The 60,948-nt window shown below is 34.0% G+C and overlaps 1 protein-coding gene across 2 annotated transcripts; it reads left to right on the top strand.

Moving 5' to 3' along the window:
* The first annotated feature begins 1,367 nt into the window (after window positions 1–1,367).
* LOC143241325 (phospholipid phosphatase-related protein type 1-like) lies at window positions 1,368–39,847 on the top strand. 2 transcript variants are annotated; one of them, XM_076484767.1, is made up of 8 exons: window positions 1,368–1,543; window positions 18,533–18,802; window positions 20,306–20,462; window positions 22,650–22,767; window positions 27,123–27,297; window positions 29,506–29,563; window positions 31,940–32,116; window positions 33,013–39,847. In XM_076484767.1, the coding sequence occupies exons 2-8, from the start codon at window positions 18,588–18,590 to the stop codon at window positions 33,310–33,312; spliced, it is 1,200 nt and encodes a 399-aa protein (XP_076340882.1). In that variant the 5' UTR covers window positions 1,368–1,543; window positions 18,533–18,587; the 3' UTR covers window positions 33,313–39,847. The 2 variants fall into 2 exon arrangements, with proteins under 2 accessions (XP_076340882.1, XP_076340883.1); XM_076484768.1 differs by having other exon boundaries at window positions 33,018–33,189.
* Window positions 39,848–60,948: the final 21,101 nt, after the last annotated feature.

The raw sequence follows: 60,948 nt of genomic DNA, 5'->3' as shown, positions 1-60,948 counted from the left end.
TTCAGCGGTAAGTCTACGGATTTACAACGCTAAAATCAGGGGCTCCATTCCTTTCGGTTGACTCATCAGATAGCCCGATGTGGCTTTGCTATAAGAAAACACACACACATACTAAACGGCTAAATATATACATAAATAAATAGCTCATAAAGTGTTCATTTAATGTTGTTTAATAAGAATAAATTTGTATTATCTCACTCGTAATTTATTAGAATTACTAATGTAGTTTTTATTAGTTAAAGCTGAAGTTGCATGATCCGCTTCGGAAATGAAATGTGTTTATTTGTTTTTGGTATTAAGAACATAGCTACACAATGGGCTGTCTGTGCTCTCCCTACCACAGGTATCAAAATGCAGTTTCTATCATTATGAGTCCACGGACGTACCCAAGTGCCACTGTTTTTGCTTTTTCTTAAAATATGTTACGGAACTTGTACAAAGTTCGGACGAAGGTTAATGAACTGTTTAATGCCACTTTTTATTTTACAAATGTTGTTTAATTATTTGTAACTTTTGACAGCTCACTAGTAAAAATAATAGATTTGTTTGTTTTCTTGTAGCAAAGCCACATCCAGCTATCTGTTGAGTCTACCGAGGGGAATCGAACTCTCTAATTTTAGCGTTTTAAATTCTAAAATTACCATTGTACCAGCGGGAAACGATAAGAATAGAAGGAACAAACTTTTAGTAATAGTGTATGTTTAACGGATGTGTAATATTAACTTACAGTGAGAGTGACAATACTTTGAGCCACACGGATGTATATTTTATTTACTGGGTTGGTGACGACAGTGTCTAATATTATTTCAATTATGCCTTACTTGTTATAGAGCAAGCTTCTCGCTCTAAACATAAGCTCGTCATGTCATTTCGACTTCCGCTTATAACACATATAAAACTCTGGTTTAAACACATTTTTTCCTACATGTTTCTTATAGTGTTAGAGACAATTAAAGTATATAAAATAGTTAGTGACACTGAACTTAAAGTTTATCAACCAATTTGCTTTTACATGGCGACACCTAATGCTGAAAGATTTGGATACGCATTTTATGATTGTATTTTATTCATGCATTTAAATTTTATGAGGCTAACTTCTACAGATATCAATTTGTATTTGCACTAATTCATTTGTAATAACGTGTTGTATATGGCTGTATATATATATATATTTATTTACATAGTTAAAACCTTTTTCTTTTAACTGAAAACTAAGGCATTTATTACAAAGTAGTAGCACTGTTACTGGCTCCACACACACACACACACTAACGACAGCACGGGGTTCGTTCCCTGAAAATTCTTTTGTTTACGACGAGAGCGTCGATTTATTGACGCATGCGCATTATGCACCAAGTGATAGGGCAGTACTAGGCTATTGACGATGCGTGAAAAGACTTGTGGTTCAGGGCTTGGAAGCTAGAAATAGAGTGAACTGGGTTCCTTGTTCAGGATTTCATTTACGGGAACTGGATGAATTTGTGGAATCTTTGAAAGTGCACCAGAAACAGCGATGTCTCAGTAGTTAAACAGACATTTAAAGGTGAGATATATATTGCGTAATAAGTAGGTATGCACCGATCTCAACACTGCGTCTTTAATCTGGTGTTTCAACCATCGTGATGACGTACACTTCTATCTTATGGTTTTTAACACAATATTTTCTTATTATTTTTTCAAAAAATAGTTAACCCTATCAAAATGCTTCCCATGTCAACTAAATATTGTTTAAAAATGTGTCATTTTCGTGGATTCATTAATTAGCAGGAAAATTTCTATTTTTACTTTAAACTAATGATAACGAGGGTATAGCTCACCATGTAAATATTACTAAACTCTCTTTGTAGATCACTATATGTCGTCCATCGATCAATACTGATAATTCATTTCTCCTATATATTATTCTGCACATCACTCACACAATACTCTAATAATTCCATGTTTATTTTATTCAGATAACTCTGTGCTACTCTTTCTTCGACACTTACCATTAATTGTGTTCTACATTCTGTACAGATAACTCTGTGCTACTCTTTCTTCGACACTTACCATTAATTGTGTTTTACATTCTGTACAGATAACTCTGTGCTACTCTTTCTTCGACACATACAATTAATTTTGTTCTACATTCTGTACAGATAACTCTGTGCTACTCTTTCTTCGACACATACCATTAATTGTGTTCTACATTCTGTACAGATAACTATGTGCTACTCTTTCTTCGACACATACCATTAATTGTGTTCTACATTCTGTACAGATAACTCTGTGCTACTCTTTCTTCGACACATACAATTAATTTTGTTCTACATTCTGTACAGATAACTCTGTGCTACTCTTTCTTCGACACATACCATTAATTGTGTTCTACATTCTGTACAGATAACTATGTGCTACTCTTTCTTCGACACATACAATTAATTTTGTTCTACATTCTGTACAGATAACTCTGTGCTACTCTTTCTTCGACACATACAATTAATTTTGTTCTACATTCTGTACAGATAACTCTGTGCTACTCTTTCTTCGACACATACAATTAATTTTGTTCTACATTCTGTACAGATAACTCTGTGCTACTCTTTCTTCGACACATACAATTAATTTTGTTCTACATTCTGTACAGATAACTCTGTGCTACTCTTTCTTCGACACATACCATTAATTGTGTTCTACATTCTGTACAGATAACTCTGTGCTACTCTTTCTTCGACACATACCATTAATTGTGTTCTACATTCTGTACAGATAACTCTGTGCTACTCTTTCTTCGACACATACAATTAATTTTGTTCTATATTCTGTACAGATACTCTGTGCTACTCTTTCTTCGACACATACCATTAATTTTGTTCTACATTCTGTACAGATAACTCTGTGCTACTCTTTCTTCGACACATACCATTAATTGTGTTCTACATTCTGTACAGATGACTATATGCGACTCTTTCTTCGACACATACAATTAATTGTTTTCTGTATTCTGTACAAATAATTCTGTGCTACTCTTTCTTCGACACATACAATTAATTTTGTTCTACATTCTGTACAGATAACTCTGTACTACTCTTTCTTCGACACATACCATTAATTGGGTTCTACATTATGTACAGATGACTATATGCGACTCTTTCTTCGATAAATACCAATAATTGTGTTCTATATTCTGTACAGATGACTATATGTGACTCTTTATTCGACGTATACAATTAATTGTGTTCGGTATGCTCTATAGATAATTAATTGTGTTCGGTATGCTCTATAGATAATTAATTGTGTTCGGTATGCTCTATAGATAATTACATATTACTCCTCCTTCTATATATAATAATAAATGTTGTTATCTATGCTGTACAAAAAAATCTACGTGCTATTTTATTTTCTGTATATATCATTATACCTTATATTTATACCTGTAAAAACACTTTCTTTTCTATTTACAAACAACCTAATACTCTTTTCGGTCACATAAATTACTGAATAATATTTTCCCTTTTAAATATGCACCCAGTGTTTATAATTCTGTCTAGAAAGTTTGACCCGTGATAATACAGTTTAAAGTAACATAGTTGAAGTATCGTGAAAGTTAATTGAAAAATGTACGTTTCAATGACTTAAAACACAAATTCTAACGTTTTCCTCAGATGATTAATCATACGAATATTTGTTGTTCTGTGCAATTCACTTAATGTCAAGATATGTGTAATATGTTCGGTGAAACATTGTATGAAACACATTCTGGTCTTATAAGCATTTAAGTTAATCCATATGTGCAACATGTTGTCTTTTATGTCTTCTCATGGCAAAAATCAATAGTTCAATAATGTTATTTTTGTATGGTTGTCAGTATATGCACTAGATTTTCCAGGGTTAATGTACTCGATTATGTAGTACAAAAATATGTTTACTAGAAAAAAAAAAGTGATAAAGGTAGCTCACGTGCTGCACACAGCGGATTAAACGAGATCGTTGATTATAAGGCGAATGATAAAAAAAATGCGAATATTTTAGACGATACATCGAAGAATGATACCGATTAAAGAAGGTAGAGGAAAGCAGTACATATGTGATCAACAGGCTATATTAAAATAACTTGCAGAAACTATCAACGTACATGATTGCACGGAAAGATGGTGAACAATAGTATACATGAGGTAAAAGATGATAAACTGAGAAAAACCAACACAGGTATTGTATTTCTGTGATCTGTGGTATGTCAATGAAAGGTTATGAGTAGAGATAAGGACGTAAACGTACATTGCTCATATAGTTCATCAAAAAATATACCAAAGAGAGAAAATTTCCTTGGTTATACAGAGAGTTGAGTACGTTATATTAAAACGATTTTGCATAAGCAAATAAGCAAGCTACGTAACAAACACGGTCAATACGAAGTAGTGGTGGAACCGAATGTATAAGAACTAAATTTCGACACTGTTTGGCGTCTTTTAGTCTGTGTGATGCTAATTAAAACTGATAGCTTTTGGATAAGATATGTAATAGCCTTTTACAACACAAAATATTTCTACATTCGAGTCATAAAGGCGTGTTCAGATTGGGTATTTATAAATTTTAAGATGAAGATACTTCTTTTATTTGACCATATTGAAAAATGCTACTGAGAGACGTATAACAAGCCATACTGTGAAAAGAAAAATGCGGCGTCTTGAAACAGGTATTTACAAATACAAAGATCAGTGCAAAATTCATCTACGTGTCTCAGGCAACAGCAGTAAAGACAGTCAAGAAGGATCTCCTTCTGGAAAGGTGAAAAAATCAAGTTACTTCCACGACACATCCGATCAAACGTCATATACCAGTTCATGTGAAGATGTATCGGCCAAGTCACCTATGGATTTTTGTGCAATTGGACTGTTGAAATGGGTGTATGAAAACCTTCGTCCACTTGATGGATTATGAAAAGAGATGCAGGGAGGAGGACCCTGCGTTAAGAAGAAACCTTTTGCAATAGAACTATGTTTCAGTGCTATTTTTTAAAATGCACGGTCGTCAGGTAGAGCATAACCGGATGTGACAACTTGGATTGTAACAACGTGATGAGGCTCCAAATTATTTTTAATATAACAGGCTTAACATTCGTACTAAGAACATCGATTTGAGAATATACACACACACGTTCAGAGTGCAGTGACTAAGGGCTTCACTGCACAAAAATCAACTGCTGGTTGATAACGGGGAAGACATTGTGGTAAAGGAAATTGGTAATTACTGAAAAAAAATATGTAGCAGCAACTTGATTTATGTTGCCGAGTTACTTTATGTAAAAAAAAAAAAAACAACTTAAAATGTATCAAATTACGATGCTAATTAGATGAAATATTCGTACAATTACACTTGTGATACACTGTGAGAAAGACGGAATAATTTGCAATAACTGCAAAATGCAAATGAGACCCTAGAAACATCAAGAAGATGTTAACTAGATTAACAATGGCTTATGATATACATGTGTTACACAGCATAAAAATATGAAGGAAGCATTTAGTGAAAAAAAAAATATATATGTATATGTGATATGGTCCACTAGAAAGAATATGATAGAAAGTTTATTGATGATAAAAAACAACAACCAAAACGCATTCAGAAATCTTTATTGTAATTTATTTCTGCCTATGTTTATTTGGTTAATTTATTGAAGCTCTATAGTTTTAGCAGATTCAACTGGTATGATAGTTTAATATATTGTTATAATATACTTTGCTATATAACTAGATATGATAGTTTAATATATTGTTATAATATACTTTGCTATATAACTAGATATGATAGTTTAATATATTGTTGTGCCATAATTTGCTATATAACTAGATATGATAGCTTGATATATTGTTATAATATAATTTGCTATATAACTAGATATGATAGTTTAATATATTGTTATAATATACTTTGCTATATAACTAGATATGATAGTTTAATATATTGTTGTGCCATAATTTGCTATATAACTATGTATGATAGCTCAATGTATAGTTCTTTAATTTGTCTAGATAATTAGTACGATAGTTTAAGATACAACTCTTTAATTTATTCAGATCATTAGTACGATATTTCAAGATATAGTTCTTTAATTTGTCTAGATAATTAGTATGATAGTTTAACCCTGGAATTACTAATAGGATTCTATCGGGTTTCTAAAAAAGTTTTACTTGTGCATAACATTGGAATGCTCAGTAGAAAATCTCAAACTATATGGCTTAAATTTTGTTATTCAATACTTATAAACTCGCATACGTGGACGCCCGCCGAAATATTTTCAGAGGGGGGCATATTTATGTAGGGGATCATCCTTTATAGAGTAAGTGAACAAACTAAAAGAATATGTGTTATGTGTGCTTAGACACAAATATAAATTTACAGTTGTAATAAAAATTACTAAAAATATTTTGTCTAACAACGGGTATCTATGCTCGGATATAACATTTTTCTTTATGTTTTTGATAAAATGTAGACTTGTACGCTTGTTTAGAATTTTGAAATATTTTGAACGTGTGAAGCGGTTAATAATTTTAGCCACTAGAGCTTAATTGTTCATGATCTTTTAAAGTTGTAGATGTTTCGGTACACATGTATCTATGGTCCGGCATGGCCTAGCGCGTAAGGCGGGCGACTCGTAATCCGAGGGTCGCGGTTCGCGCCCCGTTGGGGTGTATAATGTGACGGTCAATCCCACTATTCGTTGGTAAAAGAGTAGCCCAAGAGTTGGCGGTGGGTGGTGATGACTAGCTGCCTTCCCTCTAGTCTTACACTGCTAAATTAGGGACGGCTAGCACAGATAGCCCTCGAGTAGCTTTGTGCGAAATTCCAAAAAACAAACAAACAAAACAAAAACATGTATCTATAACAGCAAGTGTGCAAGCTGACGTTGGCGTGTTTAACGATCAGAAAACATTGTTACATGAACTGTAGTTTCTCATGACACTGAATAAAGTTAACCCTTGTAAGGGTGCTGTTATAAAGAAGATAATGTTGAAATTATGCTCAAAAGGGAAGTAATTAATTTGCTTACAGTGTAAAGTCAGACTTTTTTTGTTTTAATCAATCCAAAGTCAAGTTAGATAAATCATTTGCTGGGAAGATGTAATCTTGTGAATTCGTAAAGAGATTGTAAGATTTGTTTTCGTTTGTAGTTGAGTACAAAGCTACACAATGGGCTATCTGTGCTTTGCCGACTACGGATGTCGAAATGCAGTTTCTAGCGTTGTAAATCTGAAAACGTTCTAGGTGTTTATAACTTGGTATTGTCTTTAGTTTTATCTTTCTGACTTGGTTTAATATAATACTTTGTCTATCTTAGATCATATTTATTTTCGATTTTCTAAGCTCCATTTGATTTACAACATGTAACTTACCCATCTAAGCAAAGAGTTCTGTTTATATGAAGACGTATTCGTCAAGAAGAAAATACACTTGGAAACGCTCACATTTAAAATTCATTTAATTTGGTAAGAACAGTTTAAGATAACCTCATAAGAGTAAACTCTATTCTACTTTCATACAATGTATATATATATATTTACTGTGATGTATCGCTATTATCGCAAACGATCCAACTGCAAAATAGTATCATTAGGCTTAATAAGACTAACCGGTTGGATTTGTTAGTTAGCAGAAGATCTTTCATAAGTACATAAAATAAAGTATACTTCACAAATTTATTTAATTATATACGCACTTGTAAATCTTTTGTGAAAGCTGAATCAGCCCATTTGAAAATTATTCTTTAGTCAAGACGACATTAAAGAAACGGTTCTAATTCATGAAAGTTTAAAAATTACTTTGTAATATGAATTACAATATTATTTTGAACATAACCTATGGGGACTCATTGTTTAGAATACTCTAACACAAAATACCGTGATCGGCTGTTTTAAAAAGAGTAAATTCGAGTGCGTTTGCTACGTTTATACGTAAAACAAATGGTCAACCGCATATTTTAATTTGAAAGCAACAGACTTTTATCAGATTTACCTTAGGATTCATAAATGACTTTCGAGTGTATATATCAAACACTGTGGGTGGGGGGACAACGACAAATTGTTCTTGAAAAATAAAATTATTTGTTGGAGAAATGCAAATATATATTGTTACGAACATAACAGCTTGACAAGGTTATACTTCTAGTTATTAGTAGAAAACAGATTACCTGTTCTAGAACAATCACGAATCAGTTCGTGGTGACGAAAACCCACTTGAAGCAAAAACATATCTCCTAAGAAGGTCTAAACATTGTTCTCTGCTTTATTAGTAAAAGTGTTAATACCCGTACTAGCCGTCTTGAGATACATAATCACGAAACAGATTATCAATTTCAAATTAAACACGATTTTAAACATCCATTATCTCATTTTAACACTGTCTACATAATTAAGTTTACACTTCAATAATTCCATGCTCTTATTAATAAATTCCTTAGATTGTAAAGAGACAACATCTGAAAGTTGAAAATAAAACAAATCATTAATTATTTCGCAGGTTATCAAAAATGGTTACTTAACCATTGATTTTTCAACTTATAAGGTTCTTACAGCTTTTTTCCTTTCTAGCTATAATTTCTGATGCTGAGTAACTTATATAACGTAATACCGGAATATCTTTAAAAAGTTCTGTTATAATGACCTTCAACAGGTTATAACTATTTTCGCCTTCCATAACAATCTAATTTCACTAATATTTATTTACTGAACCAATACATAGAGGGTTATCATAGCCTGGTGGTTAAAGCACTCGACTCAAAAGTTGGAGGTCGCAGGTTCGAATCTCTGTTACTGGATATGGTCATCCTTTAAGCAGGAGACGTTATAATGTGTAGGTCAATCCCACTATTCATTAGTAAGAGTAGCTCAAGAACTGGTGGTGGGCGGTGTTGACTAGCTGCTTTCCCTCCAGTCTATCACTGTTAAATTAAGCATAGTTAATCCAAAAATTCACATCAAACCCTGATATTTACAATGCTAGAAAGAGAGTTTCGATACTCATGCTGGGCAGAGCACAGATAGCTCCACGTGTAGCTTTGTGCCTAATTTCAAACAAACAAAAACTATGATGCCTATTAACAATACTTGCACCGTTAAAAGCAATTGTAAACAAATATTTCAAAATAATACAATATTTATAAAAATTGACACAAGAAGCTATTTAGGAGGTAATGCAACACGGTATTCCAAAACAACTGGTTTATAGTTTTTTATCAAACCTCAACATACTCCTTACAAGAGCTGCAAGTAACCAATCATTTTTGAGGACTGAAAACACGATTTTAATACCAGCTTCCAATCAGAGCAAGCAATCTAGTTACAGCGAAATTAAAATTCAACCTGAGAAAGGTAACGAGTGTATTTAATTAAATATATTTTTTCTTATGTCCTTATTTATAAACAATTGTAATGCATATTGTATTTCATAGTGCTAGTTTCGTATCAATAGGGACAGTTATTATTACAATACGTATTAGGAGTATCGTATAAAGTTTCTGACTGTACGTTTGTTTTTAAAGTACGTTAATTATATGAAATTATTTTAAACTCCAAAACACGTATGGAAATACTTAAAGCAATCTCGACCTATTAAATCCTTAAGATGATTTCTCGTTTAAAGGCGACCAATTTAATGATAAGTGAACACATTATTCCATAATAATTCTAGTATTCACATTCTCTGATAGTTTAATGTTATTTTTCTTACAATTTCTCAATCCAAAAACTATTATATAGACGGGCTTTAGTCACAGTCATACATTTGATCCAAATCAGATTACTTTCAGTCCTCTGCTCTCGATTACATTATTTATGTCGGATCCTTTTATGAGGAAAGATGAAGCTGCATTTTTAATAACATCGGGTATTCTCGGAAACATTACAGAAAAAAAAAAAGATAAATTTAATCATACTCCAGGTAACCTCAGTTTGATTATGTGTATGTATATATGTATGTGTATTTTTTGTTTCATACAATAATCATTATAACCTTACTTTTTTATGCTTGGGGATATTTTGCTTTAAAATCCCTTTGTCATTCTTTAACTTTATATGAAACAGTGACAACAAAACAAATCATTTAAACGTCTATTTCATTAACTGTAATCATATGTTTGAGTGTAATATTCTGTTGCTGTTGGCATTTTAAAACTACGTAGAGAAACATAATTCAATTGTTATTTGAAAACTGACGAAAGTGGTAGAAGACAATGGGATCTTAATTTTGTATATCTTGGCTTTGTCCCAGTGGCATAGCGGAATGTCTGAGGACTTACAGCGCTAGAAACAGTGACATAGCGGAATGTCTGAGGACTTACAGCGCTAGAAACAGTGACATAGCGGAATGTCTGAGGACTTACAGCGCTAGAAACAGTGACGTAGCGGAATGTCTGAGGACTTACAGCGCTAGAAACAGTGACGTAGCGGAACGTCTGAGGACTTACAGCGCTAGAAACTGTGACATAGCGGAACGTCTGAGGACTTACAGCGCTAGAAACTGTGTTTCGATATCTGTAGTGGGCAGAGCTCGTATAACCCATTGTGCAGCTTTGTGATTAATTTAAACAATCAAACTCATAGGTTATTTTAATATGTAATTATGTACAGATTGTGTAGTCACGGAACGTATTTGTGAAGTGATAACATTTTATTAGGGGACAGTGGCTAAAAATGTTTCAATATTGTTCAGTGCAAAAAAATGATTTAAAATATATCATTAAAATGTTTGTGTGCTATTAAACACAAAGCTGCATAGTGGGTTATCTGTGCTGTGACTACCACGGCTATCGAAACTCGGTTTTTAGAGTTATAAGTCTTCAGATTTAATGCTGAGCCAAAAATCAAATAAACAAAAATTCTAATATTATTTGTGGAGTTCAAAAAATGAATATAAACTTATCGATATTAGTGACTTGAAACTATTACCAAATGTCATAAAAAATGTATAGTTAAAAAAAAAATTCCCACCCCTTATTTCACCAATGTGCGTGCAGTGATAAATGTTCCTTTAAAAACAGCCAGCGCTTTGACCAATAATATTTCAAATTACAACATGAAGAGTATTCGAGAAGTGAGAGATTGAGTGTGGATGTAGAAGAAACAGAATTAGCAGCTCTTTGTCTATTTCATATCTGTTTTAAACAACCAACACATGACGATGACAACACTCACCTTCCAACGAACACTTTTTCTTCCTGTTTGTGTAGACATAATAATCAACTGTTTGTCAGATCTGTTTCGAACATTTAACAAAACCTAATGATACCATTTAACCTATAACACAACATTTTCAGTGGTGATTTTGTGTGTACAGTTATTTTGTTTTTTAACTCTTTTTTTCATAACAGAAATGTTTCATTAAGCTATCTATTTAGATTTAGTGGACCGTTGTTTTCTTCTCTTTTAGTAACAGAGTATTACGAATGAAAAATATTGTTCAGACACGATAACAAATGTATCATTCATACCTCAACTTCCAGCTATATGGCGTTAGGTGTAAAAAACAACTTAGTTGGGTTTTGTACTTTTCTTTTGAACGAAGAAGAGGCCCAGCATGGCCAAATGGTTAGGGTGCTCGACTCGTAATCTGAGGATTGCGAGTTCGAATCTCCGTTGAACTAAACATGTTTGCCATTTCAGCTGTCGGGATGTTATAATGTTACGATCAATCCCATTATTCGTTGGTAAAAAAGTAACATAAGAGTTGGCGGTGAGTTGTGATGACTAGCTGCATTCTCTTCAGTTTTACACTGCTAAATTAGGGTTTGGTTTGATTTTTTTTAAATTTCGCACAAAGCTACAAGAGGGCTATCTGAACTAGTCGTCCCTAATTTAGCAGTGTAAGACTAGAGGGAAGACACTCACTACTGACTGATATCTCCTATATTATGATCAGCTGGGCTGATGAGAGCTACTTAGTTGATCCAAGTAGTATGGGCTTTGTTTTTCATCATGAATAAATATACATTTTTCATATTTGAAACAACAGCCAATTTACAGTCTTCGATATGCTGAACTTAGAAAACTTTTATTGAATATATTCGATACCTCCCCCGTGTTTTTTGTTTTTCAAGCTTGTTTTAACCAGTTAAATAAATATCAAGGCAAAATTCTACAAAGGCCATTTGCTGTTACTACCAGTGCCGGAAACAAGTGGGAGGGAAGGTAACCACCCTGGCGTCTCCGACCGTACAAATTGCGATTTCTGCCTGCTAAGCTTGAAAGAGATTCAATATGCATAATCGACTGGCGTGTCGTCGTATTCGAGCCTGTTTTAAACAACTAACCAAGTTATCACGTCGTAATTTAACGGCCATTTTCTGTTACTGATGTTAAACAACAACAAAAAGAAAACTGATAAGAAAGAGCTGTAATTTTCTGATCTTGCAAATTATGAACATTAAATGTTTAACTTAAATGTCACCGACGTGTTAAAAGCCAAACGTAAGATACGCGTGACAGAAAATTCGACAATGTGGACTTTTTGTGGACTTTTCGAGACATTATACTGTCTTGGTAGCCATAGCTTTGTTCATTACAAGCGTGTGGATGATATAAAGACGAAGAATTGGATCGACCCCTCATGTACAGCAGACGTGAGTCACTTTGCTGACTCGTACATGGGAATAAAGAGCTCCACCCCCTGTCCTTTCCCCATCATGCGCGTGGATCACGCACTTTATTACTAGTGTCTGAAAATTCTCTGGTGATGACTGGTAGCGCCACCAAATTTAAGAGCACTGGTTATATTGCAATCTTTTTCTTATGTTCAATTGATGGTCTCTTGCTTATTCTTATTCCGGGTTTGTTTTCGTACTTCGTTGAATCGCTTGCAATCCAGGAAATACTTGATCTTGATGTATAGGTTGTATATTAAACTTTTATCTTTGCGTGAAATGTATATTCTGGAGTGGACCAAGGGGGGTCACGTAATGACCTTTACCTGAACTTATTTCGTTACGCTATATACACATGCGATTAATAAAAAGAAATCACAGCGCAAGTTGAATATAAAGTAGAACCAACAATAATACTGAGGCAGTTTTAAAGGATCCTTTACTGTATAATAACCACTGAGAGTACATTCTCTTTTCATCTGCATTGCGTTTACTTTGTAAACGATGTAAGCATCTACAAAGAAGATAAATAGAAATAGAATCCTCTGGATAATTTGCTCGTCAATGAAAATACAAACAAACAATCCCTTTTAAAAAAAAGTGCATTATCTCAGGAGAAGATTTTATTGCATAATACATCATCGTAGGTAGATGAAAATAATACGTTACGAAGTGCATTGAAATTTTTGTAAGAAGAATTCAGGACGCAAAATAAATCACTTCAAGTGGGGAAAAGTCGTTTGTCTCTTGTTTGTAGCTTGGTGGCTCAAAGACAAGCTTGAGAGCTTTGAAACTAAGATTTGGGATTTAATCTCTGTAGTGGAAACAGCACATAGAGCTCGTGATGCATTTTTGTATCCAAACATCCTCTCGCTCAGATTAACGTGTAAAGTTGCCCATTCTCAGTGGTTCAGCGCTAAACTTGAAGACTTACAACTCTAAATATTTGGGTTCGATACCTGCGGTGGATACAACTCATATAGCCCATTGTGTGACTTTGTGATTAAATTCAAGCTTGTAAACTACGTTTAAAGTTGACCTGGCATGGCTAGGTGGCTGGAGGGTTCGTATGGTAATATGAGGGCTTGACCTTTTAGCTGTGGGGGCGTTGTAATGTGACTGTCAATCCCGGTGGTTAAAGAGTAGCACAAGAGTTGACGATGGGTGATGACGACTACATGTCTTCCCTCTACCCCGTTATTACTAAATTAGAGACGGCTAGTGCAGATAGCCCTAGTATAGCTTTGCGCGAAATTCAAAACAAGAAAAGGAAGTGTTTAAAGTTTGTTTGTCAATCGATAAGTTTACGAAACCTTTACACCTTAAAGATAGCACTTTAAAACATTGGTAAAATACATTAAAATATATTTGTTTAAACAGAATAAAGAAAAAATAACCTTTTATTTATTTACGAATTTCACGTAAAGCTACACAAGGGCTATCTGAGTAAGTATGCACGTATGTTTTTTTATGGCAAAGCCACATCGGACTATCTGTTGAGCCCCCCAAGGGGAATCGAACCCCTGATTCTAGCGTCGTAAATCCGTAAACATATGGCTGTACTAGAGAGGACTACCTGAGTTAGTATTCCTTAATTTAACAGTGTAAGACTAGGCCTAATGAATATAAAATTTCGTTTTAAATACGAGTCAAATTGGAGTAGGAAGTCCTTTGAAATTTTAAGGTTTAATGCGTTGAAAGTGATTAAATTTCTTAATTTAATCCAAGTAAATTTGATGTGTTTTTTTAATTTCTCCCAAAACTACTCGAGGGCTATCTGCGCTAGCCGTTCCTAATTTAGCAGTGTTAGACTAGAAGGAAGGCAGCTAGTTATCACCACCCACCTCCAACTCTTGGGCTACTCTTTGGCCAACGAATAGTGGGATTGACCGTCACGTTATAACGCCTCCACGGCTGAAAAGGCAAGCATGTTTGGTGAGACGGGGGTGCGAACTTGCGACCCTCAGTTTACGAGTCGCACGCCTCAACACACCTGGCCATGCCGAGCCTAAGTAAATTTGGAGGCGTTAATTTGCTTCAGAATTAGCAGACAATTCACGGGCTACAAGTTGCCAATACGTTAAAATAAAATAACACAAAATATTTAGTTGCATAAATTTTATGTATTCGGTGCTCAAGCAGATATTTTCTACAAAATTTAAAAGACTATTTAGCTTTGTTGTTTTTCCGAATTTTTCTTTGTCACATTCAATTTTTCCAGGTGACTTCCCATCGCTTACTGTATTTCTGAATCATTCAATATACGCTCTTACGTTAATCATCGCAAGCGCCATTATTGAGCGGTATTGATCGTCTGGTCACTAAATACAATATTTGTCTAAGCCTAAATTCTGGTTATTTGTTGTAACTGAAGAATGCATAACCCTGTGTTCGATTTGTTAAGGGATCTATTTTATGTCTGACATGGACTAAAATTATGTCTTCAGATAAAATGCTGGTAAAAATATATTATTAAACGTCAAATAAAATACCTGAGAATTTATATATAAATTGTTAATATGTTTATTTTATACTGTCTTTATTTAAGCACTATATTGCATATTCTGTATTTGAGAAGTCTGATGTGGAAGGATGGTTAACTCGCTCAGTTTTTTTTTTTTTAAACAAATGTTACAATTGTTTCCTCTATACTCGCGAATCTGAATAATCAAAGCTGGGCTATTAAGCATGAAATGTCTCTGTTAACTGCTTTAAGTGCTAATGGTTCACTATTTAGTATCTAAATAAATCACAATCAAAGGAAGTCAGCACAACCTAAAATTATGGTTCGCGACTCATTACCACAAAAACGTGTTCTGCATTTTGGAGACGTGGATGTATTGTAAACGTAACAGTCAAATACCACCATTCAATCAGACAAGACCGGTGAATGCTGTTGGAGAGCTTCTTACTATTACAAACAATTTTTAAATTAGCTATACATAAAAAGCCCTTGCATTATGTTTGCAACTTCTAAAACAAGTTGTATTTCAACACCTGGATCACCAATCTAACGTCTCATGTTGGATAATTTTCGTGGTTACTGTCAGTGTTATGGGGGATTCTGATGTTTGAGAAGTGTTTGTTTGTTTTGAAAATCGCGCAAAGCTACTCGAGGGCTATCTGCGCTAGCCGTCCCTAATTTAGCAGTGTAAGAAGGCAGCTACTCATTACCACCCACCGCCAACTCTTAGGCTACTCTTTTACCAACGAATAGCGGGATTGACCGTCACATTATAACGCCCCCACGGTTAAAAGGGGCGAGCACCTTTGGTGCGACCGGAATTCGAACCCCTCGACCCTCGGATTACGAGTCGAACGCCTTTACCCCCATTAATACGCTCACCCTTTCAGCCGTTAAGGCGTTACAATGTTACGAGTAACATCACTATTTGTTGGTAAATGAATAGCCCAAGAGTTGGCGTTGGGTGTTAATAACTAAATAAGTTCAGTGATGAATTAGAGACAACTAGCATAGATAGCTCTTATGTGGTCTTGCGCGAAATTTCAAACCAAACTACATGTGGACTACATTTCAGAGCGTTCAGTGTTATGATGGACCTCAATATTTAAGTGAAGTTACAGAAACTGTTTGGATCTTGTTAAAACTGTGGTGTTTTTGACAACAGAAAGACCTCTTACTCAGTATCGGTTTTATAAGAGACTGTTTAAAAATTAAACTTGTTTCACTTATTAAATTTTCGTAATGGAACGTTGTTACAGAATAAAGATAATACTACTCATAATTAAAGAATAAACAACCTGAGCAACCATGGAACTAGGACTAGGTTCTGACATTTACAGAACTCGAAACGAATCGATAATTGTTCAACACTCAAACTTACACGTGCCAAAAATCGATGTTAAACCAACGAAGGAACAGAACGTTTTTAGACGAGAAAGTACCATATTTTAACCAGTTCGTCAGCAGCACGTCACGACTTACAAAGGCAGTAAAAACATATTTATCGTCTTCCATCATCTTCTTTATAAAAGAAGCGTTGCGCTAGTTTATCATACACGACATATATTAATGTATTCTTGAAAAAAAACAAAAAACACAAGGGTATTTATAACACGTCCTTCGAGAAACTGTCCGTATTTTCTGGATCAACATAAGCAAAAAACACAAGGGTATTTATAACACGTCCTTCGAGAAACTGTCTGGATTTTCTAGATCAACATAAGCAAAAAACACAAGGGTATTTATAACACGTCCTTCGAGAAACTGTCTGGATTTTCCGGATCAACATAATAAATTACTTCTTGAAGTATTTTAATTTTAATCAATCCTGATTAATACAGTATCATCAGTAAACGTAGATTTATGAGTTACTATCACATATAGCAAGAACATTTATCTTCCTTTCACATGTAAATTGTGGTTTGCGCAATTACATCCCAGTACATCATTCGCCAATTTACAACCATGCCGGGTATTGTCGTGACAATTGATATTGATATGAAATTGACACATAGGTTTATGACGAAAAACCAATTTTGTTCTTGAGGCAAAACAACAAATTGTCTAGTGGGTATTTACCCAATGTTATTATTTCTCTTTCATATGCAATGTTGCTTGCACGTAGCCCTTAGTGGTACAGCGGTAAGTCTTTAGACTTATAATGCTAAAATATGGGTTTTGATACCAGCGATAGGCAGTGAAAAGACAGTCTATTGTGTAATTTTGTTTTTAATACTGAACAAAAAAAAATCTTAAGTGTAACCAAGTTGTGGGCGTTTCTTAAAGACAAATTGATCATAACAAATGTCATACTTATTTTGGAAGGGCGTTATAAGTTACGGTTAGCCCTATTATTTGTTGGTAAAAGAGTAGCACAAGAGTTAGCAGTAGGTGATGATGATTAGTTGCCTTCCCTCTAGTCTTTCACTGCTAAATTAGGGACTGCTAGCGCAGATAGCACTATTGTAGCTTAGCGCGAAATTCAAAGTAAACAAACAAATAAATTAATACTTATCCTAAGTATTTGAATGATATTGTCATGGTTCGATCGACAGATTCTTCCAAAGATCCATCTTTACTTTATAACATTAAACAGTCTGTTTAGTCACGAATTTATCTTGCTAGTAAATATGTAAGTGAATTTCACAAATTCGCAGATATACACACCATATTTTGAAGTTTGGAAGAAATAATGTCCTGTAGTAATGGTCCCGACATGGCCAGATGGTTCAGGCACTGGCCTCGTAATCTGAGGGTCGCAAGTTCGAATCCTTGTCACACCAAACATACTCGCCCTTTCAGCCGTGGGGGCGTTATAATATGACAGTTAATCCCACTATTCATTGGTAAAAGAGAAGCCCAAGAGTTGGTGGTGGATGATGATGACTAGCTGTCTTCCCTCTAGTTTTTTTTACATTGCTAAATTTGTGACGGCTAGTACAGATAGCCCTCGTGTAGCTTTGCGCGAAATTTAAAACAAGCCAAATCAAACTTACAGTAATGACAGTGAACTGTTTGCGTATTGAACATTTTGAATCGATTATTTTAATGGGTATAAACAATATGACTTAGAGTAAACTGAAGGGAATGTCAGAACATAAGGAGTGGTAGCAATGATGTGTATAAGAAGTGGTAGCAATGATGTGCATAAGAACTGGTAGCAATGATGCACATAAGAAGTGGTAGCAATGATGTGCATAAGAAGTGGTAGCAATGATGTGCATTTACTCACACACACATTTATATTTGTTGTAATAAAGCCGGTTGCTAATTTGTTTTAAATAGAAATATACCAGAACTAGAAAGTTATAATTTTTTGTTTGTACTTTCTTAAAAACCTTTTATGATAACCTTTAGGCTTAGACAAAAACTTGCTAATTTCAAGTCATCAGAACTTGTTTCTAAACCATTTCACATGGGAGATTTTTGTTTTTAACCGATGTTAATTCTTTCAGACTCAAATATAAAGCAGGAAATACCCAGAACTCGAAAGGAGACATTCTGAAGAATATGTACAGTGGAAGTCATAGTCCACGAGGCCAGACCGCTAACTATGAGGAAATCCATAAGCTGGGAGAAAACATTCTCGAACCAATTCAAGGTGATGATGAATCAGAGTCATCTGATGATGATAAGGTCTATGAAGTAAATTTAAACATCATTCCAGTATTTATACTTGAAGTCCTCGTACTCGGAGGTATAGCTGCTTTGGCCTATTTTCTCAGGTAAGGGCTTCGACAGTTTTTGATTTTATAACAGTGTAGTCCCAAAGACAGTGTTACACAGACATCAAAAGATATGTAGTCTTTTAAAGCATGTCCTTGTTTCTAATAATTACTTACCGTGTGATATTTTAACGTTGTATTGCTTTTAATTGTAAATAGATTTTTCACACAAGTGTCGTTTTTAAATTTAGTCTTTCACCTAAAAAAATTGCGTGAGTCTTAAATTCCATTAGGAACAGTTATTGTTTTTGAAACGTAAAGCATGTTTATCTTTGTTTTGCGCATTCGAAAGAGTGTTTTGAGCGTTTCACCTTTTCATGAGCGTAGAACGAAATTTGGATCTTTAATGTGAGTGTGGTATGTTTTATTACTTCCACTTTATCGTTGAATGTGATGAAAAAATAAAAGTCACTTAATAAGAGAAAATATAAAATATTTCTTTAGTTTTTTAAATATTGGTATAAAAATAAACATTTTTGTGATTTTTTAGCGAAATAACTGGGCATAGTGTTCGCTTTATGACTTTCGTACATTTATTTGTCTCGCCTATGAACAATTAATCTTTCTCGATTTGCTGTTTGTAAAAAAATCGGTTTAACTTCGTTTTACAAACATGTAAGTTTAATTATTATTTATATCTGTTTTTAGATATACTACTTGTATTGATTCCTCTGACTCATGAAAGTGTCTTAAGGAAATAAATAATTTCGTTAAATGCTTTTTAATTTCGAAGATCATTATACAACTGTTTTATAAATGCAGATGACGAAAATATTTGAAATCAATGTTTAAAAACAACGTTTTAGAAAGAGGACTTTAATAAAACTAGTACCACTTATATGGTATCTCCGAGATGTCGCTAACACACTTCATCATGCACACATCAATAAGTTTTTCGTCTGGTTATAGTGAAAGCTAATTTCCCTTAAGAGTGATATGGTAGTATCTACAGAACAACAGATTGTCTGACATAAAATATGTAACGGAATGAATCTGAATTCTCTGACTCTAACTACGTTCGAGAACGAAAGAGACTGGACATAAGTTGAGACACAGTCTAACAGTTTTTGTTTACACCCACAAATACAAGCAAACTAATGTGTCTATGGACAAAGAACCAGGTTATCAAAAAATGAGAAAGAGGACTCTTTCTCCCTCTACTCATTTTTTGATAATCTGGTAAGACATAGCATACACGAAAGAAGAGTCATGGTTCTCCCAACTTGTATGCACTACCCACGTGACTCTTGATCACTCCCAATGAAACGTAAGAGAAGTTTTATAATTTTGCTGGAACCTTATCCACGAGAATATGAATATGATACCTTAGGTAAATCATCCTAAAAAATGGTATTTAGAGCAAAAGAAATTTAGCGACATCCTTTGTTAAAACTGAGAATTAAAAAATAATTTGAAAGATTCTACATTAGAACAAGTTGTAGAAAGTATGCGGTATACTTGCACAAACAAACGTATCCAGAAATGTACTTATTTTCTTTACAGATTTGAACCGTCATTTCCGGTTCTTCTTCGTGGATTTGTTTGCAATGATGAAACCATTATTTATCCAAAGAGTGTACTTTCACAGAATTCGACTGTAACTTTAGAGATTTCCCCTACACTTTTGTATGCTGTTTCTTTAGCTTTACCTGTGACATTGGTAAGTAAAAGTTTTACCAAGTCCGAAAAATTGGAAATAATTATGTTTCATTCCGAAAATAAATGTTTAAGTGTCTTGTATACATGTGTAAGTGTGTGTGCACATGTTCGGCTAATGTGTGCACACGTTCGGCTAATGTCTGATTTGTCATGGTTTAACCGTAAAGCTAAAAATATCTCTCAACTACCATTCATACTTTTATTGTGTATTTATAACGGAGTTTACCATAGTGCTTTATTATGTTTAAAAGTATTTAAGTAACATCGAGACACAACTCACTTCGGATGTTATGTGTACAAGTAGTTAGAATTCACTCTTTAAATTACCATTCACTGATTAAGTAATGTTTTCATACCGCGTTTATAATTTCTTGGTTGTAGCGAAGAGATAGTAATATTCACATCCGATATAACTTTTGTAAAAACTGGGTTCCCCTCCCCACTGTAAAACTAGCTATTGTCGTTTACTCGCAGTTGTTGTACTTTAGTTTTACACCTGGTGACCCAGATCTGAACTTAGACTTAGAAACACTAAAGTTCGATCGTAAAGGTGAGCGCATACAATGTTCAGATTCGCATTTTACAACAAACAAATAATAGTTTTGTTTAAATTTGTAACTTGATATATATACGCACATAACACATCCAATCAGGCGTTTCAGTAACAATATTCATATATTATATTATTGAATGCGGGTTGTGCTAGTCCCAATGGATAGTGTATCGGATCTGAGATTCTGTAATTTCCATTCCTTAACCAAAAAAAAAAAAAAAAACAGTACTTCGCTTCGTACTTTGGGGCTGCAAGTAAGTTATAACAGTAGTCCATCAAATTCCAGTTATTGGTTTGACAGAAAATCGAGCCCCAGAACGTCCTTCCTTTCAGTTAATAATCAGAGACGTTTAACACAATTAAACCTCGTCTGGTTTTGCAAGAAATTCAACAAAAAATTATTAATTACATTAATTAATTGTTCAATAAACAATCTAAAGACATCACACAAACATTACAGTTCGACACTACTAAATGTCTTTTTTTTTGTTTGCCTTTGTACATAATTAGTAAAGAGGGATAATATTCAATGATATCTGTTTAACTCAGTGAAATGTCACAAACATAACAACAGACTGGTCTCTCGAGTTCTAGGTTAACATAATTACTGTTTCAGGGTTATTGGTATTAAACAAAATAAGAGGTAACAAAATTAAGCAGCTAAGCCTCAAATTCAATGTATATGGGTGGGTTTGTTATACCAAAGCTGCATCGGGTTTATTTTCTATGTTCATATTTGATTACCACTTTTCAGGCAGACAAAAGTAGTGCAAGACTAGCTGCCTTACTTTTGTGTAGCTTTGCCTTTGCGCGGAATTTCTAACAAACAGACATGCGCACACACACGCACGCACGCATACACGTAGAGTGACTATTTTTTTACCTCGTGTAACACGGCGGTAAGACTGATGATTTATAATGTAAAAAAAAAACGGATTTCTATATTTGTAGTGGCACAGAACAATATATTGTGCATCTTTGTGCTTAACTACAGACAATCAAATTAAAGCTATTTATTTTTTAATTTTATCTGGTGGATAACGACCCAGCGTGGCCTTCGGGCCGCCAGTTGTACAATCTAGACTTAGGGCTGTTTCTTCATTTTGATTATTCACACGACAGTGCACAAGGGATGTCTACCCTAGTCGTTTCTAACTTCGAGTTTTTAAAATAGAGGGGAAGCAGCTAGTTAGCAACACCCATCGCTAACTCTCGGGCTACTCTAATCAAATAGTGGGATTTGACCGGATCGCGGAGCTCAATTTCGCTGTAACGGGATATTAACTTTCGGATTTACAGTCCAGAACGCCAACCGCTAAGTGTTCGATTTTGGACAATAAAACACATTCCCCCAAAAGGTTTGAAACAGATGCGGAAGTTGTGAAATATATTAGGGAAATATTTACTGTGTCTTTAACACAAATGTTGAATCACAGTTTAACCCTTAATTAATTAATTAAACAGCGAGAATGTTGTAGATAGCAGCATTAGTTGATGATGACCGCTGTTTAAAGGATAATGGATAACTTTACGTTGTGCTACGTGTTTTTACCACGATGCAGAACATTAAATAAATTTTATCGAAATAAATCGTTCTTTAATAATTTACTTTTTTGGCCTTTTTAATAAATACAGCTGCTCCTGGGAGAGCTAGGCTACTTCATCTTTTCCAGTAAGATACGGAAGGTAGTTCGTCCAGGATGTGTCGGATGTAAAATGCACATGGTTTTTCGAAGACTCATTCGATTCAATGGTAAGATCTTAATAACAATGTTGCTTAATGATACAATTCCTCTTGTTTTGATTTCTCTGTTTCTTATAATTTCCTCTGTGTGTGTGTATATATATATATTTTAGAGGAAATTAGTACCAATAGAGTTAAATAAACAAAATCAAAAGGAAGGACTGCGTTTCAAACAACAAATCCAAGCCTCTGACAAATCATATTAGTTTGCTACAACCAAAAACAAGACGAAACAAAAAAAAACAAAAAACGATTCAGTAATTGAAATGATCCCAGGGTATGGGCTATAATGCGGGATATAAAATGCACCCTAGGTTTTGGAGGCGACTAGGGAAGTAGGACCCACATTGCGGTGGAGATACACCGTATATCAGACTTAACCTTCGTTCACCAGTTTCATATAAAGGTTGTTTGTTTGTTTTGAATTTCGCTCAAAGCTACTCAAGGGCTATCTGCACTAACCGTCCTTAATATAGCAGTGTAATACTAGAGGGAAGGCAGCTAGTCATAACCACCCACCGCCAACTCTTAGGCTACTCTTTTACTAACGAATAGTGGGATTGACCGTCACATTATAACGCCCTCACGGCTGAAAAGGCGAGCATGTTTGGTGCGACGGGGATTCGAACCAGCGAGCTTCATATTAACCCACCTGACCATGCCAGGCCTTCATATAAACAAAAGTAATAGCAATAAAAATAATAGATATATAAATTAGGAGAGCGAAATGTGGGTGCTCAACGTCCAACATTTATTTTACATTTCACTTATTTTTCTCGTTATTAATTTTCAGTTAGGTTTTCCTCTTCTTTACTTTTTAGAGAAGCCACTGTCTGCATTAATTTTGTGAAGGGGCAGGGCGCAGCCTTGAGATTAACGTAATGGTCTGTAAATTTTAGAGCTCATGGTTTGCATCTCGTTACAGTAAACTCGCGTTCCGTTCTTTGTGGGTGAGTTATAAGAGTAACGGTGAAATTACACTATTCGATTAGAGTGGCACAAGAGCTGACAGTGGGTGTTGTTGGTTAGCTGCCTTCCTTTTATTTTATCAGCTCAAATGTGCGGACGAATAGCGCAGAAAACTATTTCGTAGCTCGCACGAATATTCGAAATAAACAAATAAAAAACTTTCGTGAACTGGACGCAATCAATCATGTTTGAACAGAGTTAAGATTTTATGCCTTTATAAAAGGAGCAATATAGTTGAGAAAAAAACAACCAAAAACACAGTATAAGATACGCAAACGTTATTCATTTGTTATTTTGTGACTGACAAATTAGACATATACCGTTTCTAATTTGTGTTTCAGTTGTTAGTTATTGTTTACATGAAGCCCCTTGGGTGGGAGACATTCTATATGTACCTTTACAAAGCTTCTGTTTGGGCACGTGATGGCTATTAGCCAGTAAAGATTCCCTGCAAAACCGCCATATTGATTATACAAACTTTTACAGTACGCACATTTGTAGGACTTCTCTCGGTTTATCAGTAATAATGAAACACAGTTCAACGCTCACAAATATTAGCATACTTATAACTGCTGTTTGCAACGCAATAACAACTTAGTGCGTCAGTAACGTTTTTGATTTTGTGAACAAAGTTGAGCTCAAAGTGCGTATTAAGATTCGTATCGTATCTATATGAAAAGAGCAATGCATTGGAAAAGAAAATATCCCGTATTTAAAAACAAGAACAATATCAAGTAAGGTGTGTTGTTTGTATACAAAATGAATACTAAAACTTGAGCGTGACTGCCACATCAGAAGAGTCACGTATCTCTAAACACTGTGCAAATTTGTCAGTTTGTGTGTAGGCTGATGATCAATACGTATCATTGAACCATACAACTGAACTCACGTGACCAACGTCTGAGTCAGTTTCTAACTGAGCAAACCTTCCTACTAATACAAATCTATCTCACTGCAACACATAATTAAAAATACAGGAACTGTATCTGCTCAGTAGATGTTATGGACGAAATTCAGTTGCACCGGGTATATTGAACAGTATAGTTACATATTGAGTATTATTAATCCAAAGTTTAAACAACCACTTATTACATACAATATGTGTTTTCTTTCTTGAAGTAGCTCAAGTAACAAACACCTTCACGTAAAATTATTCGACAATCTCTCAAACAAACAAACAAACAAACTATAATGTAGACTAAGTTTTTGTTTTTAGTACAAAACTGAAACGTTGGCTATGTGTTCCTCTGACCACCACGTGAATAATCTTTTAATTTTAATGTTGTAAGTCCGTTAATTTACAGTTTACCCACTGGGGAACTGCATTAAAAAAACCGAGTAAGTTTTAAAACCTTATGTTTTGCGAGCAAAAACGTTGTATAAATATTAATACATTATTTTGTAGCTAACTAACTGTTTATACAATATTCCACGAGATGGCGATTCTTTATATTGTTGTTATTGTAGTTAAATTTAGCAGTAAATTTGCTATGTTTATATTGCCCTTTTTAAGTTTCAATTAACAAAAATATGTTTTTACTGAATATAGAACTTTGCACTTTTGTGTTAGGTATTTAAACTGTAAATAATAATTTGTTTGTAAACCGTTTCTACTGTTGAATCTTGCATTGTATTTTACTATTTTACTCGTTACACCATTTGTTGTGAAGAACCAGAAAATAAAATAAAATTCAGTAGTTATTCATATAAAAAACATAGGGAATCCCACTACTAACTAACGTATTAATAAAGGTGTTTTTGTTTAATTTTTGTGTGTCATGGACACACAAGTAATTTAATAATGTATTTGTAAAGCATCTAGGTAATATAGACCCAAGCGGTAATTTCGTGATTTATATGATGGTTATTTTTCACAAAGTAGTTCCTGGTATGATCTTTGTTAATACTTATGCCTAAATGAAATTTTCAAGAAAATTGTTCGACGAAAAGTCAAATATAGATTGAATAATGAAACGAAGATATTGAGAAGTCTCAAATGTTATATATTGACTAACGTATGTACTTTGTTTCTACATACGTTTAATAGTTTTCAAATTTTACCTATTGCGATATAAGCAACTGATTTTGAGATTAGCGCCACTGTCAATTTGAAATATTTTTTTCGTGATGTCCGACAGCTAACTTTGTTATTGGTTATTGATAAGCATGATTGAATCAACAAATTGTTGATTGTTGCTCTTACGGCGCTATCTAGTATTAACAAAACTAAATGTGCGAGATTCTACATTTTGTATTAATTTACCGTATTTTGGTTTAAATGAATTTAATAGATTTTGGATATACGTATATATATATATATATAAAGTTTAGCTCATTTTGTTTCTAGATGAGATGCTAGAACCACGAAATCTGCAATTTTACAAACGCAAATGAATTTCTGATTAATATTTTGTGAGTAATTTGATGCAAATGGTGGAGGGACTGCTGTTTCACAAACGCACTTTAAAAATGTAGCTACGCTACCATTACGCTTCAAGAGTGAAGGCTATACAAAAGAAGTCCGACAGCTTACGGTGGTTTCTGTCGACTTGTTGGCTTCTTTTAAGTCTAACAGTTCAAAATTAAAGAAGGTTATGAGCAGATAGTTCTTTGAATAGCTTTGTGAGGGCGCAGGCTAATCCCATGTTACAGCTCAAACTTCCAAAGCTTCCGATCCACATTCAAGTCCGCAAAATATTATCCGCATCCTAAGATGTGGATGCGTTATAAGAGCGACAGTCAGTCACTTAGCTGACTGGTTGCCTCTCCTTTGGTCAGTAGTTCAAAATTACAGATGGCTGCGGATAACCTTATACACCTGCCATAAATACAAATACTTTGTACAAATATTCTGATACAAACTAGTCTAGTTTTTAATATTTTCTTTTAGTGAAATAACTTATATAACTAAAATGTTTCTTTTTAGGTTATTGATTAGTTATTTGAGTTTGAACCAAAATTATCTGTTATTTCAGTATGACCATAGGCAAGATATGGAACTGAAATGTGAAAGGGGGACAAAACAGACAAATGATCCTCCTTCCCCCGTAATCTCGCCTATGTGTATGACGTCAACTGTTAAATTATTTATAAAAACAAACAATATTTTCTATATTAATTTTAAATTGAAATAATAACAGGCTTAGCATTTTGCTTTTCATAAATAGGTGTTGTGTTCTAAACTATAAGATTGATATACTCTGTCCTTCAAGAAATAATCACGAAATTACCGTGTGTATTTTATTATGTGTGTTTTTTATAGCAAAGCCACATCGGGCTATCTGCTGAGTCCACCAAAATAACTGAGAATAATATAAGTACCTTGGAACTCTTATTAAATTGAGTATGTTGTAATCATTTCAACATCAATTTTTTTAAAAATATTTTCGTACTAGGAACATTCTTCTTTGGATATTTGTGTACAAGCATCTTGACAGACGCATTAAAACTCACCACTGGTCAACTGAGACCACACTTTTTAGAAGTGTGTAATCCTTCCTCGTGCCCGCCTGGTCAGTTCATTTCTGTGGACATTTGCCGCTCCCCACAACAGGAACTCAGATTAGCAAGGTAAAATATCACTTAGAATAATTTTCTAATTTCTATTTCTAATAATTTTATAATAGAATAATTTTCTAATTTCAACGACCTATGTTTTTTTTCATATTATTACCTATGTATTTAAAAAAAACCAGAATCAATGAATCCAAAAGCCCTTAAATTTACCAGGCTTCTTCTTTGTGAATTAATTGCTTACTTAACCTGTTCAGTGCCGTAGACGAGATAATTCGTCCAAGGCGATCGGTAACACAGTGCCACGGACGAGTTAATTCGTTCTCAATAATATCTAACTTGAACGCTAGATTTCAGCACCATACATGCATTTGACCTACTTACAAATTGTTTCACTTTCGATCCAAAATGGCGTCACGAAAAACGTTATAAAATGAAGAAGCATTAGAGTTGTATTGTAGCAGCTGAAATACTTGGCAGTCAACAGGTTAAACAAACATTATGTTCGAAACTGTATTAGCGAATTTAGAAATCAAAGTGCTTAGAGATAGAAATATCAAGAATATCACGCCATAAATATTGTATATGAATTGTCTTATTTGGACAATGGTGTTATTAGTAAAAAGAAGACTTTTTCAGTTTATTTGTAATTGCACCTTATGAATAACTCGAGAGTTGACGGTAGTGAGTGTTGACCAGATGTTGTTTTGTCTTTAGTCTCTTAGCACAAAATCAAGATGGTATAAACAGTCTTTGAGGAGCTTTTGCATGAAATTCAACAAGCAAAAACAATAATAATAATTCTATTGAGTTTTTTCCACTTTAGATGGCGCTACGGTATTGAAATTGCCATCATTATGTCACAAAAGTGAAATGTTCCCTTCTGCAGGTTATTTGTATTTTTCGAAAACCGTTGTTGTTGTTTTTTTCAATTCTTTGTCATTAGTGTGATGGTTTTTCTTGCTACAAATGTGATAACAATGAGATTTGTGAAGGGTTTATAATGGCTGTTTTCAATTACAAGTTTTCCGTTAAATTCGCTCTTCAGCACGGTGCAAAATACAACTGTTTGGATGAATTTATTATTTCTCTTTTGTGTTGGTAAGTTTCATGTGAAGCTGTTTAAAAGTTTTATATTTTAGTTAATCATATGTAAGAAGACAATAGTATTATTCAGTGAGCTCATTCTTTACTGTTGCTATAGCGACTTGTTTTGTTCTTGGGACTGTCTACACAGTTTAAGTTCCTTATCCCTTTTGCTATTTGTCAGGACTCAGTGACCTGTGAAATATTGTTGTACAGTTGTATTCTTACAGTCTTCGTGTGAAATATTGCTGAACAGTTGTATTCGTACAGTCTTCGTGTGAAATATTGTTGTACAGTTGTATTATCACAGTCTTCGTGTGAAATATTGTTGTACAGTTGTATTCGTACAGTCTTCGTGTGGAATATTGTTGTACAGTTGTATTATTACAGTCTTCGTGTGAAATATTGTTGTACAGTTGTATTATTACAGTCTTCGTGTGAAATATTGTTGTACAGTTGTATTCTTATAGCCTTCGTGTGAAATATTGCTGTACAGTTGTATTCGTACAGTCTTCGTGTGAAATATTGTTGTACATTTGTATTATCACAGTCTTCGTGTGAAATATTGTTGTACAGTTGTATTCGTAGTCTTCGTGCGAAATATTGTTGTACAGATGTATTATTACAGTCTTCGTGTGAAATATTGTTGTCCAGTTGTATTCGTAGTCTTCGTGCGAAATATTGTTGTACAGTTGTATTCGTACAGTCTTCGTGTGAAATATTGTTGTACAGTTGTATTCGTAGTCTTCGTGCGAAATATTGTTGTACAGTTGTATTATTACAGTCTTCGTGCGAAATATTGTTGTACAGTTGTATTATTACAGTCTTCGTGCGAAATATTGTTGTACAGTTGTATTCGTAGTCTTCGTGCGAAATATTGTTGTACAGTTGTTTATTACTTATGTATAAGTCACGATATAATTATATTAAGTTAAGTTCTATCCCATAATACGAAGATTTTTATGAAACAAATAGAAACGAGAAATACAAAAAAAAACCTGAGATAAACGTAATTTTATAATAAATTCTGTAACCTTTTATAGTATTAAAATTGCATCCTAGCTGTGGAAAATTGAAAATAATTGTAATTAGTTTTTTAACATTTTATACTTTTTGACTCGGAAATATTACCAGGAATTATTCTTCGTTATTTTCTGTACAATTTTCTTTTATTTTCAGAATGTCGTTTCCGTCTTTCTATGCTTCAATATCTTCCTACTCAGCAGTTTTTATAATGGTTAGTAAAATTATTTTTCTTTGAAAGTTTCTTCAGAAGTAAAAACAATGAGAAATCCTTTGGGGTATAAACAGCAAAATTTTATTTCTAGCTACAATGGGCAACATTTTGGTGTTTTTTTTTTATCCGTGATCAAATTTGCTATCTTAGCATGATGATAGTATCAAGTAAATAGAACTAAATGTCACTTGATTAAATGTTGAAAATAAAGTCCTTTATTGTTTCAAACCTATAACCTAACAGCATAAATTATTGTTCATTACTTAACATCATTTACCACCATCCTTTTACAATGAGTTTAATTAAGAATACTTCTTAGTTATGATTATTGGAACGTAAAATCTGTCTGCGTATATTTTATTGTTGTTAGGAGACTTCGATCTCAACTGATTTAATTTGCATTTCCAACAAACTGAATAATTATTACTCAAGGTATTTATATATAAAATATGCTACCACTACTAAAATGTCTTTCGTGATGAAAAGAAAATATTAATTTTTAAACGAAATGGCTAAAAGTATATTTCAAACTCTGAACTTTTCATCAATATTTAGTCAATCTTTCAGATGTAGAAGAATTACTGTGAAGACAGACTGACCAGACAAGTGCACGACAGACTGACCAGACAAGTGCACGACAGACTGACCACACCAAGTGCACTTAACTATAATTTATATTTTTCAATTGAATACATATTTATATACAGTACTGCTCGAAAGTGTTAGGACAAGATAATATTTTGTTTTTCTTTATAATTTATGTGGATAATTCTTTCAAACCATTATAGAATATGAATTTTAACATCATGCTAATACATCACTGATTTCTGTTGACAACTGAATGAGTCGGGGCATGTCATAATGTCTCTGTTTGAATGAACATACTTGGGGTGTGAAATAACTCTTGTGCTACCTCATGTAGTATATTAACTGTATAGGAAGAAGCTGCCATATGGTACTAGTATAAGCTAAGAGAAATCAATTTAATAGCACCCCACGAATAAACCATGATATAAACCTTGTTTAACACGATATAATAAGTTTTGTTGTCATACTACCGCCCCAAAAACATAGACAGTTGTTGGTAGAGCAAAGAGTTCTCATAAAAGCTTTACGTAATAATGGTCGAACTCTCCAACAAATTGTTGCAGACTTGAAATGTTCCCAAAACACTGTCAGATATGTTTTAGATCGTAATTCCGAGACAGGTAAGTTTGAAAATAGTAAAGGAAGAGACAGAACAGCTAAACTCAATAACACTGATGTTAATTATCTTTATTTATATAGCCTTAAGAACAGAAGGAAGCCTGACACTGATCTCAGGCATAAGATAAACAACCATGTACCAATTGACAGAAAAATGTCCACATCTGTGTGTGTTGTCTTATAGCAAAGCCACATAGGGCTATCTGCTGAGCCCACCCATATTTTGTTAGTAATTTTAATTTCACTCCTTACCAATTGAATTATTTAGCCACAGTTTTAAGCTGATCGTTATTTTTTATGTTATTGTAAGAATGAGATGTTAGATTTTTTTCATCTTAAAACTATCGTTGTGTTTTTTTGTATAGGCAGGATCGGATTAAGGCTTAGTGGGGCTCTAGGCTCAGGTAATATTTGGGATCGGATTAAGGCTTAATGGGGCCTTAGGCCCAGGTAATATTTAGGATTTGATTAAGGATTAATGGGGCTCTAGGCCTAGGTAATATTTGGGATCAGATTAAGGCTTAGTGAAGCCCTAGGCCTGGGTAATATTTTGGATCGGATTAAGGCTTAGTGGGGCCCTAAGCCCAGGTAATATTTGGGAATAATAATAACAATTCCCTCTTCTCTATATTCTGTTAGTTTTACGAACCACAACTGTTTTTTACTTGGGTGGCCGGCGGGTATCCTAAACTCGAGCATAAATCGTCTAGGCATTAATCCGATTTTGCTAGTTGGATCTTAATATTTCGTCATACTAAATAACTTCATGCTTTTAACCTGTTACAACATTCGATGTGAATAATCAATAAAAACATTAGTGTATCTAAAGTACACCGCGGGCCTCAGCCGAGGTTCATAAGAATAAAATAATTGTTTATAGTACGTTTTTGTAACAAACACAAGTCACGTATTTGCAAGGAATTCCACACATAAGACTTTGTATATATATAAAAAAAGAGGTTTAAAAACTGATTGGTAAATCTTGGACTAAATGAACATAGTAGGAAAAAACACGAAGGAAAATTGATAATTATTTGGTGTATTGTTGTTGAATTGTTTAAGGTATATCTACACACTATTGTTGTTGAATTGTTTAAGGTATATCTACACACTATTGTTGTTGAATTGTTTAAGGTATATCTACACACTATTGTTGTTGAATTGTTTAAGGTATATCTACACACTATTGTTGCTCTTCGCACGTCCCGTCTTCTCCGCCCAACATTGGTGTTATCGATAGCAGGACTTTCCCTGTTGTGCGGTGTGTCACGTGTTTCTCTCCATGAAAACCACTGGGCGGATGTCATTGCCGGATTTCTACTAGGCGGTGCTGTTGGTGGTTATATTGTGAGTTCTCAGACCTGAATTCTATCATTTTATATAAATATAAATTCGGTATATGCTACTAACACGCCATTTTGATTATTCACACAATTTTCTTTACAGTACATATCTTATCACATGTTTGGTATGTTTATTAACGATAGTCACCACTAGATGGCAGCAGATTACTTGCTCTTAAGCAGACCTGATGATATTCTTTGCTTTCGTGATGACGAGAAACCCACTTGAAGTGAAAATGTATCTCAAGACGGCTGGTATGGGTATTAACACTTTTATTGAAATGATGTTGAAAACAACATTTCGACCTTCTTAGGTCATCTTCAGGTTGTTTTCTACTTTATTTTAATAAATGTTTTAATACCCATACTTTGAGATACATTGTTTGCTTTCGCTTGGAAACTCTTAGAATTTGTCCTGTTCCAAATATATAGTTTGTTCGTTCGCTCTGAATGGTGAGTAAAGTTAGTAAATAATTGTGTTAAAATAATAAAAAATATTATGAATTATTGATCATTACTCTAATTACGATTTAAGAATGACTCATAAAACTGATTAAACAGTTGTTGTTCATACAATTTGATAATATAGATGTCTTAACTACTACTGTGTGTGTGGTATTTGAGCCTGCTTGATCATTCCTGGTATTGGGTGAAAGGCCTCGTCGGTATGGGATATAGCAGCTTTGGTGTGGTTAACATATTGCTTTACATTATTCTTTACTCTAAGTTCTTATAATTTAACTATCTAATTACTACTAAATTATTCTAAAATAGACCACGCCACTACAGAATACGTGCTTGCATAGTTAACATAATATTCAATTTGACAATGTTCTAAACAAATGTGCAGTAAAATAGATACGTCGGAGACTTCAACTCTGAACCTTGCTTCTTTCATAGAGCAGCATATCTTTGGAGTGTTTTCGTGAACACCACCAGGTGAAGCAGCGGAAGTGCTGTAACCACAAGGGAAGATTCGCATTTCAACCTGGACCGACGCAGCGCCCTCTATTCTACCGTTACTTTCGAATCCCTCACGTTACCTACAAGAACAAGCAAGGTAAGTATTTTCCAGCCAGCGAACGAGAGAGCTTGGAGTATTCCCCTAGAGGAGCTATCCGAAACGAGGCATTCCAGAAAGATTTGCATCAACGTGTGGAAAATTATGGCAAGAGACACAAAGAAAAAACACAGAACTAAAATACACAATGAGGCAACGTGTTTATGTTACTCGAAGTCGTATTATTTCTTGTAAACTCTATGAACAATGTGACTTTAGTGTCATGACGTAGGTCACCAAAGGTTTGCATGCCTTATAAAGGTGTTTAAATTACTAGATATTTGTGGTATTTGTTGTGAAAAAAATATTTGATACAAGAGGCATGAAGAATGTGTTCTAATTTTTCTTGCATTTAAATGAAATTTCGATTTTTAGATTATGTACAATTTATTTCTTACTTCAGAACTTACATCAAAATACAATGATGCACAAAGAAAGCTCTTACAGTTATAGAGGAAAATCTTTGGTTACGTATTTTGTTTTGTTTTTTTCTCTCTTTACATATGCCTACAGGTATATCATCAAATTGCTCTAGCAGACTAATGACGCGATTATAGAACGTATATCGTAGTAATGGATACTTGTATCATAACCAGACTCCTGTTTCAAATCCACTGTCAGGCTTTTCACCTTCAAAACTGTAATTGTTCTATCAGTTTCTTGGCTGCACACAAAACCTAATTCAGGGTTAAATTTATATCATTTCTATGATGCAAAAACATCAAACAGAAAAGGGTTTCTTATTGAATCACGAACTTATTTAGAATAATAATGAAGTGAGTAGAGAGGGTGACCCGGGGTTGGCCGTCCACGAGAGCAGATCGAGACAATGCTGATAACTTTCATGTGCTTGAGCTGTGATATCAAGACCACTAACACATTCGAACACGTTGTGTTCGGTGGCCCCTGTTGTGTGCAGGAATTGTAGTTGATATTTTTCACATACGTAAGTAAATATATATTTATTTTTACTGCAAAGATTTTACTAAGTGATATATACATTAAATATTTTATTAGCATAATTAAGACAAAATACTTTGTGCATTTTCTTATAGCAAAGTTACTTCGGGCTCTCTCCTATGTCTACCAAAAGGAATCGAACCCCTGATTTTAGCGTTGTAAATCCACAGACTTACTGCTGTCCCAGCGGGTGACGAGGAAAAAAGAAACTTACATTATATTTGAGAGTATATTCTTTCGGCTGTTTAATGGTACATAATTATATTTTGTAGCTATGACTGGGACGAAACACACAAGTCATTTCCAGCAAAATGGCGGTTTTGGGCGCTTTGATACATTTCACTCGGGTCAAAATCTCTCGAACGAGGAATTTGCATTTTTTTACACTTTTAAAACAAAGATAGATGTAATACCAAATTATTGAATAAATTTTAAATAATTTTAATTAATGTTTAAATGTTGACAAAATTAATAATCTTTTGTAAATTCCTCATTATGTTGTTTCTCTTCAATTATCGCCCCCTAGTGGCTCAGCGGTATGTCTGTGGACTTACAACGCTAAAATCCGGGTTTCGATACCCGTGATGGGCAGAGCACAGATAGCCCATTGTGTAGCTTTGTGCTTAATTCAAAACAACAACTTTTCAGTTATCTTTAGCGATTATTTTTTTCAAAAATTTTAATTTCAATCTGTGTTTAGGCATTGCAATAAAAATGAAAGACTTTTCATTTTATTTTCTTAAAAATGCAAAAAAAACAATACAAAGTATTTCTGATTAAATTTCACCCGTGTCAACTTACTACAAAACGTGTGTCGACTTACCTCATACTCGAGTTAAGTTGACACACAGCGCGTGTTCTTATATTATACTCATGTCTGAGAACATTAGAAAACGGATAAGTGATTTGTTTTTGCTTTCTAAAAGAAGAGAGTGTCTGTCTTAAAGTTCAAAGGTGACTTTCGTATAAGGTAAAATAAAAAGTGAGTCAGCCAGCCCCGGTTTGCCCTAGTCCTTTCCACCAAACGTTGACGAGAAAACCATTTTTCAGGGCTGTGTGTGAGCTGTTTATTCTATGGTTTAATGTATATATATTTACTCTTGATGTGTGTTTCTGATCTTTATTGTATATTTACACATTATAACCAGCTTGTAAAGCTGCTTCCTTAGATTAAAAAAGTGAAACTTTTATTGAGTTTTGAGGAAATAAACCTTTAGCGATGTTTCACGCATAGCAAGGAACTAGAAAAGCAGCTTCTATGGGGTGTGGGAAGATTCAATGTTTCAGCAGCTTCTATGGGGTGTGGGAAGATTCAATGTTTCAGCAGCTTCTATGGGGTGTGGGAAGATTCAATGTTTCAGCAGCTTCTATGGGGTGTGGGAAGATTCAATGTTTCAGCAGTTTCTATGGGGTGTGGGAAGATTCAATGTTTCAGTGATTAGAAATGAGCTCGTGCCCCTATTCTCTTTCTTGGTGTTTTTACAAATTCATTCTGAAACATAAAAAAAATGGTTGAAATAAACTACTGTATAAAGTGACGTATGCAATAGAGAATTATGTTTTAATTTGGACTAAGATCTCATTATACTGAATAGTTCAAACCGAGAGTTAATTAATAATTATTAACAAATAATAAAACCTTGTGGGATTTGTAATGCTATAAAAATCGACCCCTAATGAAGAGTGGACTTTTTTTGTTTTCATTCTTTGAGAGCGCTCGAATTTTTGAGGTCGATTTCCTATCTTTAACTTTGTTCTTTTTTTCGATCCTTTGTGTTTATGTTTGTGTTTCATATCGATTTTTAATGTTTTTAAACGATATTCGTGTTATCTTCTATTTTATCTCGTTAAAAGTATTGGCTAAAAATAAAGGTCTCAGATTTTAGGATATGATAATTATTTTACACTTCACAAATCGCCTAAAAACCAATATTAATTGACGAAACTTTTCTTATTTATACAAACAAAGCAAAACAGAAACCTAACCAAAAACAAAAGCACGGATGTAAAGATAAAGGTTGTGATAATCGGTTATCAAATATTGTTTCTGTGAGTAACTGATAAAGGTTGTGACAATCGGTTATCAAATATTGTCCCTGTGAGTAACTGATAAAGGTTGTGACAATCGGTTATCAAATATTGTCCCTGTGAGTAACTGATAAAGGTTGTGACAATCGGTTATCAAATATTGTCCCTGTGAGTAACTGATAAAGGTTGTGACAATCGGTTATCAAATATTGTCCTTGTGAGTAACTTGTAACATATCTAATTAGCCTTGAATATTTAAATATCTAGGGTGCTCGACTAGTAATCTGAGGGTCGCGGGTGCGAATCTCCGTCATACCAAACATGCTCGCCCTTTCGACCGTGGGGACATTATAATGTGACGAGAAGTCACTCTATTCTCTGCTAAAAAGAATAGCTTAAGAGTTAGCTGTGGGTGGTGATGACTAGCTGCCTTTCCTCTGTCTTTACACTGCGAAACTTGGGACGGCTACATTTTTTGCGCGAAATTAAAAACAAAAAAGTCTAATTAATTAATTTTTTGTAAACTGGATAATATTTATTGATTAATTTTTATTCTACATATTGGCCAATAACTTGCTGTCTTCTTCAGGAAAGTCTTGTGCGTTACAGTCTCGACTCTCATACTGGAACTAAATATTTGAAACGGGTGAATTAGGTTTTGCCGAATTTTGTGATAACTGATTGTATTATCAGTTAGGTAGATGTAGATGACTTGTTATCTTCCTTTTTCTCAAGTTTAGCTGATGTTCTATTATTTTAATTATTTATTCTAATGTTTCACTTGTTGTTTTTTTCTTTTTCTGTGGCATAATGAATGTTTGTGTTTTTCTTTTAACAAAGCCACGTCGGGCTACCTTCTGGTACAATGAACTATCGCAGATAGACCGGTATTATCGGGTCTACCAGATAGACCGGTATTATCGGGTCTACTAGATTTGGCTGCTGGTAAAGGGATGAAGCGATTAATTATGTCTCAATAAGAATTTAATTTAAGGTGTCCCACCAGTGGTACTGCGGTATGTCACATCTCTAGAAACCGGGTTTCGATACCCTGGTGGGCAGAGTATAGATAACCCATTGTGTAGCTTAATTATAAACAAACAAAATCATTTAAAGGTTTTTTTCATGCATAGTTTGTTTGTTTTCTGAATTTCGCGCAAAGCTACACGAGGGCTATCTGCGCTAGCCGTCCCTAATTTAGTAGTGTAACACTAGAGGGAAAGCAGCTAGTCATCACCACCCACCGCTAACTCGTGGACTACTCTTTTACTAACAAATAGTGGGATTGACCGTAACTATATAACGGCCCCACGGCTGAAAGGACGAGCATGTTTGGTGTGACGTGGATTCGAACCCACGATTCCCAGATTACGAGTCGAACTCCTTAACTCACCTGGCCATGTCGGGCCTGCATGTATAGACATTAGATTATTGGAATATTCTAAGAGCAACAATTATTCTATTAAAAACAACCTGAAACACGAAAATTACGTCATATAATTAGTACTTGTACAAGCATAAATAATACTGAACGTACTTTGTATCTAGTGATAGTCTTTTTTCTTTTTACCAGGAAATTATTCAAATTCTTTATTATTCCTGTTTGTAACTAACCTATTCTTTATTGTTAAATTTCATTGTTAATCAAGTTTAATGCGATAATTTATTAGTCGACTTTGCTATGAAATGTTTGTTTTTAGGGCATAACTGTTTGCCGGGAGTCATTTACTATGGTAGTAAAAATGCAGTCTGATGACCGGACAAAATGTCAGTGTACCTTACCAAGTCTTGTTTGTTTGTTATGCTTCTGTATATAACGTCTGACAGTCTTTTCTTTTGTTTTATCTCTTCAATGTACTGCGAACCACACTCACAGAGGCTCTGTATATGAAACTTTTATTTTCCATGAGGCCGTCCTCAGGTGGGACAGAAGTAGGTCTACGGATTTACAACGCTAAATACAGGGGCTCGATTCCCCTCGGTGGACCAGGTAGATAGCCAAATGTGGCGTTGCTATAAGAAACACACAAACACACGCATATTCCGCGAGGCCCGACATGGGCAGGTGATTAGAGCTCTCGACACGTAATCTCAGGGTCGCAGGTTTGAATCTCCGTTACATCAAACATGCCTATCCTTTCAGCCGTGGGGCATTATTATGTGACGACCAATTCCACTGTTCGTTAATGAGAGAGTAGCCCAAGAGTTGGCGGTGGATGGTGACGACTAGCTTCCTTTCTTCTAGTCTTACACTACAAAATTATGAACAGCTAGCGCAGATAGCCCTCGAGTAGCTTTGCGCGAAATTTTAAAACAAACAAAGAAACAAACAAATAATCATTCTCCATTGTGTCTTTAGATGGTTTGATATATATTAACTGTGATCGTATTATGTTTGACTTATGAATAGTTTATCTACTTTCTAAATGTTTTCAGTGACTTCTGACATAGCGAGATACATTTCTATGTCTGCAGTTTTCATCCTATTTATTCTCGGCGATCGTTTTCTTTATTTTAATCTTTGTAAAATCTTCTTGATGTTCATTGTTAAGGATGATCATAATGAGATGTTTGTTTTCATCTTTTAATTTCTTGGGTATTACAGACCTTGTTCATTGTAGAAACCAGGACAGTTTACCACTCTTGTTTTTACACTGTTGGTAATAGTTTGATTTATTTTCAAGGTATGCACCCGAACCTGTTGACATTTTGTTGTCTTGCTAACCATCACACCTAGGAGTGGGGGTTTGTTATGTTTTCACGAATTGTATCGCGCGATGTTCAAGTGGCTCATCACATTCACATGTAGAACATCTGTAGAACTTATAGAAGGAACCGCTTTAGCCTCACAAGCTCAATGAACAGTTTTGACATATCTAACTCCTTCGCCAACGTACAAGCCTCTAATATTACAAATACTGTGTTAATAGATTGAAAGTGAACTGACAATTTACGCAAAAACAGATCACACAGTCTGCTTCCAAGAGAAAGACATGTACCAGTCCCAATCAATAGAATGCTACAGTCGAATGGATAACACAACAACCTCCACTTAAAAGACTCAGGATCAAATCCTGATCACTGTCAATACAGAAATGGTCTTTCTCATGATTTCTATGAAGATGAGCAACTGAAATATGGGTGAACAATATTAGTTACTAATTAATAATTAGATTTAGCTGGCCGTGTAGGTTACTAGCCATGACAATGATTATCAAATTGTTTTTAAAACACATAAATACCGTGTCACGTTATAAAGAACCTACAATAAAAACTCATGTTTTAAGATATCATTTCATGTCCTAATTCGACCAGCTTTACTTGACCTTCTATAATCTTCTAAATTTCTCGTCAGACCAATCAATTTAAAATAATTAAATTTGTGATGCTTTTCTCTAATTTTATCTCTTATTTTATGAATCATGGTTTTAAGTAAAAATACTATTCGTGGAAATAACTCAATGCTTGCGCGTGTTTTTAATAACAAAGAATAATTACGGTTTTCCAAGTTTTTTTTCTTCTACTGGTTTTAAATGTACTTATTCATTTTTTAGCCAGTTTATGGTCAGTGACGGACTTTGTTTTAAGTTTCAGTCGCACAGCGTGTTTAAACTACAGCTGTTGTCAAAGAAGGAAACAGGCAAAAAGCTGTTGCTCCACAGTGAAAACTAAATCAGTGACATATCATCAGATTTAGAGAACATCACTAGCAGATAAGTTATACTTTACGAATCGAAATCTTACTGAAAAAGTACTGGGTAAAATAACTTACTGTGGAGGCAAATATTGCGTAAATTAGTGATTACAAAATATGATTAAAACTGACTGTTTTAATTAATCGGCACAGACGTGACAAACCATCTTTCAAGATAAGACAGTAGTTTTATGAGTGTAAACAATATTGAACGAAGTTTCATCGTGTTTTATAGTAAAGTAACATTGTGCTATCTGTTGTGTCTACCGAGAGGAATAGAACCCCTGGTTTTAGCGTTGCAAATTCTTAGACTTCACGCAAAATCACTGTGAGAGTTGAGCGAAGTTAAATTTATTGAACTGTCAGCAAGGTTGATTTTGAGCCAGTAAATTCTGTTTGGGATTATATTTAAAACCATATTAAAAGTTTTTTTAATATTACTAAGTTTTTCAGATTTACTCTTATTGAAAGAGAGCTTCGATAATTTTACGTTTATCTCAAATAAAAAAAAGAGTTGTAATTTTTTCTTGGCGGTTTTTCATTTCGTTTTCTAGCAAAATAGAAATTGACTGGACTTGTGAGGTTCAGGTATTTCAAAAACTGTTTACTGGATTTCACTTTTGAAAAGAATAATTCCTGAAGTACAATTTATTTGAGTTCATATGAAATTAAAGTGCCAACAGAGGGCTTTTACCCGTATTTATATGCCAATAAACTATTATATTAGCACTATCTGTTTCGGTATATTAGTAATGTTTCAAAGTAGGTACTGACTGAGCTACAAAATCATAAATATCAAAATAAAAACAGTTCATTTAATCTTTGGAAACGGAAAGAAATATTTAACTATTAGAGCGTATTGCTTAAGCATTTTACTTAGATTTTGTTTGTATTTAAGCATAAAGTTACACGGGTATTGAAACCCGGTTTCTAGCGTTGTAAGTCCGTAAACATACCAATGGGGGGGGGGAGCTTTTATTTAGATATCAGACCTTTATTTCTTCCTTTACTGAAATGTGAGAAATAATTGTGTATGTTAGAAAACCTTATTATATTCCGATTGGTTTATAGAGATTATAAAATTCTTCGCACAAGAATGATATAATTACGTTCAACTTATTTGAGTGTTACGTTTGTATAGTATATTCCATAAGTGAGCGTTTATGTTAGCAAAACTCCTATATTTCGGTTATAGTGTAACCTTTATAACGTTCCTCACTGACAGATAACAAATGTTTCCAGTTACTTTAGGATCTCATACAAACCAACAATAACAAAAAAGAAAAAAAAAACAATAACTTGAACTATTGAATCATTTGAATTGTGACACTAATTTATTCATTTATGAAAATGTTCTGCGATTTCGTGAAATGTAGAAGCAGATTATGAAACGTACTTTGATATTCCGTGTTTTGCGCAAACTTATTACATACACTGAATCACAATGAAGTTCCATACATCGTTGGTTTTATAACTTCTCTGTGTTTCAACATAACTAATAGCATTGTCGTGAATACGGGTTTCAACGAACGTACCTGGGTCAGAGGCATCACATTTATATGTTGGATTGTTAGTTTATAGGGTACATGTAACTCAGATAAGAAAAAACAAAGAAATTCAGTTACACGCTTATTTCTTTTACTTAATACGATCGTTTTATTTTCAAATAAGTTTTACTGTAGGTGTAACTATACATAAAATACGACGTTGAATGTAATACAAAAACATTTGTTTTATTTTTAATATTTTAGTCTGATTTTTTTTATTTTGAATTTCGCACAAAGCTACACGAGGGATATCTGCGCTAGCCGTCCCTAATTTAGCAGTGTAAGACTAGAGGGAAGGCAGCTAGTTATCACCACCCACCGCCAACTCTTGGGCCACTCTTTTACCAACAAATAGTGGGATTGACCATCACATTATAACACCCTCACGGCTGAAAGGGCGAGCATGTTTGGTGCTTTAGTTTGATATTCTAAAACTGTTTTTCAAGATATTTGAGTCTTTTCACTGAGTAGTATCTGTTTTGCTATGAAAATAAGAGGTTACGTAGAAATCGGAAACTGACAGTTTTTTTTTATTTTTCGTTAAATTGTTCTCTCCCTAAAATCAAATCGAAAATTAACAAATATTTACAGTATAATTATATTTTTTTTCTTTACTAACATCTTTGATATCAGAAGAAGAAAAGTAGGCGAGAACAGTGGCTGAAGAACGAAATTGTCATAATGAATTATTTTCAGTCTATTTGTTCTTCACAGTGTGGTGTCACGTGATAATTATTTGAAATATAATTTTTTGTTGTTGAAGTATTATACTTTATCTGATATTGCTTTTGTCGTGGGTATTTAACAAGGTATTCTAGCGTAATATCGTAAAAATGTGTTTGTGTAACATAAAATAACTTGTTGTTTTAAGATATCAATTTCCATCTTCTTCAAATGTTTGAGAATTATTATAACTGTATTCTTGGTCTTGACACATGTTAGATGGAAGTGATTACTGTATTCAGTGTATATTGCAAAGTTTTGTGTGGCACTTTGTGAGTCCATTTCTTCGTCATGTGATTTATCTTTACTTCTCCAAACATCCCTATAATACAAGGCCATTTTGAATGTCGAAATATCTGTATATTTAGGTAATCTTTGAATGAAATATCAATTGCGGTAATGCCAATTTCTGTGCTCAAACCTTAATATTCACAATATTTTCATATCAATATATCCGCTTTTTTGTCAACTGCTGTAAACGTCTTTTTCAATAAAAGTATCACGAATCTAGTTGGTTTGGTGACTGTTTTCATATTATGTTTGTTAACATTTACTTTGGTCCGTAAAGTAGCGTATTTTTTACACAGAAAAGAAAAAGAAACGTCTAGCATTTTCATTATTTTCTAAGAGAGACAGTCAATCCTTTTAACCAGTTTGTTGATTACAAAACCTTTGTGACCGGACCTGCTGTTAACTGGCTGCGTTCTTCTCTGGTTAGTACGTACCTCAAAACTATAGACAACTAACCACACCTGAGTCCCAAGGCCTCTTACGACCGTTAGGTATCTTAGACGCTCAAGCATCATCGATGATTCTCGGCCAGATTCTACCAGATGGCGCCTCTCTCCTATCCAGGGAGCCGTCCTTACTTTAGCAATGAAAGACCAGAAGGAAAGCAGTTATTCAACACTATCCACCGCCAACTCCTGAGCTACTCTTTTACCAACGAATAGAGGGATCGAACGTTAGTTAATACTGCTCACGTGACTGAAATAGCGAGCATATTCAGCGACAGGAATTAGAACCGTTCGCTCGCAGATTGAAAGTCGAGCGTCCTAACCATCAGATATAACCCGGATCTCGAGATATAACTCGGATCTACTTGTATTACTATCACAGTTTTTTTCCTTCTTGTAGCAGCTGTCGGGAATATCTGCGAGAAAGGAAAGCATGCTATTATTTTTCACGCTTGGCAGAGTTAGCGTGCCGAATTGTGAATCGGAGGGTCCATGGTTCAGGTCTCATTGACAAAAAAAACGTCCTCATTTGACAGTCGTTGTTGTTGTATAGCAGTCCTCTCTTTAATCTGTAAGCTCAAGACAAGAGACGACTATCGTAGGAAGTCCTTCTGTCGCTTTGCGCGAATTTTCGAAAGAATCAAATAAAAGTATTTTTGCTGATCGTAGAAACAATTCCAGTTACTGGATGCAGTAAAAAGTAAAAATTATTTTGTACATTTCCCAGACTAGTGAAAACAGTAGGAAGTAAATATTATTATGTATAGTTTCAATACTTATGAATACAGTAAAAATTAAATATTTTTATATATAGTTTCAAGACTACTGAATACAGTAACAAGTAAGCGTTATTAGATACAGTTTCCGTGCAAGTAAATACAGTAAACATTAAATATTATTAGATATAATTTCAAAACTACCGAATGCAGTAACAAGTAAACATTATTAAACACAGTTTCCAGGCTAGTAAATAGAGTAAAAATTAAACATTATTTGAACACTACTGAATGCAATAACAAGTAAGCATTACTAGATAAATTTTTCAGGTTATTGAATACAAGATAAAGTAAACATTATTAGATACAGTTCCCAGGCTAGTGAATACAGTATAAAGTAAACATTATTAGATATTGTTTCAATACTAATGAATACAGTAACAAATAAACATTATCAAATACAGTTCCCGGGCTAGTGAATACAGTGACAAATAAATATTATTAGATACAGTTGCCAGGCTAGTGAATACGGTATAAAGTAAACAGTATTAGATATTGTTTCAATACTAATGAATACAGTAGCAAATAAACATTATTAAATACAGTTCCCAGGCTAGTGAATACAGTAGCAAATAAATATTATTAGATACAGTTCCCAGGCTAGTGAATACAGTATACAGTAAACATTATTAGATATTGTTTCAATAAAATGAATACAGTAGCAAATAATTATTATCAGATATAGCTTTGATATTGTTTCAATAAAATTACAGTATGAATACAGTAGCAAGTAAACATTATCAGATATAGTTTCAATATTATACAGTAGCAAATAAATATTATTAGATACAGTTCCCAGGCTAGTAAGTACGGTATAAAGTAAACAGTATTAGATATTGTTTCAATACTAATGAATACAGTAGCAAATAAACATTATTAAATACAGTTCCCAGGCTAGTGAATACAGTAGCAAATAAATATTATTAGATACAGTTCCCAGGCTAGTGAATACAGTATACAGTAAACATTATTAGATATTGTTTCAATAAAATGAATACAGTAGCAAATAATTATTATCAGATATAGCTTTGATACTTATGAATACAGTAGCAAGTAAACATTATCAGATATAGTTTCAATATTATACAGTAGCAAATAAATATTATTAGATACAGTTCCCAGGCTAGTAAGTACGGTATAAAGTAAACAGTATTAGATATTGTTTCAATACTAATGAATACAGTAGCAAATAAACATTATTAAATACAGTTCCCAGGCTAGTGAATACAGTAGCAAATAAATATTATTAGATACAGTTCCCAGGCTAGTGAATACAGTACACAGTAAACATTATTAGATATTGTTTCAATAAAATGAATACAGTAGCAAATAATTATTATCAGATATAGCTTTGATACTTATGAATACAGTAGCAAGTAAACATTATCAGATATAGTTTCAATATTATACAGTAGCAAATAAATATTATTAGATACAGTTCCCAGGCTAGTAAGTACGGTATAAAGTAAACAGTATTAGATATTGTTTCAATACTAATGAATACAGTAGCAAATAAACATTATTAAATACAGTTCCCAGGCTAGTGAATACAGTAGCAAATAAATATTATTAGATACAGTTCCCAGGCTAGTGAATACAGTATACAGTAAACATTATTAGATATTGTTTCAATAAAATGAATACAGTAGCAAATAATTATTATCAGATATAGCTTTGATACTTATGAATACAGTAGCAAGTAAACATTATCAGATATAGTTTCAATATTATACAGTAGCAAATAAATATTATTAGATACAGTTCCCAGGCTAGTAAGTACGGTATAAAGTAAACAGTATTAGATATTGTTTCAATACTAATGAATACAGTAGCAAATAAACATTATTAAATACAGTTCCCAGGCTAGTGAATACAGTAGCAAATAAATATTATTAGATACAGTTCCCAGGCTAGTGAATACAGTATAAAGTAAACATTATTAGATATTGTTTCAATAAAATGAATACAGTAGCAAATAATTATTATCAGATATAGCTTCGATACTTATGAATACAGTAGCAAGTAAACATTATCAGATATAGTTTCAATACTGATGAATACAGTAGCAAGTAACTATTATTATATATAATTTCAATAGTTATGAATACAGGAGCAAGTAAATATTATTTGATAGTTTCAAGATTATTAGATACAATAGGAAGTAAACATTACTATATATACATATATTGTTAATAATGTATTAAAAAGGCAGACTAATGTTTTGTTGAAATATGTTCCGATCAATAACATTCTTCCACATGCTTACGAATTGTTGTTTGTTTACTTATTGTTACTCAAGTGTATATATTGTCCCCTTAAGTAAGTATAGTATATTAAGGTGTAGTTTTCATGATGTTACATATCAGTTTTATTTTCTTTTTTTTAGCAAAATATTATACGATATTTATCTTAACTATTTTCAACCTTATGAAGCCCTTCATGCACGCTAATATGTGTTGCACATCTGAACTATTCATGGCAGTTGAATCAATTCATGAGTAATCAGGCTGTTTTTAAGCAGTAATTTAACTTGCTGAAAAATTTCTGGCTAAGTTTGAGGCTATTAGTAGAGTTTTAATTAACACACTGATGTTAAATGTGTACTAAGTATGTAACAATAGTTTACTTTTAAAAATATATTTATGTCTTAAATTAGCCACCCATTAATGATTGTAAAGGATCTCAAAGAACAGGTTGTTGACCACCCACCCGTTTGCATGGGATTCAAATCCTTACAATTAGGCATTAAACCTATACAAAGGTAATCACGTGATGACGTCATTTGGGTTAACTGTAACATAATGGAGATTACCATTCTCATAGAAGAGTAGACTGTTTGTTTGTGTATGTATTTCGCGCAAAGCTACACGAGGGCTATTTGCGCTAGCTATCCCTAATTCAGCAGTGTAAGACTAGAGGAAAGGTAGTTAGTCATCACCACTTATCGCCAACTCTTGGGCTGCTCTTTTACCAATGAATAATGGGATTGATCGTGATATTATAACGCCCCCACGGCTGAAAGGGCGAGCATGTTTGGTATGACAGGGATTCGAACCCAAGATCCTCATATAACGAGTCGAGCGCCTTAACCACCTAGTCATGCCGGGCTTAGACATGTTGGAATTAGTATGCTATGCCATGCTGTTGGACAGTGGGATAAAGGTAACAATTACATTCGGCTTGAAGACAACACAAATAAAGCTATTATGGCTTTACAGATACAGTATAGTGTAATGTTATTTTGGAATGTAATTGAGGGTAAATTAGCTTCTTTGGGGTTTAATATTTCCTCCCCCTCAAAATACAGTAATTTAAATAACACTACATGGTGGATCAATAAAAATGTGGTTATGGCATTTCAAAAAAACAAACAAAAAGACTGAAACGGACCAGCAAGCTTTCAAAGGCTGGTCCTCTTTTCATCAAGAATAATGAAATATATTACTTGAATACATCACGCCTCGTTCATATATCATTAATACAAGAGTAATGAAAACTAGCATTTTTTTTGTACTGTTTAAGTACAACCAGCAAACATATCAGCTAGGGCTTATACAGTTAAAGTAATTTCTTTATTAAAATGTGTTTGTTGAACATAATAAAAAAACAGACGCATTTGATATGGAAAACAAGTAAAGTCAAACAATTAAAAGGGTCACGGCTATCTATGTGAACACCGACTTAATAAAGTGAAAAAAAAAAGGTAAATTATACACCACTTTAGAACATCTCAAATAGAGCCAGTTCACAAAACATATCTATTTATTCCTGTATATTTTGCTAACTATTTATTTTAGTTTTGACATCATTTTTATTAAGGGTCATGTTTTGTTCAGGTTAAATAATCTCATAAATAACATGTTTTAATTATGAATCTGCAAGCCTAAGGTTCGCGTCTCGTTGCCGTAAAATCGCACTTTGTACCACATGGTCAGATACATGTAGCTGATGGATGCTATTTGTCTTCCGTCTGGCCTATCAGTTTGAAAGATTAAAATTAAGGACAACTAGTGCAGATAATCCTTCTGTACCTTCGCGTGAATATTTGAAATCAACTTCTTTGTTCCTAGCCAGATATAAATAACTTTCTTTTCATTCTTTCGACACTCCAATTTGCCTGATTTTAAAGTTAAAATTAATTTAGAGAGTTATAGGACTAAAAATGTATTCTATACTTTGCGGACAAGAATTATAAATTTTAGTAAAAAAAAACTTCTTGAAATATTTCTCTTATTTTCCTCTTCAACTATTTTACTTCAAATATTTTTTGTCAATCTCAGCGAAATTTTATGTTATTAATGTTTCAGTAAAAAAACAACAACAAACGACCTTCATTGATGCATGATGAATGCCATTTGGGCGAAACGTTAAAACACATTATTATCTTTTATACTTGAGCTGAAGGGCCACGTGAGAAACCTCTAGGTTCATGCAAACCCTCAGTAAATTTAGAAGTGCGGAGTAGAGAGAGGACAACCAGATAGCAGCACCTGTCGTTTAACAACCGAATAGAGGACTGACAATTTTGTTTGTTTTTGAATTTCGCGCAAAGCTACACGAGGACTATCTGCGCTAGCCGTCCCTAATTTAGCAGTGTAAGACTAGAGGGAAGGCAGCTAGTCATCACCACCCACCGCCAACTGTTGGGCTACTCTTTTCCCAACGAATAGTGGGATTGACTGCATCATTATAACGCACACACGGCTGAAAGGGCGAGCATGTTTGGTGTGACGGAGATTCGATCCAGCAACCCTCGGATTATGAGTCGAACTCCTTAACCCACCTAGCCATGCTGGGCCGATTGACAATTTACAGTTTAACGCCCTCAAAGCCAGAAGTGCAGAGTTTGTTCAGCGGCATGTTGTGGCTTAAACCTTTAAGGCTCTGATCTGCACCCAGCAAATGTAATAAATAGGCCACGTCCGTATTTTAGTTAAAAGATTTTTACACGGTTAAACAACTAACATAGATTGCTAAACTATCCAAACGTATATTCTGGTTCGAAAAAAATCTTTCGTGAGTGTTTTTTTTTTTTTGCTTTTAAAAATTATGCCAATTGATAAACTAAATGCCGCACTGTAAGACTCACAATGTGCAAATAAGATTTGTTTAGTCCGTACGCTTGTTTGTTTTTTAGATTTATTCAATAAATGTATTTTTTTTTTGTTATATAGTTCTGTTGACTACTTGGTAAGTTTTAAGGCTTATAACAAAAAAATTCGAAGTTTGACCAACACCGCGAATACGCTTCTAACAACTTATTGTGTTATTTCAGGCTATAAAGACTACAAAGATAAGAAATGTATATTACCATATTTAAATTAACGTTCATTTCTAATTTTCTTTAAATTATACATCACATCGGCATAATATAAGTACAAACAATATTTATTTTATAAACTAATATTTAGATAAAATCTCCGTTTTTTTTGTAAATTGTGTTTCATGAATGTAAATATTTGCTGTGTATATAGTTGGAATAACATATCGGTTGTACTAATGAGGTAATTTAAAATCTAGATTTTTTGTCTTTTATCATATACTTGTATATATGTAAGAGGAAATATCCGTTAATGCTATCAAAACAACTTTATCATATTTAAATTCTATGTTAAAGTTATCATTGCTTATCTATTTTTGAACTCTCTCTTTATTATGTTCATTTAGAGGCTTAACTAGGTTTAGTAGGGTGAGAAAGCTCACCTTTCATCTGAAAATAAAAGTTTGTTTATAGTATGAGTTAAAGAATGAAGATTTTAGGGCGAAAACTTTAAATTATTTCTTCTCTCACTTTCAGTCGCAGTGGTACGTTTATGAATAAAGATCATACATAAAGTATGTTTTATTAACATTGTATTTAATGAGAGTATTCTTCAACAAACATAAAAAACAACGTGAAGCACGAGGTAACAAGAACACACTTCTTTTTCTTAACCGTCTTCAAGTGTACTGCATGTTACGTACAAGCGTTTTTAAATATGTGGATTATCCAAACTATGTTCGAAGTGAATGGAAAGTGTGCTTTTTTGATAACAAAAAGTGAATAAATGTTCATGCCTATGTCATACGTCAATACTGTTCATTAGTTAAATAAATGTGTATGTGTAATAACAGACTTGAACTGATCAAGACATCTGTAACTGTACGGCCCACTGATATAGCCTTTTTTTATTAATTTATTAAATGTAGATTTGTACGATAATATTTAAGCCTTACCATGTTTATATTGACTAAACTTTTAAGTACATCTTAGAAAACCTTTCATGTGTTTCCTTCTATTAGTTACCTATGTATTGATACATTTTGTTTTCGCATTTTATCAGAGTAGTTAATGATCTATATTTAGTGTTTTCAGTATGAACGGCACCTTATAAGCCATACAAGTTAAGCGACCAAATAATAAACTCCTGAGGTACAGGCGTAGTCATCCTTAATTTAGAACTGCTCTTCACATGCAGAAGAACCTCCAAGGTATAGGAGTAGCCATCCTTAATTTAGAACTGCTTTTCACATACAGGAGAACCTCCGAGGTATATGAGTAGCCATTATTAAATTAGAACTGCTTTTCACATACAGGAGAACCTCCGAGGTGTATGAGTAGCCATCCTTAATTTATAACTGTTATCCACATGGGTGACAACCAGTGAGGTACAGAAGTAGCCATCTTTACTTTATAACTGTTCTTCACATGGGGAACAATCAGTGAGGTACAGAAGTAGGCATCTTTACTTTATAACTGTTTTCACATTGGGAACAACCATTAAGACTTTCACCAATTAAGCAACTAATTCTAAAGTTTTAGTTGAACGAAAAATTGACTTTTATAGTTACAACGCTTAAATATGTGAAATACTGAGCATATTCTTCGAAGTATCACGTTTCGAACTCCAGACCTTTGCATTCGCAGCCCAACACCTCAACCAGTTTTTTATGTAATGCTTAAAGCAATTGTGATGAAATGAACATAATTCTATCTAAGTGATTTTCTAAAATTGTATCATGAAGCAATTTTTTTAGCATCATAACGTTCATTTGTACTCAATTTTATATGCTTGAAAGTAGATAGAGGAGAAATATCTGAAAAAAAATATTAAAGGAACCTGTGAAAATCTAGAAATATTATTTGACACAACTAGCCAGCTACAAGTAGTTAATGAAACACGATTTCTTCAACAGCGAAAATGATAACAACAACAGACAAACAAGAAAGATGTTCTTTGACATAGTCCAACTAATATTTCTACTACAATCTAATAATTTATAAACCTATTTCTGCATCAGTCTAATAAATTATAAATCTGTCAACCAATCTAATAATTTATAAGTCTATTTATGAATCAATATAATAATTTATCCATGGGTATCAAAACCTGCTTTTTAACTGATTCACTGTGGGGCAATAAAAACAGAGGGAGAGAAATATAAAGATTAAACTACTGGATTTTTTAGTTCCTTAAATAAGCACGCATTTGATTAGACAATTTTGATAAAGCTTAAGTAAACTAAACATTAAAATAGTTAAGTAATAATTGAGATTTTTTAAAGGAAATTTTAAAAAAGGATATGATGATTCCAAAGAATCACAAGGAGGAAAAACAGATGAATTATTATTTGATAACTTGTGTTTGCTATGAGACAAAACATAAGCTCTTATTTAGCAAATCCCAGATGAAAGACTGAATTAATTTCGTAATGACTTGGAGTTTTCCTTCGCCATAAAAGAAGTCACCATCGAAAAAAAAAGTAATAATGCAGTTTCTCACTAGATAAACTAAAAACGTAGAGAACAGTTCGGTATTACTATTTGCTTCGACGATTGTAATTTGGCATGGATGCTGCGTTTATTAAAATGATAATAGATAATAACAATGATATTTACTTTTATTAATGTTCCTATTCAGATTACACTAGAATTGAATAAATACATCCCACAAAATGACAACGGTATAAAATAAAAATACGACAAACATTCTTACCTTTCACTTAACTGTGTATATTCTTTGATTGCAATTCATAGAGCAAATGACTTAACATAAGATATGAAAGTACTATTTAACATAAATACTTCTCTTATTTAATAGGCAATTTGCTATATGTTTGCTGAGGGTATCAAACCCCGAATTTTAGTGTTATAAGTCCCCAAACTTAGTATCAGGGGAATTAAAGCTTCAACTTGGAATTTATAAAAGTAGAAATTTCTAACATGACTTCTCTATTCAAGCTAAAAAAAAAAACTTGCGAGCATTGATTATTTTAAAGTTTAACGTATGATTTTATTTCAACTTTAACTTGTTAGACTCTTTGCTCTACCAAACATGGGTATCAAAACCCGATTTTTTGTGCTATAAACCCTTATACTTAGTTTTTAATTACCTAAATATTTTTATAAAATTATTGAAATTAAAAATATCCGCACTGTCATCATGAGAAGTGAATATGCTCACGTGCTTTCTTTAGACAGAGCTCGATGTTAGGGTTATCGAACACGTGCTGTGATTCAGATGATTTAAGACTCACGTCTCGTTGCCACAAAATCGCACTTCACATTTTGAGGCCATGGTGACATTTAAGTCCCACTGTTTGCTCAGACAAGAATAAGTAAAGAGTCGGCGGAAATTCTGTGGATTAGTTAGTTGCTGTTTCTCCAGTTTATCAGTTCTGTAGAGTAACGTAACCTTTTCTGTAGCATTGCGAGAAAGTGTTGAAACAAAGAGGTTTAAACCAGTAATAATTTTTTTACGTATTAACGACATTTCGTAACAATATTTCGATAGCATCTAGAAAACAACAAGAAACAAAATTGGCTAACCAGTTAGGTGCTTTTTGTGTCTATATTCGAAATATTAAAATTGCTATAGACTTGATCAATATATTTCTTGTCTAATTATGTTCATGTCTACAAAATATACAACAATAGTGTATGTATTCTGATAAAAGGTTTAGAAAAAAACGACTTTAGCACTCCAGATATATATAAAATAATTTTCTTATTTTAATCAACGTTTCGCCTTTGCAGCTTCATCAAGATTCATGAATATAATTATTTGATATTTGAAAGTTTGTTAAACTATTCATTTATATATGGCACGGCATGCCAGGTGGTTAAGGAACTCGACTCGTAATATGAGGGTCGCGGGTTCGAATCCCCGTCACATTAAACATGTTTGTCCTTTTAGTCGTGGGGGCGTTATGACGTGACTGTCAATCCCACTATACGTTGGTAGTGGATGGTGATGACTAGCTGCCTTCCCTGTAGTATTACACTGCTAAATTAGGGACGGTTAGCGCAAATAACCCTCGTGTATTTTTGCGCGAAATTGAAAACAATCCAATTCGTTTATACATATTCAGGAACATAAAGATAGTTTTTCTAAACATTTTACCAAAACGTACGAGTCTTTTCAGTATGCATAACAAATTTTGAAAGAAAACGAATAACATACAAGTATAAAAATTTACTCAACCACAAGTTACATCGAAAGAAGTAAACGACCTTATAACACCAAAATGTTGTTTTTATTTCACTAAACACTCAACGTTTCGCTTTACAGCTTCTTCAGGAGCGTTCACTAAAATACAAACCGTTATTATAAGGTCGGTTATTTCCACCATTAATATGTTTTCACTGTGCACATACGCCACTATGCACTAAAGAAACTAAATAATGTATATTCGTGTTTGTCGTTATCTGTTTGCTTGTATCTTCATAGCGTGTATATTTATTAATAAAATAGCATTATTAGAGCTACCGAAGAGTATAAGGGAAGATACACGTGTATATGTATATATATATATAACAGCAAAAAATCATAAATGAAACATGTTATTAATCAGTTATACGTTAGCTTGCGAAACGATTGTGCACATGTTTTGACAAATGAGTAACAAACAAGTGCGTAAATAATACTAAACTTTTATAACTGATGAACAGACAACTGGAGGAGCTAGTAGTTTAGCGAGTGTCTGTTAAACTATTTGTTGAATAGGTGTAGTACACTCGTGTTTGAGACTGCCCAGTACATGTTAAGGAATTTTCTTCATCTATGACGTGTGCAAATGTGATAGTCAAAGCAATTAGTAACCCTTCGACCTTCTCTTTTGAAGAGGCAAAATCATCTAGGTTATTACGTGGGAGGGAACCACTTTCAAAGTTTTCTTTGCAATAAAATGAAAGTTCTGAAGAACGTACCTTGATTTGTAGACCACTTGATTGGTTTACGGCTCCAAATTGATACGTTTTTGCCTTTATAATTTCCTTAAATTACAGGGGACCTTCACCTATAAATTTTCCAACGTTCACGTTCTGGAGGGAAGTTGAACTTTACAGTGGTAATTATCAGGTGTTGAATATCTGGATAAGTCATGGAAGGGCACCCTCTGGCGGCGGACTGACTGCCCTCGCGTTCCGAAACATTCAGCTTCTGTAGAGCAACGAATTAAAAATCTAACTTAATAATCCGAAAGAGATATTTATGAGTCAGGTTTAACACGTTTCAAAGTCTTAAACAGGGACTTACACCTTTCCTAACATATCGAATACCTTTAACCTGTATGAAACGTTAGTTAATGTGTAAGGTCACAAGTTCTTAAATTAGAAATAAATACCTCTGAGACGTAGAAATACCTTACGGGGTAAATCGTGATCTCTGTCTGTTGTGAATTAAAAACGGAAGACGGGGGGGGGGGAGACCATGACAAAGAACAATATATTTATTTACAAAAATACATTAAATTAAGATTAATTCTTTTTTATTGTTCTCAGTCCTTAAGTACGTGATCACAGTTCTGTAAGGAAGATGTAATGATTTCTTTTGACAATGAAGAAAATGTATACATAAAATATGTCGCAAACTTTGATACGCGATGTTAAAATGATTTGGTGGTGCATTTCAACGTATAGTCTAGAACGATAATGTTATTTAGGTTTTTGTTAGTCCTTAAAGAATAAGTTGAAGAAAGATCAGACAGAGACGAATTCTTGAGTCATTTTAATTCACAATGTGTGACATGAGTAAAATTATTATAGTCACCTTAATTTTGTGTTTTACAATAGACTTCCATGTATAGAATCAATAATTCTGATCATGAAGTGTACGTCATCACAGACGATGTTTTCAATATTTACCTTTGGTAAAAAAAAACACATCTGTAATATATATTTGTAATTAATAAACAGTCGGTCAGTTGTACAATATCACATAATAATAAATTATGTGCAATGTCATAATATTATTCACATATGCCAGTGAAATTAGTTACTATATTGTGAGTTGATAAAAGGCCTAAACCCCTCAAAAATCTATTTGAATTGTTATCTTCCAATAATAATGATTTCAAATGTAGAATACATTGTCTGAACTTTATTATTAAAAGATGATTTTGAAAGTGTAAGATTCATAATCATTTTTGATTCCGTACACAAAATGTTTCAGGATTTTATAGGCAAACACACATGGTCATCTACAGTTTACAAAAGTACACTGCAATTTATAAGTTTTAAAAATGCGTTTAATTGTAAAAATTTACGCCCTCAAGTGTACATTTATCACTTCATAAAAATCTAGAAGTGAGTTATTAGGCGTCGTTCTCACTTTATGAGCGTCACAGATTCGTTAAAGTTATACAATTTTTTTTCTTTCTCTTTGATATTTTCCAGGTGGGGCAGCAGTAAGTTTTCGTATTTACAACTCTAAAATCAGGGCTTCGATACCAGCAGATAGCCAGCTCGATGTGGCTTTGGTACAAGAAAAACACACACACACACGCTCTCTTTGGCAACCCATAAGGGCCCGGCATGGCCAAGCGTGTTAAGGCGTGCGACTCGTAATCTGAGGGTCGCGGGTTCGCATCCCCGTCGCGCCAAACATGCTCGCCCTTTCAGCCGTTGGGGCGTTATAATGTTACGGCCAATCCCACTATTCGTTGGTAAAAGAGTAGCCGAAGAGTTGGCGGTGGGTGGTGATGACTAGCTGCCTTCCCTCTAGTCTTACACTGCTAAATTAGGGACGGCTAGCACAGATAGCCCTCGAGTAGCTTTGTGCGAAATTAAAAAACAAACAACCAAACAAACAAGCAACCCATAATTATCAGACTTTAAAAACATGAAACGTAAAGTTACGTTGAAGAACATTAGCAGTGTAAAGAAAAAAAAATCAAAACTAGTAACTAAAGACTTCGATTTAGTAAAGAGGAATTAAAGGCATTAAAGTAACAAAAAAATGTTGGAACTAGAAGAAGAGCAAAAGAAGGGCGCATGTTCATGTACGGCAACACACATTGGCATAAGTTCTTCTCCGTCTTAAAAGCTTTGCAAGCTAATCAACAAAACCAAAACCATTTCAACCACAAACTTATCCGGTTGACAAGTTCTTTCCCTCGTTAACGGGATCCTAGATGGTGCTTTAAGTCTTCAAATGGGAAAGAGGGGTATGAATTTTGTGTTGGACATCCATCACCTTATACATACACCATAAATCTTGCTACATTTGCGATCTCAATGTCAGGAAGCCTGTGATGGAAAGGAATCTCCCCACCCCACCGTTTCTTTCCGACGTATTTCCCACTGGAGATCTTTACCAACTGGTTGTCAGCCCAAGACTGATGAGGTGTGAGCCATTTCTATACCGAACGTTTGACCGCGTGGTTAATTTTGTTTTCTTTTAAACTGCAGCCAGAAAATTTCTAATAAAACCTTACACAGGAAACAGTGTTCTATTTTTCAAACTAATGTTTCTGATTTGTCAAGACGGATTACAAGATGCATTACACAGTTCTAAAGGCGAAGGCTTATTGAAAACAAAACAAATTGAAGAACGTTGTTAGATATTTTAATTTATTTATTATACCTACATATAATTTTTTTTTCAACTTTCTTAGGCCATTCGATTTCCTTCATCAATTTCACTTACGTCTGTCACATACATATTTTATATAAATACAAACTGCAGTAGATCTCCTTTGGTTTGTTTGGAAAATCACCCAAAGCAACACTAGGGCTATCTGCGCTAGCTGTCATCATCGCTCACCGACAACTCTTGAGCTACTCTTTCACCAATGAATTGTGGCATTGATTGTAACATTATAACGCCTGCAAAGCTGAAAAGGCGAGCATGTTTGTTAGCCGGGGTTTCGAGGCCCATAACGACCAATATAGAGGGATTTCGCAAAATATAATTTCAGATATATCTAAGTTAATGCTGCACGTCTTAGTAGGACTTGTACTGACAAGAATCCGAAATAGTAAGATTATGATATTGCTTATTCTAGGAGAAGTTTAAACTACAGATCGATTTCATTTATTAGTCACTATGTATATATACATGTGCCTTCCTTCACTGATAAAAATCGTTGACTATTTTGAACGTAAAATAATCGATTTTAGCGTGAAATTAAATATTATGTTTCAATTTATTAGCATCTGTGAGAATGGAAAACAGTGTTTTTATTTGCTAGCTTTCTGAATTTACATGAGCCGGAGTAATGTATTAAGTCTCTCAAACAACTCATTTTGAAGTTTCGAGCGAAATCTCGAGCCGAAAGTCGATAAACGAGGGAACAGTATTTGAATATTCTTAGGATCTGGGTAAATCAGCTATACAGTTTTTGTCCCATTTCCTTAAGAATATTACAACGCTAAAATTAGGGGTTCGATTCCCCTTGGTGGCTCAGCAGATAGCCCGATGTGGCTTTACTATAAGGAAAACACACTCCTCAAGAATAATATCAAGAATTTTATAACTGTTTGTATTAGACAATTGTAATATAGACTTTTACACCCACCACTAGTACAGCGGTATATCTACGGATTTACAACACTAAAAGCAGGGGTTCGATTCCCCTCGGTGGGCTCAGCACATAACCTGATGTGGCTTTGCTATAAGAAAACAAACAAGCAATAAATTTTCATTTGATTTTAGTAATAGCTTTCAATACGTCTTAAATTCTAGCTTTCAAATGAGAAAATCCGATGCAATGCCGTTTGGTATATATATATATAGCCCTCCAGTGGCACACTGGTATGTCTTCGAACTTACAGCTCTAGAAACCGAGTTTTGATATCTCTAGTGGACACAGATAGTCCATCGTGTAGCTTTGTGCTTCACTTCAAAAGAAACACACAAACAAATGATAAAAATATATAACTTGGGCCAGCACAGCCAGGTGGTTAAAGCGCTCGAGTCGTAATCTGAGGGTCGCGGGTTAGAATTCCTGTTACACAAAACTTCCTAGCCCTTTCATTTGTGGGTGTTTACAATGTGATGGCCAATCCTACTATTCATTGGTAAAAGAGTAGCCCAAGAGTTGGCAGTGAGTAGTGATGACTAGCTATGCTCCATCTAGACTTACACTTCTAAATTATGGACGGCTAGCTTAGGTAACCCTCCTGTAACTTTGCGTGAAATTCATAAACAAACAAAACGGTCGTCAGACGAAGGAATGTAATGTTGGATAAGAAGTCACCGCTTAAGATGTCAGGAAATATTGTGTCCGCTTGAGATGTAGGATGTCAAGAAATATTGTGTCATATATTTTCACCAGATGGAATCACATAATTGAAATGTCCAGTCTCGAATAATGATATTTTATCATATTGTGTTTAACAATAGATAGTTGTAAATTAAACATTTAGTATTTAAGCTAATCTAATAGTACCAACAACTTATTTATACAAATAGTTCAGTTTTAAATGAAAAGTTACATGCTGCACTGTGCCCACAATGGGGATCTTTTTTGTTTGTTTAGAATATTCGCGCACAACCACTTGTACTTTTAAGTTACTAAACAGAACCAATATCCATAGCCTATTACTTCTGTAAAGCATCCCGGCTACCAAAGTATCAGGTAGAATTTTGGTAGCAACAGTCGGAGTACATTAAGCAGTGGTCATGCCCGGCCCTAAAAATATCGAGTCAGAAATATTAGTGTTACAAACAAAATAGACGGTTGTATAACCACATGTTGTTTATTTTATTTGTGTGGAACATAGATGTGGTTTCTTTCGAATTTCGCGCAAAGTTACTCGAGGGCTATCTGCGCTAGCCGTCCCTAATTTAGCAGTGTAAGACTAGAGGGAAGGCAGCTAGTCATCACCACCCACCGCCAATTCTTGGGCTACTTTTTTTACCAACGAATAGCGGTATTAATCGTCACATTATAACACCCTCATGGTTGAAAGGGCGAGCATGTCTGGTGTGATGGGGATTCGAACACGCGACTCTCAGATTAGGAGTCGAGTACCTTAACCACCTGGCCATGCCGAGCCTATAGATGTGGAATGTATAATATATATTTTGGAGAAAGCACATTTAATTTTTGGCTACATGCACTTTGTCCACTGAGGGGAATCGACTTTTTTCATTTTCGCGCTGCAAATCAATAAACTTACTGCTGATCTACCGGAGAATATAATGAGCTACATTTAGTTAACATTACCCATTCTGTCTGACCGAACAGTGAAAATAAACTGCCACTTTTATAATGCGCACATTATGACTTTGGATGCATTAATTAGATTTTAAAAATCTAATTGACGAAATATTTTTAAGCCAGTTGCTGTAATCACCTAATTTTTTGTACTCACTACACTCGTAGTGAAATCATATAAAGAAATTATTATTTTTCCGATAAGTGTAAATAGTTTAAAACTGCCGATACACCAGCTTAAGAATATGAAACTTTGCTGCTTGCTATTATTTACCTTTAATTATAGGTTCCCATACAAGGTTACTGTCTGAACGCAGTACGAGATGCTCACCCAAAAGATTTCCAAATACGCTAATAGATAACTATTATAGTGGTATTACCAGTGTCGTTTTACCATTAAAATTATCACGGTGAATACAAGAGCTTGTGTAATTGACAGTTAACCCATGGAATTTCTAACAGAATCCACACTGTTTCCTCATGGCCGGGTGATTAGAGTGTTCGACTCGCAAGCTGCGGGTGGTGGGATCGAATTCCTGTCATACCAAACATGTTCACCCTTCCAGCCGTGGGTGTGTCATTATGTGATGGTCAATCCCAATATTCGTTGGTAAAAGAGTAACCCCAGAGTTGGCGGTGAGTGGTAATGACTAGCTGCCCTATTTCAAGTCTCACATTGCTAAATTAGGGACGACTAGCGCAAATAGCTCTCGTGAAGCTTTGCGCGAAATTTAAAGAAACAAACAAACCTTTTTTCTCTCGAGGTGTTTGAAAAGTTGTTTGATGAGAAAGCGATCCTATGATTGGTGTTTGCACTGTGAGTCCGCAGATATACCGCTTTGCCAATGGAGGGCTGGTTAGAAGTAATATTTTCTCTGTGTAATTCGACTGTTAATTATTATTATTATTACAGATGTGTAGAAGTTTTACTCGTCTGTTTCACATATATGCTTCTCTGTTTTATCTAGTATTGTTAAGGATAGGCTCGAAGCTGCAGAATGGAATGGAAGATAATTTTTGATGTCAGTACCTGCTGGATGAGCCAGTTCTTAAAAAGGCCGACTTGAATTCATACGCCATTTTGAAAAAAAATGTTTTATCACCTTCAATCTAATTCGGATATGTTCACATATCCATACCAGATACATTCAAATAGGGATTCCGCCATCGTTATAAAAAATGCAAATTTATTCGATAATCGCTCATCTAATAAACAGGGAATTAGTTAGAAAATAAAAAGCCAAACGTTAACGTAAGGGTTAGAAATAATCTTAGTTTATTTTCAATCAAAAACAAGTAAAAAATAGCAAAAAATCCCTGGTAGGCGGATCACAAACGAGTAAGACACCGCCAATCAAACCTTAGAAATGGTTAAGTTATTACTAATAGCATGCATTAAATTAGGTAGTGCGCTAGCTCGTATATATTAAACCAAAATGTTAAAACTTAAAACAACAACAAGCATATGATCACTAATATCATAAAACTTTTAATGTTATCATCTTTAATATCCAGATTTTACACGTTTTGTATCAAAAACGACGAAAATTCCAAAAGAAAAATACATTTGATGAAATAAAAGAATGGGTTCACGTAAATGTCTTAATTATATAATTTCGAACGACTCAGTTATTGGTGTGCTTGTTTGTAGTTCAAACAAAGCTACAAAATGGGTTATTTGTGCTCTGCTCACCACGGGTATCGAAACTCGATTTCTAGTGCATTACTTAAATATAGAACAGCTGTCTTGTTGAAACCATGAGTGAAGAGGTAATGTCAGTCAAGTTGTGTTGAAGAGAGTTGATGATCGTGCCAGTGACTAACAGATCACTATTAATCATATGGTGAATATATTATTATGATTGCAAACGTGTGATAAAGTTGAGCC

This window comes from Tachypleus tridentatus, chromosome 2 (genome assembly GCF_004210375.1).
Source record: "Tachypleus tridentatus isolate NWPU-2018 chromosome 2, ASM421037v1, whole genome shotgun sequence".
NCBI lineage: Eukaryota > Metazoa > Arthropoda > Merostomata > Xiphosura > Limulidae > Tachypleus > Tachypleus tridentatus.
This window is presented reverse-complemented; position numbering and strand designations above follow the sequence as displayed.

What these genes read in the sequence shown, in the direction of transcription:
- LOC143241325 (XM_076484767.1), top strand. Translation starts at nt 18,588, where the DNA reads ATGTACAGTGGAAGTCATAGTCCACGAGGCCAGACCGCTAACTATGAG. An exon ending in TAGCTTTACCTGTGACATTG is followed by an intron (nt 20,463 to 22,649) that starts GTAAGTAAAAGT and finishes TAATAAATACAG; the next exon opens with CTGCTCCTGGGAGAGCTAGG. An exon ending in AAGACTCATTCGATTCAATG is followed by an intron (nt 22,768 to 27,122) that starts GTAAGATCTTAA and finishes TTTTCGTACTAG; the next exon opens with GAACATTCTTCTTTGGATAT.